Source organism: Ceratotherium simum, chromosome 27 (assembly GCF_057802395.1).
Source record: "Ceratotherium simum simum isolate JZ-2026a chromosome 27, ASM5780239v1, whole genome shotgun sequence".
Taxonomy (NCBI): Eukaryota; Metazoa; Chordata; class Mammalia; order Perissodactyla; family Rhinocerotidae; genus Ceratotherium; species Ceratotherium simum.
The window spans coordinates 178,498-250,586 of NC_141926.1; the positions used below are offsets into that span (position 1 = coordinate 178,498).

The window sequence follows — 72,089 nt, forward strand, 5'->3', positions numbered from 1 at the left end:
CTGGGTTGGCTTGCCTTCTTTGGATAAAGTAGGCAAGTCATAGGGTGCTCCTCTCCCTCTGCCCACATCTGTGCACTCAGGGAGAGGGCCAGGAGAGGGCCTACCTTGGCCCTTATGTCAGATATGTCACAAGGGTAGTGCCCGAAGGCAGCAGGAAAGCAGGTTTCCTGACTCCAGAATTGAGGTTGGGACCTGCTGATGGAAGATCATGCCCTGTGTGTTCCTGGTTTATTCCTTAGGTGGTCTGTCTATTGTGCCACACTCCTTTCGCAAGCCTTTCTTGGCCTTCTGACTTGACAAAGTCTTTCCTCCTCCTGGAGACTAAAGGATCATTTGTGATGTGAAGCCGTGTTTGTCAGAGCAATAATTGAGGCCTGGAATGAACCAGCTGGAAGTAGGATAGCCATGTTCTTCTCCCCTGCCCATTGTTGAAAACAAGGCCGGAAAACCACTTCCTAGAATGCAAGTAGAGACCTAACTAGAAGGGTGGAATGGGATGTGAGACACAGCTGAAGGAATTGTGAACTGGAGTTCACCTGCAGCTTCACCTGGTCATGGCCAGAGGGCGTCCCCACACCCTCAGAGCCCTGCGGACACATCGCTTAGCAAACATGAGGGTCATTGTGAGGCCAGATGCCCCAGTCGCCAGGCATGTGCAGTTGGAGTGATGATTTAACTCAAGGGAGGAGGACTCCCAGAGTGGTAAGATTCAGTAGGACCCGTGGAGAGGTCGAGGAGGAGGGAAGTGTGTGGGTGCACCCACCATCCTCTCCTCAGGTCCCCGAGATCCTGGATGACTGTGTCAAGCTGCCTCCACTGCCAAATTGGCCACTGTCTCCACTGCCTTTTCTCCCACCACCGCCAACAAAATCGCAGTGTAGGCCAGACATGGTGTTGAAAGGCGGGTACTCAGTCATGTCAGTTGCCCCCACTCCGGAGCTAGGGGCATGGGGAATGGATCACTTGGTGGAGTGGGGTCAGATGAAATCCCCTAAGGCAGGGGCAATGAAGTTGCCTGAGTCCCACTCCAAGTGACGGTCTTAGCATCCATCAATCTCTTGACCCTGAGACGAGTCCCTCCCCCAGATGTGGCAGAGGCATCGTGTTCCCTAATGCCACACTACTGGGGTCCCTGCCTCTCCCAGGGCAACCCAGGAAATGATGAAATGCCCCACTCATTGTCAGCATCACTCCACCTGCCCCCTCCAAGACCATCATCCTCCCTCGGGCAGCAGGGCATGGCTGCAAGGGCCCAGATGTGCTGGGTTTTACCTCCCATATTGGGCACAGGATAGGACTCAGAGCTCTTTCCTCTGTAGATTTACCACTAAAAGTGTCTTGGTCCCAGTGGCTGGGATGGCTGGCCCCCTTTGGATAAAGTAGGCAAGCCATAGGGCACTCGTCTCACTCTGCCCCACATCTGTGCCCTCAAGGAGAGGGCCAGGAGAGGGCCTACCTTGGCCCTTCTTTTCAGATATCTCCCAAATGTAGTGCCCTAGGAAGAAAGAAAGCAGGCTTTCCTGACTCTAGAGTTTAGGTTGGGACATGCTGAATTGAAGAACATGCTCGATGGGTTCCCCATTCATTCCCTAGGTCAACTGCCTAGTGTGATCACACTGCTTCAGGTTGCCTTTCTTGGCCTTCTTACTTTACAAAGCCTTTCCTCTTCCTGGTATTGAAAGTTTCATGCATGATGTGAGGCTCTGTGTTTTCAGACAATAAATGAAGCCTGGAATGAACCAGCTGGCAGAGGGATAGCCTTGATCTTCACCTCAACTGTTTTTTGCAAAAAGTGCCAGAAAATCATTTCCAAAGGATGCAAGCAGTGACTTGAGCAGAAGGGTTAAACAGGATGTGAGACACAGCTGAAGGAAATTGGAACCCAGTGCATCTTCACCTGCACCTGGCCACCACAAGCATGCACTTCCAAAACCTCAGATCCCCACGTACGTGTCGCTTAGCAAAGATGAGGTCATTGTGAGACTAGAGGCCAAGGTTCCCATGCATGAGCAGTTGGAGTGATGGGTTTAAACCAAGGCTGCAGGGCTCCCACAAGGGTGAGAGAGATCAGGACCAATGGGAGAGGTTGGGGAGGTGAGGAAAGTGCAGGTACATCCTGCACTTTCAGGTTGCCAGGATCCCACATCTCTGGTTTGCTGCTGCTGCTGACGCTGCCACCTTGGCCGCTACGTCCTACACTGCTACAGTAGCCACCAGCACCAGTGCCCTTTCCCCTGCCACAGCCAACACCATTGTAGTGTGGCCCAGACATGGCGGTGAGAGGCGTGTTTCCCGTTCACCTCCGTGGTCTCAAATCCGGACCTGGGCCAGTGGGCAATGTGTCATATGTGGGTGATGTGGCAGGATGAAATCTGCTGAAGCAGGGGCGATGAAGATCCCTGAGTCCCGCTGCAGTGTCATCTGTCAATCTGTTGACCCTGAGATGGATCGCTCCCCCAGATGTGGCCAGAGGCATCCCTTTCTCAGGTGCCAGACCATAGGGGTCCCCGCCTCTCCCAGTGCATCCCTGTAAACTATTGAATGCCACACTCATCGCCGGAGTCCCTCCACCTGCCACCGCTAAGACTATTGTCCTCCCTCCGGAGCATGGGCATGGCCAGAAAGTACCTGGATGTGGCGGGTGCTAGCTCCCAGGTCGGGCACACCAGCTGCCTGGTGGCTTCCTCCCCCTACAGGGCTGATGACACCTCCCAGAAAACTTTTAGGACCCTGGGCTCTTTCCTCTGTAGTGGCCCCACTGACAGAGTCTTGTCCCAGGGGGCTGAGAGTGCTGACCTCCTTTGGGTAAGTTAGGCTAGCCAAAGCATGCTCGTCTCCCCCGTCCTGCATCTGTGCACTCAGGGAGAGGGCCAGGAGAGGGACTATCTCAGGCCTTAGTCTCGATGTCTCTGAAAGTTAGTGCCATGGGCAGAAGGAAAGCATGGCTATCCCGCCTTCAGAGTTGAAGGTGGGAGCTCCCCATGGAAGAACATTCCTGGTGGGCTCCCTGTTTATTCCTTAGGTGGCCTTCCTGCTGTGGTCACACTCCTTTCGCAAGTCTTTCTTGGCCTTCTGACTTGACAAAGTCTTTCATCCTCCTGGAGCTGAAAGGTTCATTCCAGAGGTGGGTCCGTGTTTTTTTATTTTTTTATTTTAAACTTATTTATTTACTTATTTATTTATTTATTTATTTATTTATTTATTTATTTATTTTCCCCAAAGCCCCAGTAGATAGTTGTATGTCATAGCTGCACATCCTTCTAGTTGCTGTATGTGGGACTCGGCCTCAGCATGGCCGGGGAAGCGGTGCGTCGGTGCATGCCTGGGATCCGAACCCGGGCCGCCAGCAGCGGAGAGTGTGCACTTAACCGCTAAGACGCGGGGCCGGCCCGGGTCCATGTTTTTTGAGTAACAAATTAGGTCCAGAATGGAACAGCTGGCAGAGGGATAGCATTAGTATCCACTCCATTCTATTTTTGGCAAGCAGGGCCAAAAAACCACATCCAGGATCTTGGGCAGAGATCTGAGCAGAAAGGTAGAAGAGGATGTGAGACACAGCTGAAGGAAATTTGAACCCGAATGGGCCTGCAACTGCACATGGCCACTGCCTTGGGATGATCCCACACCCTCAGAGCCACATGGATCCTACACTTAGCAACAGCAAGGGTCATTGTGAGGCCAGAGTCTCAGTTGCTGCACATGCACAGTTGGAGTGATGGGCTTAACACAAGGGAGCAGGGCTCCCAGAGAGGTGAGAGTCATTAGGACAGATGGGAGAGGTAAAGGAGGTGGGGAGGGTGTTGGTGCACCCATTGTTAACTCCTCATGTCCCCGAGATCCCAGATTTCTGGATTACAGCTGCCCCTGCCACCAATGTTGCTGCCACCTGCACCATCGTTTCTCCCACTATCATCAATGAAATTGCTTTGTAGTCCTGACATGGCAGTGAAAGGCGGGTTCCCCAGTCGCAAATCTGGACCTGGGTGCTTGGGGAATGGATCAGATGGGAGTAGTGGGGCAGGATGAAATCCACTAAGGCAGGGGTGATGAAGATCCCAAAGTCCTGCTCCCAGTGGCAGTCGTGGCAACCATCAATTTCTTGATCCTGAGACAGGTCTCTCCCCCAGACATGGCCAGAGGCAGCCCATTACCTGGCACCACACCACATGGGTTCCTTTCCCACCCAGGGCAACCCAGGAAACTATGGAATGCCCCCCTCACTGTTGGCGTCCCTCCACCCACCACTGTCAAGACTATCATACTCCTTCGGGAGGCTGGGCATGACCGGCGAGGACCTGGAAGTGGGGGGTGCTAACTCCTGTGTCGGGCACAGTAGATTACCAGCGGGTTGCTCCCCCAGCAGTGCCCACAATACCTCCCAGAAAGCTTTCAGGACCCAGGGCTGTTTCCTCCATAGATGTCCCACAGACAAAGTCTTGGCCCAAGTGGCTGGGACGGCTGACCTCCTTTGGATAAATAAGGCAAGACATAGGGTACAACTTTCCCTCTGCCCTGCATTTGTGCATTCAGGGAGATAGCCGTAAGAGTGCCTATCTTGGAACTTAGTCTTGGATTTCTCCCAATGGTAGTGTTCTAGGCAGCAAGAAATCATATCTTTCCTGACTTCAGAGTTGAGGGTTCGCCCTGCCAATGGAATTGCATGCCCGCTGGGTTCCCCATTCCTTCCTTAGGTGGTCTCCCTGCTGTAGGCATCTCTTTTGGCAAGCTTCCTTGGCCATCTGACTTGACAATGTCTTTCCTTCTCCCAGAGATGAAAGGTTCATTCTAGAGTTGAGGCCGTGTTTTTTGGTTAATAAATCAGGCCTGGAACAGACCAGCTGGGAGAGAGATAGCCTTTGTGTCCTCCCTTAGTCCATTGTTTGCATACAGGGCCAGAAAACCACTTCTAAGTATGCAAGCAGTGACCTCAGCAGAAGGGTAGAAGGGGGTGTGAGACACACCTGAAGGAAATGTGAACCTGAGTGCACCTGCACCTGCACATGGTCACCACCTTAGGGAGACTCCACACTCTCAGAGCTACGCAGGCCCATCCCTTAGCAACAGCGAGGTTCATTGTGAGGCCAGAGGCCCCATTTCTGCACATGCACAGTTAGAGTGACAGGTTTAACACAAATGAGCAGGGCTCCCAGAGTGGTAAGAGTCATTAGGACTGATGGTAGTTGTCTGGGAGGTGGAGAGGATGTGAGTGCACCCACCATACTCTCCTCAGGTCCCCAAGATCCCGGATCTCTGGGTTGAAGCTTCCCCTGCCATCAATGTTGCCACTGCCTCCACCAGCATTTCTCTTACCACCGCCCACAAAATTGCTGTAGAGGCCAGACATGGCGGTGAAAGGCGGGTTCCCTGGTCATATCAATGTCCTCAAATCCAGACCTGGGTGCATGAGGAATGGATCAGATGGGGGTGGTGGTGCAGGACGAAATCCTCTGAGGCAAGGGCAATGAATCTCTGAGTTCTGCTCCAACTGGTGGTCGTGGCAACCGTCAACCTCTTGACCCTGAGACAGACCCCTCCTCCAGACATCACAAGAGGCAGTTGATTCCCTGTCACAAGTATCCTTGCCTCTCCCAGGGCAACCCAGGAAACTATATAATGTCTGCCTCACTGCCGGAGTCCCTCCACCCACCACCATCAAGACGATCATCCTCTCTCAGAAGGCTGGGAATGGCCAGCAAGGACCTGGAATTGGCAGGATCTATGTCCTGTGTTAGGCACACCAGATGACCAGCAGCTTCCTCCCCCAACAGGGCCCATGAAACCTCCCAAAAAACTTTCAGGATCCAAGGTTCTTCCCTCTGTAGTTGCCCCACTGACAAAGTCTTGGCCCAGATGGCCGGAATGGCTGGCCTCCTTTGGATAAAATAGGCACGCCATAGGGTGCACCTCTCCCTTTGCCCCCCACTGGTGCACTGGGGGAGAAAACCAGGAGAGGGCCTATCTTGGACTTTAGTCTCAGATTTCTCCCAAGGGCAGTGCCCTGGGCAGCAGGAAAGCATGGCTTTCCTGACTCCAAAGTTCAGGGTGAGACCTGCCGATGGAAGAGCATGCCCAGTGGGCTCCCTGTTCCTTCCTTAAATGAACTGCCTGCTTTGGCCACACTTCTTTGGCAAGGCTCCCTCGTCCTTCTGACTTGACAAAGTCTTTCCTTCTCTTGGAGTCAAAAGGTTCGTTTGTGATGTGAGGCCATGTTTTTTTGATCAATAAATGAGGCTCAGAATGAGCCCGCTGGCAGAGGGATAGCCTTCGTGCCCTCCCCAGTTCATTTTTGGCAAACAGAGCCAGAAAACCACTTCCAAGAATACAAAAAGTGACCTGAGCAGAAGGGTAGAAGGGGACATGGGACACAGCTGAAGGAAAAGTGAACCCTAGTTCACCTGCAGCTGCACCTAGCTACCGCCAGAGGGGTGGCGCCACACCCTTGGAGCCTCACGGACCCATAGATTAGCAATTGCTAGGGTCATTGTGAGGCCAGAGGCCCAGTTTCTGCGTAAGCCCAGTTGGAGTGACTTGTTTCACTCAAGGCACCAGGTGTCCAAGAGTGGCGAGAGTCAGTAGGACCAATGGGAGAGGTTGGGGAGGGGGGGAGGGTGTGGGCGCACCCACTATCCTCTCCTCAGATCCCCGAGATCCCAGATATCTGAGTCACCGCTCCCCCTGCTGCCAAATATGCCCCCATACCTACCACAATTTCTCTCACGACTGCCTACAAAATCGCAGTGTAAATTGGACGTTGCAGTGAACAGCAGGCTCCTGGGTCACGTCCTTGGCCTCCAACCCAGACTAGGCTGCGTAGGGAATGAATCAGATGGTTTTGGTGGGGCAGGATGAAATCCACTGAGGCAGGGGTGATGAAAAACCCCGAGTCCCCCTCCAATTGATGGTTGTGGCAAGTGTCAATCTCTTTACCCTGAGAGGGGTCCCTCCCCGAGATGTGGCCAGAGGTGGCCCATTCCCTGTCGCCACAGCATAGGGGTCCCTGCCTCTCGCAGTGAAACCCAGGAAACTATGTAATGCCCACCTCAGCAATGGCACCCCTGCTCCTGCCACTGCCAAGACCATCATCCTCCCTTGGGAGGCTGGGCATGGAAGGCAAGGACCCAGATGTGGTGGTGTTACTGCCCATGATGGGGACACCACATGACTGGTGGCTTCCTCCCCCAACAGCGCATATGACACTTCCCTGAAAACTTTCAGGACTCAGGGCTCTTTCCTCTGTAGACGACCCACTGACAGGGTCTTGGCCCAAGTGGTGGGGAAGGCTCACCTCCTTCGGATAAAGTAGACAAGCCGTACAGTGCTCCTCTCCCTCTGTCCTGCATCTGCATAGTCAGGGTCAGGGCCAGGAGAAGGCCTGTCTCTGACATTATTGTCAGATTTCTCCCAAGGGTGGTTTCATAGGCAGGAGGAACATGGGCTCTCCTCACCCCAGAGTTGAAGGTGGGACCTGCCAGTGGAAGAGCCCCGTGTGCTCCCTGTTGATTCCCGAGGTTGCGTGCCTGTTGCACCACATACCTCTGGAAAGCCTTTCTCAGCCTTCTGACCAGAGCAAGTCTTTCCTTCTCCTGGATTTGAAAGGTTCATTCGTGATGTGAGGCCGTGTTTTTTCAAGCAGTAAACGAAGCCTGGAATGAGGCAGTTGTCAGAGGGATAGCCTTGGTGTCCTCCCCAGTACACTGTTCACAAACAGGGCCAGAAAACCACTCCAAGAAGGCAAGCAGAGGCCCGAGCAGAAGGGTAGGTGGGAATGCGAGACACAGTTGAAGGAAACATGAACACGAGTTCACCTGCAGCTGCACAAGGCCACCGCCAGAGGGTGCCTCCACAACTTCAGAGCCACATGGACCCATCCCTTAGGCATTGCGGGGGTCATTGTGAGGCCAGAGGCCCACGTCATCAGGCGTGCAGTCTGAGTGTTGGGATTAACTCTAAGGAGGATGGCTGCCAGAGTGTTGAGAGTCAATAAGGCCAACGGGAGAGGTTGTGATACTGAGCAATGGGCTTGCTCTGCTCGCCACGATCTGAGCCAATTACCACAATGATTTAGATATCAAGAAAGGAAGTTTAATTACATTAGATTAGCCAGCAAATTGGGAGACAAGTGACTAATATCTCAAAAAACCCATGTTCAAGGATTACAGAATCGAGACAGTTATATAGGGAAAATGGGCAGCAAAGAGGGGGTTTAGAAATGTACATGATGGACTCCAGTATCTCTCATTGTTCTTTTCTTCTGTCGATGATGATGAATATTTTACAGATGTTCTTTCTTTCTGGAGGCCTTCTTGTTCCCTGGGAAAATTCATTAAAATTGTTAAGAACAAAGCTTTCAGAGTACCTCAGCAGGGGTATATGCACAGGATCAGGGCCAGAAAATCATGAAGGCATGCAGGAATTTAGAATGATCACATGCTAGAAAGGTTTCAACTAAGAAATGGTTATTTAGTGTAACAAGATGGCCTCACTTATGTTCACTTACAAGACGTCCTTACTTATGTTCACTTATAATTTCCCCCCTGTCGATATTAGCCCATAATCCTATGGTCAAGGGGGAGACAGGGAGTCATAATTCTTCTAGCTACTTCCTGCTGTATCAGGACATTGGGGGGACCATAGCATGGAAAAGAGTTACTTTCCTTTTGAATTCGTCAGACCGGTCCCTTAAGGGGAATTGTCGTGCTGTGGACTTGATCAATTTGTAGTTTATGGTAGATAAGCATTTGACACTCAAGAAGAAGAAAGATTAATACCCCGATAAATAGTAGTTTGAGGCCCCTTTTTATGATTTCCACTAAAACGGAGTAGACCCCAGTTGGTATCCAGGAAAATAGGTTAGCAAACCAGTCACCTACACCAGAAAGAAAAGGGGTTTGGTGATCAAGGGTTGTTTGTGTCCCGGGTTTTGTGCCTGCAAGCTTTACGGATGGGTGAGTGGTGAGAATTTCAAAGGGGCCTGTCCATTTGGGTGACAACTGGTTTTTGGGTCCCTGGTCTCTCTAAGTTTTCAGCAGAACATGATCACCAGGTTGGAAGGCATGTAGAAGGACATCAGACGGATATGCTGACCTATGAGAAGCAACTCATGGACAGAAGTTAATACAGAGCTTAACAATTTAACAAAATTAGCAATCATGACATTCCTTAAAATGTCCAGAGATTCAGTCCCAGGGGAAGATGCCTGAAAGGGTCTCCTATATAGAATTTTGAAAGGACTCAATTTAAATCTGCTTCCAGGAGCTACTCTAACCCATAGCAGGGCAAGGGGCAGTGCCTTATCCCAAGTTAGTTGTGTTTCCTTACAGATTTTGGCAATGGTCTTTTTTAAGGTGTGATTCATTTGTTCCATTTTTCCAGTTGATTGAGGTATCCAAGCTGAGTGTAGTATCTATCAGATGCCTAAGCTTCTGGACACTTGCTGGGTTATTTGGGAGACAAAAGCTGGTCCGTTATCACTCTGCAAGGTATTAGGCAGACCAAATGTAGGAGTGATTTCTTTTAGCAACATGTGAGTGAATTCTGATGCTTTCTCAGTCCTAGTGGGAAAGGCTTCTACCCCCTTGGCGAAGGTGTCCACAGATACTAACAAAAACCTAAAATTCCAAGCTGCCTGGGGCGTCTGGGTAAACTCTATTTGCCAGTCTTCAGTAGGCCAATTTCCTTTATGTTTGGTGCCCAGATTTGGGGGACTGGAAGCAGTCTTGGGGTTGTTCTTTGCACGGATTCTGTAATTTCTAGTTACCTGTTGTATAGTCTTTTGTAGGTGAGGCCCTATGATGTACTTCTGAACCCATTGGAGGGTAGCATCTCTTCCATAAAGAGTTGCCTCATGTACTTGTCTCAAGATAGGATATAAGAGGGCATCAGGTATTAGAATCACCCCACAGGCATCCCCTTTTCAGCCTCCTGGGCGTTCAATGTTATATCCCCATTCTTTAGCTCGTTCCTTATCCTTTTCAGAATATATCAGCTTATAGGCAGTAAAGTCTATCTGTGCCAGTAGGGATCCCCTCATAGAAGGGGTGTCTGTCCACCATTTGGCTGCTTGGTTGGCGGGTCTGTTTCCTTGGGCAACAGGAATATTGTCCTTCTGGTGGCCGGGACAATGCATGCTAGCTACCTGAGCAGGCTTATTAATAGAATCAAGCAGTTCTAGAATTTCACGTCCATGTTTGATTTTCTTTTCCCCTACTGTTAAGAATCTCCTTTCCTTCTAGATTGCCTCATGAGCATGAACTACAGCAAAGGCATAACGGGAATCTGTGTATATTTACTCTCTTCACTCAAGCTAAATGTAAAGCCCGAGTGAGGGTGATGATTTCCACCTTTTTAGCCAATGTCCCTGGGGGTAGGGCTTTAGCCTCTAAAGTCTCTTGTAAAGTTATGACTGTGTATCCCATGCATCTCTTACCTTGATTCATGAAGCTGTTGCCATCTGTGAAGAGTTCAAAGTCCTGTTCTTCCAGTGGACAGTCCAACAAATCAGGTTGGCTAGAATACACTGTCTCGATAACCTGTAAGCAGTCATGTTCTAAGGCTTCTGATGTCTTATTAGGCAGTAAGATGGCTGAGTTTAGGGAGGATGATACTTGCATCTGTACATTTGGATTATCCAAAAGGATGGCCTGGTATTTGCCCACCCACCATGAAGTGAGCCAGTATCCCCCTTTTTGTTCTAATAACATGAGTACTTGTGGCACATATACTGTGGTGGGTTGGCCCAGGGTAAATTTTTCAGCTTTCTGCAGGATGTCACAGGTAGCAGCCATTGCCCTGAGGTGGGGGGGTGTGGGGGGCAGGGCAGGCTTTGACAGTCTGATGTGATAACTTGGAAAAATAAGCTACTGACCAGGGGGTCATGCCCAGGTTTTGAGTTAAAACTCCCAAGCTTATTCCCTGCCTTTTATATACGTATATGCTGAAGTGCTTGCCCAAGTGAGGAAGTCCCAAGGGTGGGGCTGAAATTAACTTCGTCTTGATGGTATCAAAGGCCACTTGACATTCCTTTGTCCATTCTAGTGGTTCATGGTCTAGCCCTTTTAGAGCTTCATAGAGGGGCTTTACTATGAGACCTTAGTTAGGAATCCAGATCTGACAGAAACTGGCCATGCCCAAGAATCCTTGTAATTGTTGCCAGGTGGTGGGAGGGCTCAGGCATGCTATAGCTTTCTTTCAGTCTGGCCCTTTGACCTTTTGATAAGGTAAAGCCTAAGTATGTAACTTTTTGTTTGCAGATCTGTGCTTTCTTTTGTGAGACCTTATATCCATATTCAGCCAAATGATTCAAGGTCTTTATTGTGTTGGCCAGACACTGCTCATAAGTGGGGCCCACTATCTGCAAGTCATCCACTTACTGTTAATAGCAATCCTTCTTGTAATTGTAAGTGGCTCAAGTATTTAGCTAGAGCCTCCCCAAATAGCTTAGGGGAGTTTTTGAAGCCCTAGGGGAGCACTGTCCAACAAGATTGTTGAGTGGCCTGAGTATCTGGGTCACACCATTTAAAGGCAAATAAATTGATTTTCCATGAGTGGTATGATTCTTCCATGAGTGGTATGCAGAAGAATGCATCCTTTAAGTCTAAAACTGAACACCAGCCATATTCACCTGGAATGTTGGTTAGCAAGGTGTAAGGGCTGGGCACCACAGGGTGCAAGTCCTGGACCACCTCATTTACGGCACAAAGGTCCTGAATGAACAGATGTTCATCTGAATTGGGTTTCTTGACTGTGAGAATAGGAGTATTACATGGCAACTGTCAAGGTCTGATTAATCCTGCTACTAGGAATTTCTGCAGCATGGGCTGAATGCCTTCCTGAGCCTCCTGTTTTAGCAGATATTGTTTTAGGCTAGGCTTTATCTTTTGGGTTTTCAAGCATATATGTATTGGCTGGACATTCTTTGCTTTCCCAGGTTTCCCATCTGCCTACACATCCGGTCTTACCTCTTTGAAGATCTCTGGTGGTGATCTCAGCAGGTCTGGTGGTGGTGTTTGAACATCTAGCAGGGCCATCTGGAGCTGTAAGGATTGTTCCTGTGGCACTTGCCCCTCTAGCTAGCCTGGAGCAAAAGTCCTTGAGCATTCAGTTTACATAGAAGGTCTCATCCCAGGAGGAGAGCAGGGTATTCAGGCATATAACATTTTTCCAGTTAAAAAGATCCAAGGTAGAGGAAAGAGAGTGCTTCCAAATGAAGACAGCCAGTTGCCCTTGTCCCATTATGCCTATGGGATATAGGTGCAGTGGAAATTGCCCTGCTCCGGGAAAGGCTCCCTGACGAAATTGTGTCCCTTGCTGGGCTCGAGAAGGAGACAGTCCCTCTCTTAGACCTGGCAATCCCTCAGGAATTTTCCCCTTGGGCAAGCGGCGGGCCTGGAAAAAGGGGGAGGAGAAGGAGGAGACGGGGGCTCCTTGGTCCATTATCCCCCCTTCTCTGATCTGGATATAGCCACATAAAGGCTTGAACACAGTGGATTTCATCTTCCTTTCCTTCCTTCTTGCAGAACAATTCTAGCTGTAACATGGTATCATAATTAAGTGACCTGTTTGGGGGCCACTTTTCTCCTGAGGCCAGTGTATGCTGGGGCCAGGCTACTTTACAGTAAAAGATCATCTTTTTTTTGTCATGGGCTCATAACTGAAATCAGCCCAATTGGCCAGCATGCACCTTAGTGTGCCTTTGTTTTGGAACAGATGGAGTGGCACCCATGGTGATAAAGTTTGTGCCTGACAATTAATGGACCTGGAGAAGGGTGCAGGGCTCAATTCTGGGTGTCTGGATAAATATAGGACTTATATAAATCCCACTCCAGCCAAGCACACAGTTCTCCCACCAGTGGTAGACAAGCCAAAGAGGAGAGAGGTAATGGTTTAATGCAGGGTAAGGACCTGATTTCCCAATGCTAGTGTAGGGGATCAGGTGCCAGGCAGAAAGTTTTTAAATCTTCTATTTTGCAGGAAGTCTAAGTCCAGCTTACTTTAAGCCCAAACCTAACCTCCACACAATGACAGCAAAGAAGGTGCCAGACAAGACAGACAAAGAAGAAGAAAAGATGGTCGGGCCACGCTCTCACAGCTTCCACCCAAGGGTTAACACACAAACAGCAGCGCTCACTTTGAGGCATACAATTCTGGCTTGACACTTGACAGAAAAGGTCGCAAACTTCACGTCCCCACAGACGATGTGACAAGCACCAGAAGTATGCTGTAGGGTTCTGACACAGAGAAAAACTGGCACAGAGACTAGTGGAATGACACACGCACTCAAGAGAACAGACCATACAGGTGTGCGCACCACAGAAAAGCCAGAGAATATACTAGGCAATCTGTACTTTTCTTTATCCCTAAACCACGGTCCCTAAACCAGATGGACCTTGGCCTGACCCAGGCCCCTAGACCAGGGACAAGGAATATAGTGTCCAGGAGGTGCTCTCTGGATGACTCACCTAGCTGCAGATGCAAGCTCATCAGCCTACGGTCCAGTTCTTCATTTCCCACTCACTGAAGCGTTACAGGCAGTCGGCAAGTGAGGAAGCCACAGGGGGAATCCCCAGGTGGAAAAAAAAAAACAAGAAAAAGCCACCTGGCCAGCTGTGGGGAAAAATCCCAATACAGCTTCCTCCAAGTCAACTAGCCAAAGGCAGAGGCTATGTCCCATCTGTGCCACCAGAATTGATACCGAGCATTGGGCTCGCTCTGATCGACATGATCTGAGCCAATTAATCACAATGAGTTAGAGATCAAGAAAGGAAGTTTAATTACATTGGATTAGCTGGCAAATTGGAAGATGTGTGACTAATGTCTCAAAAAACTCATGTTCAAAGTGTACAGAATTTTGAGGCAGTTATATAGGGAAAATGGGCAGCAAAGAGGGGTTTTAGAAATGTACATGACGGACTCCAGTATCTCTCATTGTTCTTTTATTCTGTCGATGATGATGAATATTTTACAGGTGTTCTTTCTTTCTGGGGGCCTTCTTATTCCCTGGGAAAAATTCATTAAAATTGTTAAGAACAAAGCTATCAGAGTATCTCAGCAGGAGTATGTGCACAGGATTAGAGCCATAAAATCACGGGAGTGTGCAGCAATTTATAATGATCACATCACATGCTAGAAAGGTTTCAACTAAGAAAGTGTTCTTTAGTGTAACAAGATGGTCTCACTTACATTCACTTACAGTTGGGGAGGTGGGGAGGGTTAGGGTGTGCCCACCATCCTCTCCTCATGTACCCAAGATCCCAGATGTCTGGGTCACAGCTGCCCCCACCACCAAGGTGCCACTGCCCCCACAGCCATTTATACCACCACCTCCAACAAAATTGCAGTGTACTTCAGACAAGGCAGTCAAAGGCAGGTTCGCCAGTCACATCTGTGACCTCCAATCCAGACCCGGGTGTGCGGGGAATGGATCAAATGAGGGTGGTGGGGCAGGACGAAATCCACTAAGGCATGGGCGATGAGGATCTCTGAGTCCCAATCCAAGTGAGGGTCACGGCATTCAACAATCTCTTGACCCTGAGATGGGTTCCTCCCCAGACCTGGCAAGAGACAGCCCATTCCCTGGTGACACAGCACAGGGGTCCCTGTCTCTACCAGGGCAACACAGGAAACTGTGGAATGTGCCTCTCAGCACAGGCGCCCCTCCAACTGCCACTGACAAGAGCATCTTCCTGCCCCAGGAAGCTGGGCGTGGCCGGCAAGGACCTGGGTGGGGCAGGGGCTACCTCCCCTGATGGGCCCACCACATGACCAGCAGCTTCCTCCACCACCAGGGCCAATGACACCTTCCAGAAAACTTTCAGGACTCAGGGCTCTTTCCTCGTAGCTCTCCACTGACAGAATCTGGGCCCAGGGGGCTGGGACAGCTGGTCTCCTTTGGATAAAGTAGGCAAGCCATAGGGTGCTCCTCTCCCTCGACCCCACATCTGTGCACTGAAGGAGTGGGCCAGGGTGGGGCCTGGTAGGGACGGTGGCAATGATGGTGGTGGGGGCAGCTTAGACAGAGACATCAGGTATCTCGTGGACCTGAGGACAAGATGGTGGGCACACCCGCACCCTCCCCACCTCCCCGACCTCTCCCATCATTCCTACCTACTCTCACCACTCTAGGAGCCCAGCTGCCTTGAGTTAAACCCATCACTCCAACTGTGCACGTAGGGCAACCGGGTCTCTGGACTCACGACCCTCACGGTTGCTGAGCAATGTGTCTGTGGGGCTCTGATGGTGTGGGGGTGCCCTCGAGAGGTGACCAGGTGCAGTTGCATGTGAACTCTGGTGCATATATCCTTCAGCTGTCTCTCACATCCCCTTCTACCCTTTTGCTCAGGTCACTGCTTGAATACTTGGGAATGGATTTCTTGTCCTGTTTGCCAACAACAGACTGGGGAGTACACCAAGGCTATTTCTCTGCCAGTTGGCTTGTTCTGTGCCTCAATTATTGATAAAAAAGGCACGGCCTCACATCATGAGTGAACCTTTTGACTCCAAGAGGAAGAAGCACTTTATCAAGTCAGAAGGTCGAGAAAGCCTTGGAAAGGAGTGTGGCTCAGTAGGCAGGCCACAAATGGAAGGAACGGGGAACCCACTGGGCATGCTTCTCCATCAGCAGGTCGCACACTCAACTCTGGATTCAGGAAATCCATGATTTCCTGCTACCTAGGTCCCTACTCTTGGAAGAAATCTGACAATAAGGGGGAGATGTGACCCTTCCTGGCCCTCTACCTGAGTGCACAGATGTGGGGGAGAGGGACGGAGGCACCCTATGGCTTGCCTACTTTGTCCAAAGGAGGCCAACCATCCTATGCACTTTGGCCAAGACTCTGTCAGTGGGACAACTACAGAGGAAAGAGCCCTGAGTCCTGAAAGTTTTCTGAGAAGTGTCATCGGCCCTGTCAGTGGAAGAAGGTATTGGTCATGTGGTGTGCCTGATATGGGAGGTAGCGCCTGCCACTTCAGGGTCCCGACCACCATGCCCAGCCTCCTAAGTGGGGATGATGGTCTTGGCAGTGGCAGGTAGAGGGACGCCAGTGGCGGGGGGGGGTGCTTTCCATAGTTTCCTGGGTTACCTTGGGCAAGGCATTGTCCTCTGTGGCATGGGGCCATGGAACAAGCTGCCTCTGGCAACGTCTCTGGGAGGGATCTGTCTCAGGGTCAAGACATTGATGGTTGCTATGACCGTCACTTGTAGCAGGACTCAGGGATCTTCATCGCCCCTGCCTCAGGAGATATCGTCTTGCCCCACCACCCCTATCTGATCCATTCCCCACCCAACCAGTCTGGATTGGAGGCCACAGATGTGACCAGGAATTTGTCTTTCACTGCCGTGTGTGGCCTACACTGCGATTTGGTTGGTGGCAGCGGGAGGCATGACAGTAGGTGCAGCGGCAACTTGGGTGGTCTCGGTGGCTGCAATCCAGACATCTGAGAATTCGGGGACCTGAGGAGAGAAATGTGATGCACCTGCACCCTCCCCAATCCCCGAACTCTCCCACAGGGCCTACTGACTCATCACTCCGTGAGCCTTATTTCCTTGAATTAAACTCATCACTCCAGGGTCCGGCCCGGTGGCATAGTGGTTAAGTTCACACGCTCTGCTTCAGTGGTGGGTTTTGCAGGTTCGGATCCCGGGCACAGACCTACACACCACTCATCAAGCCATGCTGTGGCAGCATCCCACTTAAAAAATAGAGGAAGACTGGCACAGATGTTAGCTCAGAGACAATCTTCCTCAAGCAAAAAGAGGAAGATTGGCAGTGGATGTTAGCTTAGGGCCAATCTTCCTCACCAAAAAAAATCCAAATAAAACAAAAAACACGCTTATCATTCTAACTGAACATGAGCCAAGATTGAGGCCTCTGTCCTCAAAATGAGCCTCGCAGTTGCTAAGCAATGGGTCTGTGGGGCTCTGAGGGTGATGAGGCGCCCTCTGGCAGTGGCTGATACAGCTGCAGGGGAACATGGGTTTACATTTCCTTCAGCTGTTTCTCACATCCCTATCTACCCTTCTGCTCACGTCACTGCTTGCATACTTGGCAGTGGTTTTCTGGCCCTGTTTGCCAACAATGGACTGGGGAGGACACTAGGGCTATCCCTCAGACAGGTGGCTAGTTTGGGTTCTCATTTGTTGCTCAAAAAAACACTGCCTCACATCACAAGTGAAACTTTCACCTCCAGGAGGAGAAAAGATTTGTCAATTCAGAAGATGAGAAAGGCTTTCCAAAGTAGTGTGGCACAGTAGGTGAGCCACCTAGGGAATGAACGGGGAATCCACCTGTCTTGCTGTTCTGTCAGCACGGCCCAACCTCAACTCTGGAGTCGGGAAAGCCCACTTTCCTGCTGCCTAGGGCACTACCCCTGGGAGAAATCCGACAATAATGGCAAAGATATGTCCTCTCCTGGCCCTCTCCTTGAGTGTACAGATGTGGGGCAGAGGGAAAGGAGTACCCTAACTCATTAAATTAGGCCAGCCATCCCAGCCATTTAGGCCAAAACTCAGTCAGTAAGAAAACCAAGGAGGAAAGAGACCTGAGTTCTGAAAGTTTTCTGGGAGGTGTCATCTGCCCTGTCTGGGGAGGATGCCCCCTGTCATGTGGTGTGCCCAACATGGCTGGTAGCACTGCCACATCGGGGTCCTTGTAGGCCATTCCCAGACTCCCAAGGGAGGATGATAGTCTTGGCAGTGGTGGATGGAGGGACACCCATGGTGAGGGGGGCATTCCTCAGTTTGTTGAGCTGCCCTGGGAGAGGCAGGGACCCCTGTGCTGAGGCCCTTGAGAGCGGGCTGCCTCTGGCCATGTCTCAGGGCGAGACCTGTCACAGGGTCAAGAGATTGACAGTGGCCACACCATCACTTGGAGTGGAACAAGGGGATCTTCATCCTCTTTGGCTCAGTGCATTTCCTCCAGCCCCACCACACCCATGTGATGCATTCCCCACACACCCAGCTCCAGATTGGAGGCCAAGGATGTGACTGGGGAACACGTCTTTCCCCACCAGGTCCAGCTTACACTGCAATTTGGTGGACTGTGGCAGGAGAAATGGCAGAGGGGGTGGTGGCATCTTTGTCAGTGGGGCAGCTGTGACCCAGACACCTGGGGTTTGGGGACCTGAGGAGAGGATGCTGGGTGTGCTGGCACCCTCCCCATTTCCACAACCTTTCCCATAAGTCCTACTGACTCTCATCACCCTTGGAGCCCTGCTCCCTTGAGGTTAACCTGTCATTCCAACTACACATGAGTGTCTACAAGGGCCTCTGGCCTCACAATGACCCTGGCGGATGCTAAGTGATGGGTACCTGGGACTTTGAGGGTGAGGGGCGCCCTCTGTTCATGTCCAAGTGCAGCTGCAGGTGCTCAGATACACATTTTCTTCAGCTGTGTCTCACATCCCCTACTACCCTTCTGCTCAGGTTGCTACTTGCCTTCTTGGAAGTGTTTTTCTGGCCCTCTTTGCCACCAATGGCCTGGGGAGGAAATCAAAGATATCCCTCTGCCAGTTGGCTTGACCCAGTCATTTATTGCTCAAAAAAACACATCCTCACATCACGAATCAACCTAGGATATTACCTTTTCACACCGTACTGGACAGTGTCCAGCTAAATGACCCAGAAGAGACGTTTTCAAACTGCACTGAACAGTTCCCAGATAAATAACCCGATGTCACCTTTTCACACTGCACTGGACAGTGCTGAGTTAAATGACCCAGAAGAGATATTTTCAAACTGCAGTGAACAGTTCCCAGCTAAATGACCTGATGCCACCTTTTCACACTGTATTGGGCAGTGCCCAACTAAATGACCTGGACATGACCTTTTCACACTGCACTGTACAGTGCCCAGCTAAATGACCCAAAGTCATCTTTTCACACTGCACTGGAATGCCCAGCGAAATGATCTGATGTCACATTTTCAAACTGCATTGGACAGTGTCCTGCTAAATGACACAGATGTCACCACTTCACACAACACTAGACATTACACAGCTAAATGATCCAATGTCACCCTTTCACACTGCACTGGACAGTGTCCAGCTAAACGACCTAGATGTCACCTTTTCACACTGCACTGGACAGTGCCCAGCTAAATGACCTGACATTATCTTTCACACTGCTCTGGACAGTACACAGCTAAGTGACCTGACCATCACCTTTTCACACTGCACTGGACAGTGCCTAGCTAAGTGAATATGGTGTGACCTTTTCACACTGCACTGGACAGTGCTCAGTTAAATGACCTGATGTCACGTTTTCACACTGCATAGTACAGTGTCCAGCTAAATGAATGAAAAGTCACCTTTTCACACTGCACTGGACAGTGCCCAGCTAAATGACCCGGATGTTATCTTTTGACACAGCACTGGACAGTTCCCAACTGAAGGACCCAATGTCATCTTTTCACACTGCAGTGTCCAGTGCTCATCTAAATGACCTGGATGTCACCTTTTCACACTGCCCTGGACAGTGCACAACTAAATGACCTAGAGGTAACCTTCTCACACTGAACTGGACAGTGCCCAGCTAAATAAACCAGACATCACCTTTTCACACTGTCCTGAACAGTGCTCATTTAAATGACCTGGACATGAGCTTTTCAGACCTCACTGAACAGAGCCCAGTTAAAGGAACCAGACGTCACCTTTTCACACTGCATTGGACAGTGCCCAGTTAAATGACCTGGAACTAACATTTTCACACTGCACTGGACGGTGCCCAGCTAAGACACCCAGAGGTCACCTTTTCACACCGCACTGGAAAGTGCCTAGCTAAATGAAAAAGACATGAGCTTTTCACACTGCACTGGGCTGTGCCCAGCTAAATGACCTAAGGTCATCTTTTCATACCACGTTGTACAGTGCTCAGATAAATGACCCAGATCTAACCTTTTCACACTGCACGGGACAATGCCCAAGTAAGTGACCTGATGTCACTTTTTCACAACACACAGGTCAGAGCCCAGCAAAATGACCTGGACATCACTTATTCACATGTCATTTGACAGTGCCCAGTTAAATGACCTGGACATCACCTTTTCACACTGCATTGGATAGTACCCAGCTAAATGACCCAAGGTCACCTTTTCACACTGCACTGGAGAGTGCCTAGCTAAATGACCAGGACATCATCTATTCACACCCCATTGGACAGTGCCCAGCTACATGACCCAAACAGAACCCTTTCAGACCCCATGGGGCAGTGCCCTAAATGACCTGGATGTCACATTTTCACATTGCACTGGATGATGCCCAGCTAAATGAGCCAGGCATCACCTTTTCAAATGGCACTGGACATTGCCCTGCTAAATGGTCTGGATGTTGTCTTTTCATACTGGACTGAACAGTGCCCACCCAAATTATCTGGACATCATCTTTTCACACTGGACTGGACAGAGCCCAGCTCAGTATCCAAAGGTAACCTTTTCCACTGCACTGGACAGTGCCCAGCTAAGTGACCTGAACATCACCTATTCACGCTGCACTGGACATTGCCCAGCTAAATGACACTGACATCACATTTTCACACTGCACTGGACAGTGTGAAAGTAAATGAACTGGATGTAACCTTTTCACACCACACTGGACAGTGCACGGCTAAATGTCCCAACATCACTTTTTGACACTGCACTGGACTGAGCCCAGCTAAATGACCCAGATGTCATCTTTTCACACCACACTTGAGAGTGTGCAACTTAATGACCCTGATGTCACCTTTTTCCCCCACACTGTACATTGCCCAGCTAAATGACCCAAGGTCACCTTATCACACTGCACTGGACAGTGCCCAGCTAAATGAATGGGATGTCACTTTTTCACACTGCGCTGGACAGTGCCAAGATAAATGACCTATATGTTGTCTCCCCACAATGCCTTGGACTGTGCCCAGCTAAGGGGCACAGATATCACCTTTTCACACTACACTGGACATGACCAAGGTATATCACCTGGATATTACCATTTCACACTGCACAGGACAGAGCCTGTCTAAATCTTGTGGATGTCACCTTTTCACACAGCACTGGACAGTGCCCAGCTAAGTGACCTGAACATCACCTATTCACGCTGCACTGGACATTGCCCAGCTAAATGACACTGACATCACATTTTCACACTGCACTGGACAGTGTGAAAGTAAATGAACTGGATGTAACCTTTTCACACCACACTGGACAGTGCACGGCTAAATGTCCCAACATCACTTTTTGACACTGCACTGGACTGAGCCCAGCTAAATGACCCAGATGTCATCTTTTCACACCACACTTGAGAGTGTGCAACTTAATGACCCTGATGTCACCTTTTTCCCCCACACTGTACATTGCCCAGCTAAATGACCCAAGGTCACCTTATCACACTGCACTGGACAGTGCCCAGCTAAATGAATGGGATGTCACTTTTTCACACTGCGCTGGACAGTGCCAAGATAAATGACCTATATGTTGTCTCCCCACAATGCCTTGGACTGTGCCCAGCTAAGGGGCACAGATATCACCTTTTCACACTACACTGGACATGACCAAGGTATATCACCTGGATATTACCATTTCACACTGCACAGGACAGAGCCTGTCTAAATCTTGTGGATGTCACCTTTTCACACAGCACTGGACAGTGCCAAGAGACATGACGTGGATGTTACCTTTTTACTCCTCACGTCACAGTGCCTGGACAAATGAGCTGGACATCACCTTTTCACGCTGCACTGGACACTGCCAAGGTAAATGACTGGGATGTTACCTAGTCACACCACACTGGACACTGCCCACCTAAAGACTCTGATGTCACCTTTTCCACTCACAGTGTACATAGCCCATCTAAATTACCCAAGGTCCCCTATTCATACTGCACTGTGCCAGGCTAAATGACCTGGACATCACCTTTCCACACTGCACTGGACTGTGACCAGTTAAATGAACCATACTTCACTTTTTCACACCCACTCAGCATGGCCCAGCTAAATGACCCAGACATCACCTTTTTATACCACACTGGATGAGGTTAGGGCCAGAGTCAGTGTCAGGGTCAGGTATAGGGTTAGGGATAGGGGTAAGGGTAGGGTTAGGGATAGGGTTACATTTAGGTGTAGGGGCAAACATAGGGGTTTGGTTGGGGTTAGGTTCATGTTTGGGGTCATGGTCAGGGGTAAGGTTAAGGGAAGGGGTAGGTGTAGGTTCAGCATCAGTGTCAGGGTCAGGATCAGGGTCTGGGTCAGGGTTGGGGTGAGGTTGGGTGTAGGGGAAGGATTAGGGTCAGGGTCAGTGTCATGGTCAGGGTTAGGTGTAGGTGTATGGTTAGGGTTAGCATCAGGGTGAAATTTAGCTTCATGATCAGAGTCAGAGTCAGAGTCAGCGTCACAGTCAGGTTCAGGGTCAGGGGTAGGTGTAGGGGTAGGTGTAGGATAGGGTTAAGGTTAGGCTTAGGGTGAGCATCTGGGTCAGGGGTAGGGTAAGGGGTAGGTATAGGGCTAGAGTTAGCATCAGGGTGAAGGTTAGGGTCATGGTCAAGGTCAGAGTCAGGAGTAAGTGTAAGGATAAATGTAGGTGTATTGGTAGAGGTAGGGTTAGGGTTAGTTTTAGGATTAGGGTCAGGGCAAGGGTCAGGGTTGTGTCAGGATCAGGTGTAGTGGTAGTTGTAGGCGTATGGATAGGGTTAGGTCAGAGTCAGGGTAAATGTAAGGGTGAGGTTTTGGGTCAATGTCATGGTCAGGGTCAATGTCAGGGTCAGGGTCAAGGGTAGTGTTAGGGGTAGGAGTAAGTGTAGGTGTAGGGGTGGGGTAGGCTTTGGGTCATGTTCTGGGTCAGGGGTAGGAGTAGGGGTAGGGTTGGGTTAGCCATAGGGATAGAAGTAACATTAGGGTCAGGGTCAAAGTCAGGATCATGGTCTTGTTAAGGATATGGGTCAAGATCAGGATTAGCGTTAGGTTCAGTGTCAGGGTCAAGGTCAGGGTCAGGGGTAGAGTCAAGGTTAGGGGTAGGGGTAGGGTTAAAGTTAGGGTTTGTATCAGGGTCATGTTCAAGGTAAGGGACAGGCTCAGGTTCAGTGTCAGGGTCAGCAGTAGGGGTAGGGGTAGTGGTAGGGATACAGTTAGGGGTATGGGTAGGGTTAGGGTCAGGGTCAGGGTCAGTGTTAGTCGTATGCATAGGGGTTGGGGTAGGAGTAGTGGTAAGGGTAGTGTTAGAGTTAGGATTTCAGTTACGGTCAGGGTCATGCTCAGGGGTTGGGTTAGGCAAAGTGGTACCTCTAGGGTTAGGGTTAGGGTTAGGATCAGAGTCAGAGTCAGGTGTAGGCATATGTGTATTGGTAGGGGTAGGTTTTATGGGTAGGGTCAGGGTCAGCTTCAGTGTCAGGATTAGGGTTACTGGCAGGGTCACTGGCAGTACTATAGGGGTGTGGATGGGAGTACGGAGAGGTTTAGGGGTAAGGTTACAGTTAGGGTTAGCGTTAGAGTTAGGTTAGGGTTACCGTTATGGGTTAGTCTTTATGGTCGGTATAGGGTTAGGATTAGGGGTAGGGTGTGGCTAGGGGTAGAGTTAGTGGTAAGGGGAGGGGTAGGAGGAGGCGGAAGGGGAGGACAAGGGGGAGGGTTAGGGTCAGAGTCTGGGTTAAGATCAGTAGTAGTAGGGGTATGGATAGGGTTAGGGTTAGGGTTAGGGTTAGAGTTATGGTTAGGCGTTAGGGGTTAGGATTAAGTTAGGATTAGAGATAGGGTTAGTGGTAGGGGTCGTGGTAGGGGGTAGGGGTAGCAGTAGTGTTAGGGATAGGGTTAGGGTCTGGTTCAGGGTCTGGGTAAAGGTTAGGATCCAGGTCAGTGTCAGTGTCTGGGTCAGGATCAGTAGTAGTGTTAGGGGTGTGGGTAGGAATAGGGGTAGGGAGAGGAGTAGGGGTAGTGTCAGGGTCAGGATCAGGGTCTGGGTCAGGCTTAAGGTCAGGATCAGGGTCAGGGGTTGGGTCACAGTTAGGAGTATGTATAGGGGTATGGTTAGTAGTAGGGATAGGGGTAGGGTTAATGTCAGGGTAGGGTCAGAGTCAGGGTCTGTGTCAGGATCAGGATTAGGTTTATGGTAATGGTCAGGGTCAAACTCAGGGTCGGGGGTAGAATCAGGGTTAGGGTTAGGGTTGGGGTAGAGGTAGAGTTAGGGTTAGGGGTTGGGTCCAGGTCATGGTCAGGGTCAGGGGCAGGCTCAGGTTCAGGGTCTGGGGAAGAGGTAGTGGTAGGGGTAGAATTAGGGTTTATGGTAGGGTTATGTTTAGGGTTAGAGTCTGGGTGAGGGTAAAGGAAGGCATAGGGGTAGGGTTAGATTTAGTGGTAGGGTTAGGGATAGGGTTACATTTAGGTGTAGTGGCAAATGTAGAGTTCGGGTTGGGGTAGGGTAGGATTAGGGTTATGGTTAGGGTCAGGTTTAGGGTCAGGGTCAGTGTCAGCATCAGGGGTAGGGTTAGGAGTAGGAGTAGGGTTTGTTTTTGGCATAGCGGTAGGGGTGAAGGTAGGGGTGGGAGCAAGTTTAGGGTAAAGAGTTATGGTCAGGGTCAGGGTCATCAGATGTGAGGTCAGGGAGGCATAGAGATATGGGTAGGAATAGGGTTAGGGTCAGGGTCAGGGTCAGAGTCATGTGTAAGGGAATGGGTAGGTGTAGGGGTAGATGTAGATTCAGGGTCAGGGTCAGGGTAAATGTCAGGGTCAGGATCATGCATTGGGATGGGGTTCTCATAGGAGTAGGGTTAGAGTTAGTTGTAGGGTTAGGGTTATGGTTAGGGTCAGGGTCAGGTTCAGTTTTGGGCTTAGGATTAAGGGTTGGGGTTGATGTAGCATTAGGGTTAGAGTTAGAGTTAGGGTTTGGGGTTAGAGGTTAGTGTAAGCGTTAAGGTCAGGGCTAGGAGTAGCCTTAGTGGTAGGGCTAGAGTTAGTGTTAGGGTAAGTGTTAAGATTATGGTTAGTGTTCAGGGTAGGTTCAAGGTCAGGGTCAGTGTTAGGATCAGGGTCATGGTCAAGCATCATGGCAAGGGTAGGGGTAAGACTAGGTGTAGGTGTAGGTTCAGTGTAAGTGTCTGTGTCAGGGTCAGTGTCAGTGTCAGAGTCAGGGTCAGGAGTAATGTCAGGGGGAGGGGCAAGGGGACGTGTAGCTATAGGAGTAGGGGTAGAGTCAGGGTCAGGATCAGGGTCTTGTTTGGGATCAGGGTTATGGTCATTGTCAGGGTCAGGGTCAGGAGTGGGTTCTGGGGTAGGTGTAAGGTTAGGTGTCATGGTAGTCGTAGGCATAGGGTTAGGGTTAGTATCAGGGTCAGGGTCGGGGTCAGAGTTTTGTTAAGATCTGGGTCTGGGTCAAGGTCAGGGTCGGGGTAGAGTCAAGGGTAGGTGTAGGGGTAGCAGTAGAGGTTGGGTTACAGTTCAAGTCAGGCTCAGGTTCAGAATCAGGGTAAGAGATAGGTGTAAGGGTAGGTGTAGGGGTAGGTTTAGTGGTCAGGTTAGGGTTAGGGTTAGGGTCAAGGTCATGGTCAGGGTTAGGGATAGGTATAGCGGTTGGTGTAGGGGGAGGAATAGGGTTGGGGCAGGGTCAGGATTCAGTGTCAGGGTCAGGGTCAGGTTAAGGAGTAGGGGTAGTATAGGGTAGGAGTGGGGGTAGGGTAAGTTTACATTTTGGGCCAGGGTCAGGTGTATGTAGGGGTAGGGGTAGGGGCAGGCATAGGGTTAGGGTAGGTATAGCGTTTGAGTTAGGGTTAAGGTCAGGGTCAGGGTCAGGTTTGGGGTTAGGTTTAGGCCTAAGGGCTGGGATTGGGGTAGGAGTTCAGGTTAGAGTTAGAGTTAGGGTTTGGGGTTAGGGTTAGGGGTAAGTGTTAAGGTTAAGGGTAGAGGTAAGGGTAGTGGTAGGGGTAAGGTTAGGGTTACGGTAAGTGTTAGTGTTATGGTTAAGGTTGGGGTAGGTTCAGCATTAGGGTCATTGTCATCATCAGGGTCATGGTCAGCATCAGCATCAGGGTCAGGGGTAGGAGTAGGTGTAGCATCAAGGTCAGTGTCAGGGCCCAGGCCAAGGGTTGGGTTAGGGGTAGGAATAGGGTCACAGTCAGGGTCAGGGACAGGGTAGGGTCTGGGGTAGGTGTAGAGATAGGGTTAGGTTTAGGAGTAGGGGTAGGGTTAGTGTTAGATTTAGGGTCAAGGTAAGGGTCAGGGTCAGGGTCAAGTTCAGTTTCAGGAGTAGGGTCAGGGTTAGGGGTAGGGGTCAGTGTAGGGATAGGGTAGGTCTAGGGTTAGGGTAGGGTTCATGTTAGTGTTAGGGTTCGGGTTAGGGGCAGGGGCAGGTGCAGAGACAGGAGTAGAAGTAGGGGTAAGGATAGTGGTAGGTGTAGTGTTATGGGAAGTGTTTGGGTTAGGGTTAGGGTTTGAGCTAGTTTGAGGGGCAGGGTCGGGGTTAGTGGTAGGGACAGAGATAAGGGTAAATATATGGGTAGGGGTCAGGGTAGGCTAGGTTTAGGATTAGGGTTCAGGTTAGGGTCAGGGTCAGGGTCATGGTCAGGATCAGGTGTAGTGGTGGGTGTATGGGTATGGGTCGGGTTAGTGTCAGGGTCAGGGTGTGGGTCAGGGTCAGTGTCTGGGTCATGCGTAGGGCTAGGGTAGGGATAGGTGTATGGTTAGGTTTAGGATTAGTGTTAGGGTCAGGTTCATGGTCAGGGTCAGGGTCAAGGTTAGGTTTAGGTCAGGGTTAGGATTAGGATAAGGGTTAGGGTCAGGTTTCAGGTCAGAGTAATGGTAGGGGTAGGGGTAGGGCTACAGTGAGGGTTAGGGTCAGGGTCAGGTTCCAGGTCCTGGTCAGGGTCAGGCTACGGGTAGGGGTTGGGGTAGGGTTAGTTTTAGGGTCAGGTGTAGGGTTGGGGTTAAGTTGAGGTTTAGGGTGTGTCAAGGTCAAGATCAGGGGTAGGTTTAGGTGTAGGTATCATGGTGAAGTTAGTGGTAATGGTAGGTGTAGTTGTAGGTTTAGGGTTAAGGTTAGGGTTAGCATTAGGATTAGGGTCGGGGTCAGGGTCTGGATCAGTGGTAGGGGTTGCAGTATAGGTAGGGGTAGGGTTAGGGTTAGGATTTGGGTCAGGGTCAGAGTCAGAGTCAGGTTCAGGCTGAGATTCAGGGTCAGATTGAGGGGTAGGTTTAGGGTTAGTGCCAGGGTCAGATGTCAGAGGCAAGGCAGGGGCAGGGATAGGATTAGGCATAGGGCAAGGATTAGGGTTAGTGGTAGGGTTAAGGTTAGGGGTAGGGGTAGGGTTAGGTTCAGGGTCAGGGTCAGGGCTGGATCAGGGGCAGAGGTAAGTTTAGGAGTAGGTGTAGTGGTCGGTGTAGGGATAGTAATAGTGTTAGGGGCAGGGGCAGGGTTCAGTGTCAGGGTCAGGGTCAGGTTAATGGGTAGGTGTATGGTTAGAGGTAGGGGTAGGTGTAAGTGTAGGGTACGTTTACGTTTTGGGTCAGGGTCAGGGTCAGGGTCAGTGTCAGTGTCAGTCATAATGGTAGGGGTAGGGGTAGGGGCAGGTGTTATGGCAGTGTTATGGTAGGTTTAGGGTTTGGTTTAGGGTTAGGGTCAGGGTCAGGGTCAGGTTCAGGGTTAGGTTTAGGACTAAGGGTTGGGGTTGGGGTAGGGTTAGGGTTAGAGTTAGAGTTAGGGTTTGGGTTTAGGGATTAGGGTAAGTGTTAAGGTTAGGGGTAGGGGTAGTGGTAGTGGTAGGGGTAGGGTTAGGGTTAAGGTAAGTGTTGGGGTAGGTTCGGGTTCAGAGCCATTGTCAGGATCAGGTTCATGGTCAGCCTCAAGGTCAGGGTACATGTAGGTGTAGGTGTAGGGTCAGTGTCAGGGTCAGAGTCAGGGTCAGGGTTACAGTTAGGGTCAGGGTTAGGGTCTGGGTCAGGGTCAGGAGTAGGGTCGGGGTGGGTATAGTCATAGTAGTAGGGATAGGGGTAAAGTTAGGGTCAGTGTCAGGGTCATGGTCATGATCTGGGTCAGGTACAGGATCAGGTTCAAGGTTAATGTTAGTGTCTGGGTCAAGGTCAGGGTCAGGGGTATAGTCATGGGTTGCATTAGAGGTAGGGTTACGGTTAGGGTTAGGGTTAAGTTTCATGTCAGGGTCATGTCCCGAGTCAGGAGCAGAAGTGGGGGTAGGGGTATGTTTAGGAGTAGGGTTAGGGGTATGGTTAGGGTTAGGGTCAAGGTCAGGTTCTGTGTCAGTGTCAGGTTCAGTCGTGAAGGTGGGTTTGGGGTTCGGGTTAGGGGTTGGGATAGTGTTAGGGTTAAGTTGAGGTTTAGGGTAAGTGCCAAGGTCAAAGTCAGGGTGGTTTCAGGAGTAGGGGTAGTGTTAGGATTAGTGGCAGTGGTGGGTGTAGGCATAGAGGTAAGCTTAGGGTTAGCGTTAGGATTAGGGTCAAGGTCAGGGTTAGGGACAGAGTTAGTTGTGTGGGTTACAGTATGGGTTGGGGTAGTGTTAGGGTTAGGGTTCGGGTTATGGTCAAGGTCAGGGTCAGTGTCCAGGTCAGAGTCAATAGCAGTGGCAGGGTAGGGATAGGGCTAGGCATAGGGGTATGCGATGTTTTAGGGGTGGGTTAGGGTCAGGCTTAGGGTTAGGGTCAGGGTCAGCGTCACATTCTTGGGTAGGGTCAGGGTCATGAGCAGGGTTAGGGGTAGGGATAGCAGTAGGGTCAGGATCTGGGTCAGGGTAAGCATCAGCGTCAGGGTCTGGGTCAGGTGTAGGGGTAAGGGTAGGAGTAGGGGTATGGTTAAGGTCAGGGTTACTGTTAGGGTGAGGGTCAGGGTCAGGGTCCAGGATAGGGATAGGGGTAGGGTGAGGCTTAGGGTTAGGATTAGTTTCTGGTTCAGGGTCAGGGTCACTGTCAGGGTCAGGTCCTCAAGCTTAGGGATCATCTTCATATAACACTTTTGGAATATTGCAGGACAGGGCATTCAGAAAGCTGCTCACTCACATTCATTAAAGAATGCTCTTTCTGAACAGTTACTTATAAGCTGGGGTTGAGAAAAAGTCTTCTTTAATGAATGTGAGCGAGAGGTTTTCTGAATGTGCTGTACTGCACTGTTCCAAGTGTTATATGAAGATGATTTTCAAGAGCAAGAAGCAAGAGTGTTTGTGTACAATGTTATTTCCTGGAATGGATGTTACAGATCCTCTATCTCAGCTGTAGTGAAAAGTTTGGAACTCATACACAAAGGTGTTCCTGAACAGCTACTTATAAGCCCGGTTCAGAAAGAGCATTCTTGATTGAATGTGAGAGACTTTGTGAATGCCCTGTACTGCAATGCCCCAAAGGTGTTATATGAAGATGATCATTAAGATCTAGAGACCCTGACGCTGACCACTGACCCTGACCCTGAACCTTGCCCTTATCCTAAACATAACTCTACCCCAAACTCTACCCCTACCCCAACCCATACACCTGCACCTACCTGTACCCTTGACCCAGACCCTGATGCTGATCCTTACCCTGACTCGGACCCTGACAATAACCCTAACCCTAACCCTACCACTATCCCTACCCCTCCCCCTGACCCTACCACTGAACCCGAACTTGACACTGACCCTGATGCTGACCCACACGCTAACTCTGACCCTGACTCTGTCCCTACCAGTAGCCCTACCACTACTCCTGCGCCTACCTCTAACCCCCAACTCACCTCCACTCCCAACCCTGAATATGACCCTGAACCTAACCATAGCCCTAACTGTAACCCTAATGCTAACCATACCCCTATGCCTATCCCTACCCCTGACCCTGACCCTTAACCCTAACCCTAACTCTACACCTATCCTTACCCCTACCCCTACCCATACCCCTACCCCTACCCATACCCCTACCCTATCCCTGACACTCACTCTGAACCTGACCCTGACCCTAACCCTAAATCTAGCAATAAATCTACCCCTGTGCTTACCTCTACCCTAAGTCTACCGTTACCCTGGACCCGACCCAGATTTTGACCCTGACCCTAACTGTGAACCTATCCCTAAACCTAACCCCTACAGCTAACTCTAACTCTGCCACTATGGCTACCCTACCCAGACCCCTGACTCTAACCCTGACACTTACCTAGAACCTGACCCTGACCTTGACCCAAACCCCACTCCTAAACCTACACCTACCCCTTTCCCTACAGCTGACCCTTGCCTTGATACTGACCCTGACCCTGAATCAAAACTGAACGCTACACCTACCTCTACCCCTGCACCTACCACTGACCAAGATGCTGACGCTGACTTACCCTGAACCTGACCCTGACCCTGACCCTCATCCTATCCTCACCACTACCACTACTCCTAGCCCTACCCCTGACCCAGACCCTGACACTGATGCTTATGCTGACCCTGATCCTAACCCTACCCATTCCCCTACACCTACCACTACACCTGATCCTGACCCTGTTACTGATGTTGACCCTAACCTGAACCCTAAACCTAACCTGCAGCTTACGCCCCCCTAACCTGAAGGCTACCCTATCCCTCCCCTACCACACCCCTGACCCTTACCTTGACACTGACCTTAAACCTGACCCTGACCTGAACCCTAGCCCTAAACATAACACAAAGCCTACATCTAACCCAACACCTACCCCTATGCCTACCCCTACCTCTACCCTAATGCTACCCCTACCCGTACCCCAACCCCTACCTGTGCCCCAACCCCTACCCTGAACACAGACCCTACACCTGACCCTGACCCTACCCATAACCCTACCACTGCCCCTACACCAACGCCTGACCCTAATCCTGATACTGACCCTAACCCTAACCCTAACCCTAACCCTAACCCTAATCATAACCCAACACCTATCCTTACCCCTAGCCCCATCCCTGACCCTGGCCCTAAATCTAACACTAACCCTACCCTTACATCTATCCCTAACCTTAACTCTACCCCTAGCACGGACCCTACCCTGACCCTGACCCTGACTGTGAACCTATCCCTAATCGTAACCTGAATGCTACAACTAATCCTAACTCTGCCACTATGTCTACCCTACCCCGAACCTGACCCTAACCCCAACCCTTACCCAGACCCAGACCTGGACCCTGACCCAAACCCCACCCCTAACCCTACAGCTACCCCTTTCCCTACAGCAGACCCTTACCTTGACACTGACCATGACCCTGATCCAAACTAACCCCTACTGCTATGCCTACCCTGACCCCAAACCCTGACCCATATGTTGATCCTGACACTTACCCTGAACCTGACGCTGATCTTGACCCCAAAATTATCCCTACTCCTACCCCTATCCCTACCCCTGACCCTGACCATCACCCTGAGCCTGACCTAGAACCTGACCATAACCCTAACCATCCCCCTACCCCTAGCCCTACCCTCGAACCAGACCCTGGCCCAGATGCTTACCCTGAACCTGATTCTAACCCTACTGGTTCCCCTACACCTACCACTACACCTGATCCTGATGCTGACCCTAACCCGAACCCTAACCCTAATCCTAATCAGAAGCCTAATCCTACCAATAACCCTATACCTACTCCTATCTCTACCCACTAATCCTGACACTGACCCTGACGCTGACCCTAACTCGAGCCCTAACCCTAAACTTAACACAAACCCTACACCTACCCCTACCCCTAATGCTACCACTACCCCTACCCCTACCCATAACCAAACCACAGACCCTACCCCTGACCCTGACCCTACCTGTACCCCTACACTTACCACTACCCCTGCCTCTGCCCCTAACCTGGACCCTGCCCAGAACCTAGTCCAAACACTAACTATAACCCTAATCCTAACCCTATGCCTACCCCTATACCTATCCCTATCCTTCCCCTACCACTACCCTTAACCCCGACCCTAGCCCTGGACCTGAACTTGACCCTGATCCTGGTGCTAGCCATCACACTAACCCAGACCCTGTCTCTGACCATGTCCCTATGCCTAACTCTAACCCTACTCCTACCTCTACCACAATCCTCGCCCCCACTCCCAACCCTGAACCTGACCCTGAACCTAACCCTAACCCTACACCTAACCTTACCCTTACCCTACCCCTGACCTGACCTTGACCCTAACTCTAACACTAAATGTAACCCTAACCCTACCCTTACACCTATCTCTACCCCTACCCCGGAACCTGACCCTGATTTTGACCCTGACCCTGATTGTGAACCTATCCCTAACCCTAACAATACAAATAACCCTAACCCTAACACTACAAATAACCCTAACCCTGCCACTATGTCTACCTACTCCAACTCCTGATCCTGACCTTGACCCTTACCCAGACCCTGAGCCAGACCCTAATCCAAACCCCACCCCTAACCCTACACCAACCCCTTTCCTACAGCTGACCCTTACCTTGACACTGACACAAACCCTGAACCAAAACCAAACCCTACCCCTATGCTTACCACTGACCCAGATGCTGACCCTGACACTTACCCTGAACCTGACCCTGACACCGACTCTGACACTATCTCTACCCCTATTCCTACCCCTGACACTGAACCTGACCCTGACTCTGACCCTGCCCCTAACCCTACCCCTAACCCTAGCCCTTACACAAAATCTAACTCTATCACACTAACCCAGACCCTGTCTCTGACCATGTCCCTATGCCTAACTCTAACCCTACTCCTACCTCTACCACAATCCTCGCCCCACTCCCAACCCTGAACCTGACCCTGAACCTAACCCTAACCCTACACCTAACCTTACCCTTACCCCTACCCTGACCTGACCTTGACCCTAACTCTAACACTAAATGTAACCCTAACCCTACCCTAACTCCTAACACCTGAAACCCTAACCCTGAACCCTAACCTTAACTCTAACCCTAACCCAACCCCAACCACAAACCTTAGTCCTAAACCTAACCCTGACCTTGACCATGACATGGAGCATAACCATAAGTCTAAACTTTTCCCTACAACAAACCTTAAACTTACCAGTATGTCAACCCCTACCGCAACGCTTGACCCTGCCCTGACACTTTCCCTGACCCTGACTTGAACTCTGTGCCCGCTCCAATGCCTAGACCTACCCTTACCCATATACCTGACCCTGACCTTCACCCTTCTACTAAACCTACCCCTACCCCTACCCCTACCCCTACTCCTACCCTGGATGTTACACCTGACCCTGGCCGTAACCCTAACTCTAAACTTACCTTTACCCCTACCGCTACCCCTAACCCTATGCCAAAACCAAACCCTACCCCTACCCTTACCCCAGACACTGAACCTGACCCGGACTCTAAACCAGACCATAACCATAAACCTTACTATAAACCAAGTCCTAACCAAACTTCTAATCCTCCTCTACTCCTACCTCTGACCCTGACACTGACCCTAACCCTGACCCTAACCCTAACCCTATACTTAACACAAACCCTACACCTATCCCTACACATACACCTACCTGTACACCTACACCTACCCCTACACTTAATCCTACCCTAACCCTAACATAGACACTACCCCTGACCCTGACCCTGACCATGACCCTGCAGGTAGACCTACCTTACCACTACCCCTGTCCCTGCCCCTTATCCAACCCAAACACTATCCCTAACCCAAACACTAACCCTAAACCTAACCATAACCCTACCTCTAACCCTACACCTGCCCATATCCCTAACCTCACTAACTCTAACCCTACCTCTGAACCTGAACTTTACACTGACCCAGAACCTAACCCTGACTCTGATCCTGACCCTGTCCCTACCCTTAAACCTACTGCTATCCCTACACCTAACCCTGACCCTGACCTGGACGCTGACCCTAAACCTAACCCCACCCCTACACCTATGCCTAACACTGACACTGAACCTGACCCTGACCCTGACCCTAGATCTAACGCTAACCATACCCCTATGCCTACCCCCCACCCTACCTCTACCCCTACCCTGGACCCTACCCTGACTGTGAACCTATTCCTATCCCTAACTCCACTCCTGCCCCAGACACTGACACTGACCCTGACCCAGACACTGACATTGCACCTATACCTACCATTACACCTACCCCTGACCCTGATGCTGACCATGACCATGATCCTGACCCTGACTCTGACCATGACTCTACCACTAACCCTAACCCTGACCCTAAAACTAACTCTAACCCTACATCTACCCCTAAGCCTAACACTTACCTTAACCCCGAACACCAAACACTAACCCTAACTCTAACCCTAACCCTACCCAAACCACTAAGCTTAGTCCTAAACCTAACCCTGACCCTAACCATAACCCTAAAACTAACCCTAAACATACCCCTATGTCTACCCCTACCCTGATGTTGGACCCTGTCCTGACCTTTCCCTTTACCCAGTCCCTGACTTGAACCCTATGCGTACCCCTACACCTAGACATACACCTACCCCTACCCCTGACCCTGACCCTTCTCATAAACCTATCCTTACCCCTACCCCTACCACTACACCTGACCTTACACCTAATCCTGACCCTGATTCTGACCATAACCCTAACCATAAACTTTTCCCTACCCCTACTGCTACCCTACCCCTATGACAAAATCAAACCCTACCTCTATCCCTACCCCTACCCCTGACACTGAACATGACCCTGACCTTAAACCTGACCATAACCATAACCCTAACCCTAACTCTACCCCTAACCCAACCCCTACTCTTCCTTTAACCCTACTCCTGACCCTGACCCTGACTGTACACGTACACCTACACTACCACTACCCCTGCCCCTGCCCCTGCCCTGGACACTGACCTGACCCTGGCACCAACAGTAACCCTAAACCTAACACTACCCCTGCCACTATACGTACCCATATCCCACCCCTACCCCTCATCCTGACTGTACCCCTGAACCTGAATTTTACCCTGAACCAGACCCTGACCTAACACTGACCCTGGCCCTAACCATAACTGTCACACTGACCCTGACTCTAGCCTTACCCCTACACTTACACCTACCCCTGACCCTGACCCTGATGCTGACCCTAAACCTAACCCTACTCCTACACCTACATCTAACACTGACACTGAACCTGACCCTGACCATGACCCCCACCCTAACCCTACCCTTGGCCCAGACACTGACCCTGACCCTGACCCTGACACTGACCCTACACCTACACCTACCCCTACACCTACACCTACCCCTACACCTACACCTACCCCTGATGCTCATGCTGACCATGACCTGGATCCTGACCCTGACCCTGACCCTACCCCTAACCCTAAGTGTAACCCTAACCCTTACCCGAACTCTAACCCTAACCCTACTCCAGCCACAGAGTCCTAAACCTAACCCTGACCCTAAAAATAACCTCAACCCTAACCCTACAACTAACCTTAAACCAACCCCTGTGTCTACCCCAACACCAAAGCCTGACCCTCTCGCTGACCCTGACACTGACCCTGACCCTGACTCTAACCCTACCCCTATGCCTACCCCTGCTCCAACACCTGACCTTGACCTTCCCTAACCCCATCCCTACCCCTACCCCTAACTTTATAATGAACCCTGATCCTGACTCTAACCGTAACCCTAAACCTAAACTTAAACCTACCCTTACACCTGCCCTACACCTATGCCAAAACCAAACCCTACCCCTACCCTGACACTGACCCTGACCCTGACCCTAAATCTGACCCTAACCCCACATCTATCCAAACTCTTACCCCTCCCTTACACATACCCCTGGCACTGACCTTGATGCTGTTCCTGACCCTACCCTGACTCCTACCACTATCCCTACCCCTACACTTACCCCTACCCTGACCTTGACCTTGACACTTACTCTAAACCTAAACCTAACTCCAACCCTCACTCCTATGCCTGAACCTGACCTCGACCCAGAACCTGACCTTTACCCTAACCCTAACAATAGCCTGACTCCTAACCCAACACCAACCCCTACCCTGACTGTGATGCGAACACTGACCCTGACACTAACCCTAACCCTATCCCTAACTTTACACTCACCCTACCCCTACCCCTACCCCTACCCATACAACTGACCCTGATCCTGACATTGCACCTGACCCTAACTCTACACCTACCTTACCCATACTTCTACCCCTAATTGGAACCTTACTCCTGACCCTGACCCTGACCCTGACCCTGACACTGAACACTGACCTTCCTGTAACCCTAGTCCTACCCTTACTCCAACTGCCACACCTACCCCTAACCCTCATCACGACCTTGACCAGGACTCTAATCCTAACCCGACGCCTAACCCTACACCTACACCTACTCCTACCCCTAGATATGCCCCTGATCTGAACCTGAGCCTGACCTTGAACATGACCCTGAATTTAACCCTAACACTAACCGCAACCCTAACCCTAATCATACCCATACAACTACCCCTACCTCTGACACTGACCCTGACTCAAACCCTAACTCTACCTCTATGCTTACCTTTAATCCTACCCCTACCCCTACCCCTGAAACTCACCCTGATCCTGAACTTGACCCTGACCCTTACCCAGATCCTGACCTTGACCCTGACCCAAACTCCATCCATGAACCTACCCCTACCCCTTTCCATGCAGCTGACCCTTAATTTGACACTGACCCTGACCCAAAACCAATGCCTGCACCTACCCCTACCCCTACATCTACCCCTGACTCATACGTTGACCCTGACACTAACCCTGAACCTGACTGTGATGCTGACCCCAACACTGTCCCTACAATTAACCCTATCCCTACTCCTGCCCCTGACCCAGAACCTGATACTAACTGTACCCCTACCCCTACCCCTAACTCTGATGCTTACCCTGACACTGATCCTAACCCTACCTTTTCCCCTACACCTGACTCTGACCCTGATCCTGATGCTGACCCTAACCCTGAAGGCTACCTAACTCTTACCTAATCCCTGAACCCTTACCCTAACCCGAAGCCTACCCCTACGCATAACCCTACACCTATCCCTATCCCTACCCCTAATCCTGACACTGACCCTAACTCAAACCCTAACCCTAAACTTAACACAAACCCTACATCTAACCCTCCATACCCCTATACAACTCCCTACCCTTACCCCTAATGCTACCACTACCACTACTCCAACCCTTACACCTACCACTACCCCCGCCCCTGCCCCAGACCCTTACTGGACCCTAGCCCAAACACTAACCCTAATGCTAACTCAAAACATACCCTTAACCCTACACCTAACCCTATCCCTACCCCTAACCCTGATTCTATCCCTGAACCTGATCCTAACCCTGAACCTGATGCTGACCCTAACCCTAATCCTGACCCTGACCTTGTCCCTACCCCAACCTTATCCCTACCTCTACCTCTACCCCTACCCTCACCCCCACTCCAGACTGAACCTGACCCTGAGGCTAACCCTAACCATAACTGTAACCCTAACCATAACTATACCCCTACATCTACACCTACCCCTGACACTGACCCTGACCCTAATGCTAACCCTATCCTTAACCCTACCCCTACCCTTGATCCCACCCTGAATCTGACCCTGACCCTAAATATAACACTAAACCTACCCCTACCCATACCCATATCTCTACGTCTACCCCAGACCCTGATTTTGACCCTGACTGTGAACTTATCCCTAACCCTAATGCTAACCCTACAACTAACCCTAACCCTTCAACTATGTCTATCCTACCCAAACCCCTGAACCTGACCCTGACCCTTACCCAGACCCTGACTTGGACCCTGAACCAAACCCCACCCTTCTCCCTACACCTACCCCTTTCCCTAGAACTGACCCTTACCTTGACACTGACCCTGACCCTGACTCCAAACCAATCCCTACCCCTACCCTTAACCTTGACACAGAAGATGACCCTGACATTTACCCTGAACTTGACCCTGACCCTGACCCCAACACTATGCCTACCCCTACCCCAATATCTAACCCTGATGCTGACCCTGACTGTAAATATGACCCTAACACTAACCTTAACCCTAGCCATACACCTACCCCTAACCTCAGCACTAACCCTGACACAGACCCTGACCCTGATGCTTACCCTCACCCTGATCCTAACCCTACCTGTTCCCCTACACCTACTACTACAACTGAACCTGACTCTGATTCTGACTCTGACCCTAACCCAAACCCTAACCCTAACCTGAAGCCTACCCCTACACCCAACCCTACACCTACCCCTATCCCTACACATACCACTACCCCTGACCCTGACCCTGACCCTAACCATGACTCTAAGCTGAACCCTAACCATGATATTAACATAAACCCCACACCTACACCTACACACATTCCTATCCCTACACCTACACCTGCCCCTAATGCTACCCATACCCTTACCCCTACCCCCAACCCTAAGACAGACCCTACCCTTGACTCTGACCCTGACCCTGACCCTACCTGTACCCCTGAACCTACCACTACTGCTGCCCCTGGCTCTGGCTCTGATGTGGACCCTGACCTGACTCTAGCCCAAACACTAACCCTAACCTTGCACCTACCCCTACACCTACCCTTATTCCAACCCCTACCCCTACTCCTACCTCTAACCTTGACCCTAACTCTGAACCTGAACTTGGACCAGACTTTGACCCTGACCCTAACCCTGACCCTGACCCTGACTTTACCTGGAACCCTACCCCTACCGCTACACTTACCCCTGACTCTAACCCTGACTCTGACCATGACACTGACTCTAACCCTAACCCTACCCCTACCCCTACACGTATGCCTACCCCTGACACTGGCTCTGACCCTAAACCTAACTCTAATTATAACCCTACTCCTATCCCTATCTCTACCCTACCCCTACTCTTGACCTTAACTCTCACACTGATCCTGACCCTAAATCAAACACTAACCCTCCCCCTCTCCCTACCCCTCTCCCTAACTCTACCCCTACCATGGACCCTGCCTTGACCCTGACCTGGATCCTGACTGTGAACCTATTCCTACACCTAAACCTACCCTGGCCTGGACACTGATGCTGACCCTGACCCTACACCTACACCTACCCCTACCCCAACCCTAATCCTGACCCTGACCCTACCCTAACACTAACACTTAACCTAACCCCTAAGCCCGAACCCAAACCCTAACTGTAACCCTAACACTACCCCAAAACAACCCTTAGTTTTAAACCTAACACTGACCCTGATCCCAACCATAACCCTAAATATAACCCTACAAGTAACCCTAAACCTACCCTATGTCTACAGTTACCCCAATGCCTGACCCTGTCCCTGACCCCTCCCCTGACTGTGTCCTTGACTCTAACCCTAGCCCTATCCCTATGCCTACCCCAATGTTTACCCCTACACCTGACCCTGACCCTGACCCTTCCCCTAACCCTGTCCCTACACCTGCCCCTACCCCTACCCCTGACCTTACACCTGAACCTGACCCTGACTTAGACCATAACCCTAACTCTAAACTTACCCTACCCCTACCGCTACCCCTACCACTATGCCAAAACCAAACCCTACCCTTACCCTACCACTACCACTACTGCTGACTGACCCTGACCCTGATCCTAAATCAGACCCTAACCATAACCCTAACACTACCCCTACCCGTAACCCAACCCTTACCCTCCCTACCCCACCCCTCACAGTGACCCTGACCCAGACTCTATCACTACTTCTACCACTACCCCTACCCCTACCCATGACCCTGACCCTACCCTGACCTTGACCTTGACACTTACCTTAAACCAAAACCCCAGCCCTATCCCTACCCCTAATGCTACCCCTACCCCTACCCTGACCCTCAATCCTATGCCTGAACCTGACCCGGGCCCTAACCCTCACCCTGACCCTAACCCTACACCAAACCCAGACCCTGACCCTGACCCTGACTCTGACCTTAACCCTAACCCTAAATCTAATCCTTACTGTGACCATAACCCTCACCCTCACCCTAAGCCTAACCCTTACCAGAACCTGAACCTGAACCAGAACCCAAAGCCTAACCCTAACCTGAACCCCACCCCAAACCCTAACCAGAACCTGAACTTGAAACCCATCCTGAACACTAACCCCAATGTGAACCCTAACCCTAACCCCAACCCTAACTTGAACCTGAACATGAAGCCTAACCCTAAATGTAACCCTACCCCTACCTGGAACCCTAACTCTAACTCTAGCCCAAGCACCAGCACTAACAACCCTACACCTAGCCCTAGCCCAAACCCTAACCCTAACCCAAACCCAAAGCCAAAGCCAAACCCCAGCGTAACCCTATTCTTATCCCTCCCCATAACTCTACACCACCGATACCCTTACCCCTACTGATAACCAACCCTAACCCTAGCTGTAACCCTAACCCTAGCCCTAGCCCTAGCCCTAACACTAACCCTAACTCTAACCTTAACAACTCTAACTCTAACCTGAACTCTAACCTTAACCCTAACCAAACCCTAACCCTAACCCAAGCCCATGCCTTAACCCTGACCCTGACCCTCACTCTGACCCTATCCCTGACCCTGACCCTGACCCTCACCCTAACCCTGACCCTAACCTTAACCATGACCCAGACCCTAACCCTAACCCTGACCCTGACACTAACCCTAACCAGAAACCTAAACCAAACTCGAACCTGATCCCTAACCTGTACCTGATTCCGAGCCACCGCCCGTCCCCCCTCCTTACCTCTTGGCGCCCCCTGGATGCTCTTAAGTGAGTGTCTCGCTGGGCCTGAGGTGTTTACTTTGAAAAAATTAGTGTTCAAAGCAGGCCTGAGCCGCCTGGATACTACAGCTAGGAACAATGGAATAGGACGTTGGTTCTATTTTGTTGGTTTTCGGAACTGAGGCCATGATTAAGAGGTACTGCCGGGGGCAATTGCGCTGCTAGAGGTGAAATTCTTGGACCAGCACAAGACAGACCAGAGCAAAAGCATTTGCCAAGAATGTTTTCATTAATCAAGCAGCAAGGCGGAGGTTCGAAGACGATCAGATACCGCCGTAGTTCCGACCATAAATGATGCGGACTGGAGATGTGGCTGCGTTATTCCCATGACCCGCTGGGCAGCTTCCGAGAAACCAAAGTCTTTGGGTTCCAGGGGGAGTATGGTTGCAAAGCTGAAACTTAAAGGAATTGACGGAAGGGCACCACCAGGACTGGAGCCTGCGGCTTAATTTGACTCAACACGGGAAACCTCACCTGGATTGACAGGATTGACTGAGACAGGACTGACAGATTGATAGCTCTTTCTGGATTCCGTGGGTGGTGGTGCATGGCGGTTCTTAGTTGGTGGAGCGATTTGTCTGGTTAATTCCGATAACGAACGAGACTCAAGCGTGCTAACTAGTTACCCGACCCCCGAGCGGTCGGCGTCCCCCAACTTCTTAGAGGGACAAGCGGCGTTCAGCCACCCGAGATTGAGCAATAACAGGTCTGTGATGCCCTTAGATGTCCGGGGCTGCACGCGCGCTACACTGACTGGCTCAGCGTGTGCCTACCCTACGCCGGCAGGCACGGGTAACCCGTTGAACCCCATTTGTGATGGGGATCGGGAATTGCAATTATTCCCCATGAACCAGGAATTCCCAGTAAGTGCGGGTCATAAGCTTGCGTTGATTAAGTCCCTGCCCTTTGTACACACCGCCCGTCGCTACTACTGATTGGATGGTTTAGTGAGGCCCTGGGATACCCCCGCCTGGTGGGCCAACAGCCCTGGTGGAGGGCTGAGAAGACTGTTGACTATCTAGAGGAAGTAAAGGTCTGTAACAGTGTTTCCCTAGGTGAACCTGTGGAAGGATCATTAATGGAGAAGCTTGGAGCCCGCCTGTTGAGTGTGCTGGCTACCCATCACCGTGTGGGCGGGCTGGTGCCCTGTGCCCCCGCTGATCACCAGAGGCATGGAAGGCATACCTCCGCAGGTGGCGGTCAGCTGGGAGAAATGGGATGGCAACGGGGTCTCCCGGCCTAGTGCCCTCCGGCCCTGGCCCCCATCTGTGGTCACCACATCTCCCATCTGTGGTCCCCGCCCTCCGATCTCCCTGAAGCGGGTGGAGGGTCGCTACCCCGCATCCCTCCACGCCTCCTGGGACGGGTTTCTGGCGGCGTCGGTCCCCGAAGGGCCTTGGAGCTTTGGATCACGCCGGGTGCCCGCCGCCTCGTGCCGCCAGCCCTGTACGGCTCCCGGGTCGTCGCCGGTGGTCCGCTCCTCCGATCCCGCCCCCGCCGCGTCTCTCCCCGCCCTCCGCGCCCAGGGGCCCCCCTCCGGCTCTTCCTCCCCTCTCCCTGCCCCCTTGCGCCCCGCCTCCCGCGTAGCCCCACATCGTCCGTGGCGTGGGGCTCGGGCCGCGGGTGCGGGGAGGGCCCGAGGGCGGTGTGTGTCGGGCGCGAGGCCGGCCCGGTGTGTGTGTCGGGGGGCGCGGCGTCGGTGGGCGGCGGGTCCCGGGCTGCGGCAGGCGGTGTTATCGGCGTGGAGGCAGCGGCCGCGCGGTTCCTCCCACCTCTCCCGTTTCTTCCGCCTCATCCAGGCACCTAGAGCTCCCCGGCGCCCAGGTTTACAGACCCCTGGGCGTCTCGCCCGTGCCCCTCGGGTCGGGGGCTCGGGCCCTTCTCCCTCAGGCTCCGCCTCGCGCGCTCGTCCTCTCCACCCCGGCGGGGCCTCGCCCGGGCTGGGACGGGCGAGGGCAGTGCGGCGGGCGCGGGCGAGCGCGCGCCCTTCGGGGGTCGGGTCGCGTCCCGTGGTCCAGGGGGGCCGGGTGCCCCCCGCTCCCTCCATAGCCCTCGCCCCTCTACGCGCCGCCGCGCGGGGGCTGCTCGGGGAACCGGCCAGCCGGACGCCGCCCTTGCGCACCTTCCCCCCACCTCTGGCCACCCCCTTCCCCCCGTCGACCAACAGTCCTCGAGGCTCGACATGGGCCGCCAGGGCGCGGATGGGCTTGGGGGCCGCGGGAGGCTCGCGACGGACAGCGATGTCGACCAGCCGTCCATGCCGGACTTGGCCGCGGGTTGGGGAGGCTCGGGTTGACCAGATATTCCTGCCGCGCGTCTCGGGACCTCTGGGTCCCTGGGGCTCTGAGGCTCCGAATGCCTGAGGCCCCCAGACCCCAGCTTCCCAGGTCGACCAGCTGCCCGTCCTGGACTTCTCCCTGGGCCTTGTGGTGCTCAGGTCGGCCAGCCGGTCGTCCGGAAATCCCATGGCTGACCTCTGTCGTCCAGCCGCATACTTTCGTGGTTCATGCCGCTGGGATGAAATATAGAAGGTTAAAAATATCAATCATAGAATATCATAAATCATACCTCTCTATTCATCGAAAGCAAAGAAACACGCAATTATAATTTTATTGTTCTAATGATTACCGTTTTCATTACTATCGTTTAGTGATGTTTGGTGGCAGTGGCGGTGGCAGCCAAAAAAAAAAAGAAAAAGAAAAGAAAACGAAGGAAAGTTCCTCCATCCACAAGGGGTGTCCGACTGATCCCGGGCGACGCGGGAGGGACAGGTCTCGTTGGGTTCTCGGAAGTTTCTAAATCCGCCCGGGGACTCGATCGCACCGGCTGACTGAAGGGAGCCCCGGCAGGGATGCCTCCGGGGAGAGTGCCACGTCGACCGCAGGACCCAGAACCGGCCCGGCCAGCCTGTGGCACGAGGGCGTGTGGAGGAGGACTCCGTCCCCTCGCCTCCAGACGCCCCTGTCCCAGGGACGTTCGGAAGAAAGTTTCCAAGGCCCCTTTCCGGGACCGGGCTGGCCTCTCCCCCTCTGCTCGCCTCGGGCCGAGAAACGAGACCCGGGGGGATCGGGACCCGGCCAAGCACCTGGCCGGCCGGCGCTGCAGCCTCCCTGCCCCGCGATCCTGAGCCGTCCCGCTGACGGTGAGGCTGGTCGTCGGGCGCCACCTGCCTGGCGGCCGCTTATACAGCGCTCCAAGAGGTCGACCAGATAGCCGGGCTGGGCCGGCCGGGGCTGGCGAAGGGGAAGACAGGAGAGAGGGTGGCCGGCGGGGCGGGGGTGGAGGTGGGGGTGGGCGTTGGGAGTGAGGTGTGGGAAGCAGTCCGGCCGGCAGTCAGGTGGAGGGTTGTAATAGTAGTTCCCACAATGATTTTTATCATTTAGAAATATTGACGCATGCAATTATGTAAGTACTTTGAATATCTTATAAATTGTTAACATACATAAAAATGTCGGTCGTCAAACTTTTGTAGTGTTGACACATGTATGTGAATGTAAATAACTATCACAATTACCGTCTGTTTCACATGGAGAGAGAGAGGAAGGAGGAGGTGGGAGAAGAGGAGGAGGAAGGAGAAAAGAGGAAGGAAGGAAGGAAAGAGGGAGGGAGGGACACAGAGAGAGAGAGACAGAGACACACAGAGACAGAGACACAATGAAGTTTCTCTTTCCACAGAAACTTTGGTGGAAAGATGACAGAAAGAGGGGCTCCAGGCCGCAAAGCCCACAGCACACCTCCGCAGTGATCCGCCCCAAATGGTCAGAGATTCAGAGTCAGCGCTGAACTGACAGCCTTCCTCATTTGGGCCCCCAACTTAGGGCCTCTCCCTCCCACCCAACTTGGGAGCAAAGAGGAAAGCAAATCTGCTCCCCTCCATTACATAGGACACCCTTCTTCTAGTCAGCCCACCTCCAGCTTTTCCACAGCCAACCACCTCTAATCCGGTGGACTTGCCTTTTTTGCCACCATCCGGCTTTCCCACTCCTCTGCCAAACGCAAGTGGTCATGGTGGTGGTGGCGGCAGGGGCCCACCGACTCTCTTGCTTGTTAGTAAGTGGTTCTGGTTCTTGTATGTGGGTGATCTTTATCTACACGGATGTTATTAGTTTGGGGAAGGGGTACAAGCACTCAGATGAATGCCTATGGCCAGTGTCGATAATGAACTAGCTGTCTCCGTCTGTCTGTCTGTCTCTTCCCTTTATGTATGTGTGTGATATAGGTAGGTAGACCCACCGACCAGCCGACTACCTGCCGACCTACCAACGTACCTACCTACCTACCTAATTCCAGCCTTTAAAAAATGCACAAGCCAGTGGGCTTTGGGAGTCTATTCACAAAGTGACACAGCCGTCACCAATATGTATTTCCAGAACATTCCCATCACCCCAAAATTAAGAACGGCCCCACTTCCGTATCTGTCCCCAACAGCCCCCCCCCCCGGGAAAGACCAATCAAATTAACAGCATGGTGCTTTTTCCAACAGGCAGACCCAAGTCATTCCTTTAGAATGTTTCAAAGTCCCGTTCAGTTCTCTGATGCAGCTCTTTTGGCCGTCAAGGAGGCAGACGATGGGAGTGGAGGTGAAGGTGGACTGGGGGGCGTGTGTGGCACGTCCGTCCTTCTGTCACTGTAGAAATTATTTTCAAAGGAGGGATGGTTGGTGTAGGTAGACCATACTGGGTGTCGGTGGTTTGGGAGCTTTCTCTAGAATGAGGAGAGAGCAGTCTTCCCTGTGAAGTGAGGGAGCCAGAATAGGTCTGGCACAGAGCCAGAATAGGTCTGGCACTTCCCTGTGAAGTGAGGGAGCCAGAATAGGTCGACCCGCTCTCACACATGGATTCTTTGGAATTCGAGGCCCTTGAGAAACAGCAGGCACGAGAAGGACGCGAGACCTCTGCCTTTTCGTCCTGACCTGAAATCGGGAGATAAAGCTCCCGTGGGAAAGGTGGCCTCCCTGAACCAGGAGGAAAGAAGACATGCTTGTCAGCCCAGACACTAGCCCAGAGGACTCTACAAACAAAACCTTGACTCCATGAGTTTCCTCCCATCTCTTGACCTTCCCACAGTTGGCTGGCCTTGGAAGCCTAGAGCCGCTTTCCTTTCTCCTGTCATTTCTGTACAACTGGATTGTTCTTTGTGTGACATGCTCTAGAAGCTGGAATTCAGAGCCGCCATTTCGAGTGACTTCTGCTTTAGGCTTCTCCCTGAGTGACGTGCACTTGCATGCCTTCATAATCTCTCTGTTGTTCTCTTCTGGATCTGTCTCTTTGTTACTGGGCTTGGGTGGGCTCAGCCAAGGACTCAGAAGGGGAGTAGCGGTGGGAACATCATTTCTCCTCCTCTACGCCTGCTGAATGCAGGCTTACACACTGGAAACTCCCCCACTCTCACCCCCTCAATGGGATTCTGTACATCCTTGTGGTCACACACAGTCTGCATGCATGGGCACCGACAGAAAGATTTGGCAACAGCCTTAGTTGCTCTGTGCTGTTTCCAGTGGGTGGGAGTGGGGCCAGAGGTGGGACCTGGACCACCAGAGAGTAGGACAGTGGTAGCTGCCCGCCTGACCACCTGCCTGCCTGGGGGCTGAGAGCAGCACAGGGCACACTGGCTCCTGCAACTTAATTCATTCTGGGAAGCTTCCGTTGTTACCCATGAGGTGCCAGCTGCTGTGATGAGCAAAGCTAAACTCTTCTCTCTGCCTATTTCTTAAAAGGCCTGAGTCTGAGCTACTACAGATTCTTCTGATTTCTTGCTAAATGGACCCACCCACACCCTCCCATCCTGCCAGACCAGACCCTTCCACAAAAGTCTCCACTTGAAGAGTTTTTTCACCTTGCCAAGAACATAAACACCAACCCCACACCCACCACCACACCCCCCCACTCCCTCCCACCTAAATACCTAGCACACACGAAACAAAAATTCAGATGGTCTCCTTCTACCTCATCCACTTGAGAAGAGTCAGTCTCCTCTAAAGACCTTATCCTCAATGACTTACTGCTGCCTCTGTTTCCCTGGCACAATTTTCTCCCTGGATGTGCCCCATCTTAGACTCGCACAGCTCCACCGCTCAGGGGAGCTGGAGACGATATCCAAAAGTGGCTCGGAGGGCAGCCTCATCAATTCGAAATGACCTACACATGAAATCGGCCATATGGTCCAGAAATCATTGACTTTCGTGTGCCTCCAGTGAATTCATTGCTCTGGAGACCCCAGCATCTAGAACCCACCTTCTCCATGCTCTTCAAACCTTCGCTCTCCCTCTTCTCCCCTGATATCTCGCCTGATGGTTCATGGTGAAATTAGATCCTGTCTGGCAAGAACCGAGTCACCTTCCCACCATGAAAGAAAAGAATAGGCATGGGCCCATCCCCACCCATCTTATCCTTCTTCGCCCCCCATTGTGTCAGAAAAATGAGTCCCCCAGAAAAATATGTCCCTCCTCCTGTCAAAAGCTGAAACCTGAGGTCAAAGACTAAGATGGAAAGGACACTGGGATATTGTTTGGAGCTACACACAGACACTTTTATTTTATTTTATTTCACTTTTGTGAGGAAGATCAGCCCTGGGCTAACATCTGTGCCCATCTTCCTCCACTTTATATGGGACACCGCCACAGCATGGCTTGATAAGCAATGCTTCAGTGCACGCCTGGGATCAGAACCTGCGAACCCCAGGCTGCCAAAGCGGAGTGCATGCATTTAACCACTTGCACCACCAGGCCAGCCCACAGACACTTTTAAAGAAGACAGCAACAGCAACAAACAAACAAACAAAACCTTACCTCATCAGACAGCAGGTGCAAGAATGCAGTGCTGACCCTCCTTCTTTTCTTCCTGGAAGCTGGAGATCAACCAACCAACCAACCTCCCCCCACTGTGGAAGATGTCCGCCCTATCCTAGAAGGAGTGTGACATTCTTATATTATTGTCAAGGTCGGGAAGTTGAGGATGAGAGAATTCTGTACAAACAGACCTTGTTAACAATGTTTATTCTTCCAATCCACAAGCATGGAATATCTTTCCATCTCTTTCTGTCTTCTTCAATTTCTCTCCTATAGTTTTCAATGTATAGTTCTTTCACCTCCTCGGTTAAGTTTATTCTTTGGTATTTTATTCTTTTTGTCATGATTGTAAATGGGATTGTATTCTTTTTTTTTTTTTTAAAGATTTTATTTATTTTTTTCCCCCCAAAGCCTCAGTAGATTGTTGTATGTCATAGCTGCACATCCTTCTAGTTGCTGCATGTGGGACATGGCTTCAGCATGGCCGGAGAAGCAGTGCGTCGGTGCGCGCCCGGGATCCGAACCCGGGCCGCCAACAGCGGAGCGCGCGTACTTAACCGCCAAGCCACGGGGCCGGCCCGGGATTGTAGTCTTAACTTCACTTTCCGCTAGCTTGTCGTTAGTTTGTCGAAATGCAATTGATTTTTGTATGTTGATTTCTATCCTATAACTTTACTGTATTTGTTGATTATTTCTAGTAGGATTCTTTAGGGTTTTCTATATATAGAATCATGTCATTGCAAATAGTGAGAGTTTCACTTCTTCCTTTCCGACTTCGATTCCTTTTGTTTCTTTTTCTTGCCTAATTGCTCTGGCTCAGACTTCCAGTACTATGTTGAATAAGAGTGGTGAGAGTGGGCATCTGTTATGAGAGGTTCGGGGATTCGATCGGAGACGTAAAAGACACTTTCCACTCCAAACAAATGGACTGAAGGTATATTTTATTATATAGAGGATAGTAAAGGTGATAGTCTGCAAACAGATCTGAATAGGTCAAATATTAAGAGGGAAAAAACATCAGCCCGACTGGAAAGGGAAAACACCCACATCGGCTGAAGAGAAATGACACAAATCAACCGGAAAGAGAAACACCAGGTTGACCGAAAAGAGAACACATCAAATCAATTACTTCATATCAAATCAATTACTTCACATCAAATCAGTTACTCACAACATCCACGCCCCACTGCCGGGAGAGCCCTGTCAATCGACGCGGCTGGGCAAGGATCACACGTCCTGGGCAAGGTGTCCCTTCCACAGGTGGAACTCTCACCGGGTCTCAGTTTCCAGCAGTTTTTATACCATCAGTAATTTTCAGAGTAAGCAATTACAGAGTTTGCAGAGCAAGCATTTAGTGTTTCCATGCACAAAATGGTTATCAGTGGCATATGTGCACTGAGCCCCTGGCTAACGTCCCAGCCCAGTAGTTGTGTACGTGCATTGTTCTCTTTGGTTATCATCCCAGCCCGGCACAGATGGCCAGTCCATCCCGTGCTACGACGCCTCCAAGAGCCTTGAAATGTTACAACTTGCAACTCTCTCTGTGGGGGAAGGGCCAGTTCCCACCACACAGAAAGCAGCTTGGTATTTCTGTTTGTGCTGGTGGCTGTAGGTCAATGGAGCGGCCAAACATGGCTGTACTCATGTCAAGACAGCATCCTTGTCTTATTCCTGTTCTCAGAGGATGGCTTTCAGTTTTTCTCTATTGAGTATGACATTGGGCTGTGGGTTTGCCATATGTGGTCTTTATTATGTTGAGGTACTTTCCATACCCATTTTCCTGAGAGTTTTTATCATAAATGTGTGTTGGATCTTGTCAAATGGCTTCCTCTGCCTCTATTGAGATGGTCATGTGGTTTCTAGTCTTCATTTTGTTAATGTGGTGTATTCACATTGATTGATTTGCAGATGTTGAGCTATCCCTGCATGCCTGGAATAAATCCCGCTTGGGCATGATGGATGATCCTTTGGAAGTGTTGTATTCAATTTGGTAATATTCAGTTGAGGATTTTTGCGTCAATGTTCATCAGTGATATGGGTCTGTATTTTTCTTTTTCTCTGCCCTTCTTGTCTGGTTCTGATATCAGAGTAATATTGGCCTTGTAGGATGAGTTAGGAAGCTTCCCCTGCTCTTTGATTTTTTTGGAAGAGTTTGAGAAGGATGGCTATTAAGTCTTATTTGTACGTTTGGTAGAACTCACCAGGGAAGCTGTCTTGTCCTGGACTTCTGCTTTTGGGGAGGTTTTGGATTACGGTTTCAATCTCTTTACTTGTGACTGGTCTATTAAGATTCTCTGTTTCTTCTTGATTCAGTTTTGGGAGGTTGTGTGATTCTAACAATTTATCCATTTCTTCTAGCTTATCATCCAGTTTGTTGGCATATAGCTTTTCATAGTATTGTCTTGTAATGCCTTGCATTTTTGTGGTGTCTGTTGTAATTTCTCTTCTTTCCTTTCTGATTTTATCTATTTGAGTCTTCTTTCTTTTTTTCTTAGTGAGTCTGCTTAAGAGTTTGTCAATTTTATTTATCTTCTCAAAGAACTGGATCTTAGTTTCCTTTTGTTTTATCTATTTATTTTTTTGTCCCTATTTCATTTATATCTGCTGTGATTTTTATTATTTCCTTCCTTCTACTGGCTTTGGACTTTGTTCTTCTTTTTCTAGTTCTTTTAGATATAGGGTAATCTTGTTTGAGATTTTTCTTGCTTGTTGAGGTAGGCCTGTATTGCTATTCATTTCCTTCTTGGTACTGCTTTTGCTGCATGCCATAAGTTTTGGTATGTTGTGTTTTCATTTTTATTTTTCTCTAGGTGTTTTTTTTTTTTATTAACTCTATTCAGGGTTTTTTTGTTTTGTTTTGTTTTGTTTTGTTTTGTTTTGTTTTGTTTTGGCTGGGAAAGATTCACCCTGAGTTAACATCTGTTGCCAATATCCTCTTTTTTTTTTCCTCCCCAAAGCCCCAGTACATAGTTGTATATTCTAGCTGTAAGTGCTTCTAGTTCTTCTATGTGAGCCACCACCACAGTGTGACTACTGACTGAGGAGTGATGTGGTTCCATGCCCAGGAGCTGAACCTGGGTCAACGAAGAAGAGTGTGCCAAACTTTAACCACTAGGCCATCAGGGCTGGCTTGGTATTTTTGATTTCTCCTTTGATTTCTTCGTTCATCCAATAGTTGTTCAGTAGCATGTTGTTTAGTTTCCACATATTTGTGACTTTCCCAGCTTCTTTCTTGCAGTTGATTTCTAGTTTCATAGCACTGTGGTTGGAAAAGATGCTTGATATGATTTCCATCTTCTTAAATTGATTGAGGCTTCCTTTGTTTCCCAACATATGGTCTATCTTTTGAGATTGTTCCATGTGGACTTGAGAAGAATGTGTGTTCTGCTGTTGTTGGATGGAATTTTTTCTATATATCTAGTAAGTACATCTGGTCTAGTGTTTCATTTAAGGCGTCTATGGCCTTGTTGACTTTCTGTATGGATGATCTATCATTTGACATAAGTGGGATGTTAAAGTCCCCTACTATTATTGTTTTGCTGTCAATTTCTCCCTTTCGGTCAGTAATTTGGTGCTCCTGTGTTAGGATCATAGATGTTAATAAATGCTATGTCTTCTTGGTGGAATGACCCTTTTATCATTATATAATGCCCACCTTTGTCTCTTATCTTTTTTATCTTGAAGTCTATTTTGTCTCATATAAGTATGGCTACACCTGCTTTCTTTTGCTTGCCATTAGCTTGGAGTATCGTCTTCCATCCCTTCCCTCTGAAACTATGTTTGTCTTTAGAACTGAGATGTGATTCCTGGAGGCAGCATTTTGTTGGGCCTTGTTTTTAAATCCATCCACCCATGCTGTGTCTTTTGATGAGCGAATTCAATCCATTTATTTTTACAGTGATTATTGATATATGAGGGCTTAATACTGCCATTTTATCTTTTGTTTTCCAGTTGTTCTATATTTCCATTGTTTCTTTTTCCTTGTATTTCTGAATGCCATTTCCATATGGTGGTTTTCTGTGAGGGTTTTCTCTTTATTTATGATTTGTGACTCTGCTCTGATTTTTTGTTTGGTGGTTACCATGACGTTTGTAAAAAAGATCACATAGATGAGATAGTTTGTTTTCTGACAGCCTCTTATCTCCATTAGCCTAAGCAGGTCCCATCCCTTTCCTCTTCCCCTTCTATGTTTTTGTTGTCACAAGTTATTCTTTTCTGTGTTGTGAGTTTGGGAGCAAATGGAGGTGCTTATTGTTATTTTTGATGCTTTCTTTCCCTTTAGCTTTTATGTTATAATTAAGTGTTTGCTAACCTATTCTAATAGAGAGCTGCAACTTTCTGATTTTTGTCTGTCTATTTATCTCCTTGCTCAAAGCTTTGTAAACCTTTGTCTTTTTGTTCCAGGTAGGAGGAGTCCCTTCATCATTTCTTGTAAGGCCGGCCTAGTGGCGATGAACTCCCTCAGCTTTTGTTTCTCTGGGAAAGCTTTTATTTCTCCACCACATCAGAAGGATAATTTCACTGGCTAGAGTATTCTTGGCTGGAAGTCCTTGTCTTTCAGTATTTTTAATATATCGTTCCACTCTCTCCTAGCCTGTAAGGTTTCTGCTGAGAAATCTGCTGAAAGCCTGATGGGGTTCCTAGTAGGTTTTTTCCGTCTCTATTGCTGCCCTTAAAACTTTTTCTTTGCCATTGACTTTTGACAGTTTTAATATTATATGCCTTGGAGAGGGTCTTTTTGCATTGATGTAATTAGGAGTTCTATTGGCACCCTGTACTTGCATGTCCAGTTCCTTTCCCTGGTTTTGGAAGGTCTGAGCTATTATTTCTTTTTTTTTTTTTTGTGAGGAGATCAGCCCTGTGCTAACAGCTGCCAATCCTCCTCTTTTTTTTGCTGAGGAAGACTGGCCCTGGGCTAATGTCCGTGCCCATCTTCCTCTACTTTATATGGGACACCGCCACAGCATGGCTTGCCAAGCAGCATGTGGATGCGCACCTGGGATCCGAACCAGGGAACCCCTGGCCGCCACAACGGAGCACACGCACTTAACCGCTTGCACCACTGGGCCGGCCCCTCAGCTATTATTTCTTTGAATAAGGTTTCTGCCCCTTTCTCCCTGTCTTCTCCCCCTGGGGGACCTATAAGCCTTATGTTACTTTTCCTGATTGAGCTGGATATTTCTCAAAGAATTTATTCATTTTTTAAAAATCTTACTTCTCTCTCCTCCCCCTCTACCTGAAGCATTTCTGTGTCTCCATCTTTGAGCTCACTAATTCTCTCCTCTATAAGGCCTGCTCTTTTTTGTTATGCTTTCTACATTATTTTTTAATCTCATTAATTGTATTCTTCATGTCCAGAATTTCTGTTTGGATTTTCTATTAGAGCTTCAATCTCTTTGGTGAAGTATTCCTTCTGTTCATTAATTTTATTCTTGAGCTCATTGAACTGTCTTTCTGTCTGAATTTTTTGTAACTCATTGAGTTTCTCCATGACAGCTGTTTTGAGTTCTCTGTCAGTTAGTTTGTAATCTTGTGTGGCTTCAGGTTTGGTTTCTGGAGAGTTGTCATTTTCCTTCTGTTATGCTGTGTTACTGTAGTTCTTCCTGGTGTTTGATGAATTGATCCTCTGCTGGTGCATTTGTGGTAGTAATCACCTTTTCTTATTTGGGTAAGGTTTTGGTTACTTTGGTTCTGATCACCTGGGTCTTGTGTTCCTCCACTGGTCCTCTGTGGGCTCAGACACATGCTCCACCTCTGCTGCTCTCCCCAGGGTCTTGGGTGCTGGTTGCACCACTGCCAGTGGTGCTGGGTTCACACATGTTGCTGTCACTGGTGGGGGCCTGGGGACCCGGGACCTGTATGCAGCCACATAGCTGGTGAAGCTGGTGTCGGAGTTGCCACCAACAGATCGGTCACCACATCTGCTTTGGCTTCTGATGTTTCTGGCTACAGACTCCACCTACCACCATGGGGATGGGGGTGGCAGGGGGCTGTTTTTCCTGTTCCTGCCCCATCTGCTCATAGTTGTGCCAGTCAGGCCACTCTATGTTCATGTGGGCTGGGCCACTGCCACCACTCAGTGGGGCACATTCGTGCTGGCAGGGCAGCCATTGCTCGGTGGGTGCTCTCGCAGGCCAGGCATCTACCACTCCACAAGTGTTTGCGTGCAGGCTGGGCTGCCCCTGCCTCCACTCACAGTCATGCTGGCTGCCATGTAAGGACCATGTCCTGGATCACTGCCACCACAGAGGAGGAACAGGCCGCTTCCCTACTTCCACTGCTTCCTGGGGGTCCAGTCCACCCACCTTCAGATGTATTGCTGTGTGGGGGATGAGAATCAGCCACCCCAAGATGCGTCTCTTTGGCTCAATTGTTTTTAAGAACAAAAGACTCATAAAGAAACTATGACCTCCCCCCAACTGCCTAGAAGAATTTAAAATAGAAGGGCCCATTCCAGGAAGGAACTAATGCCATAAGATAACTTTAATGTAACGTAAAACATGTCTCTCAGGTCACATTGTCTGTAATTGGCCCATTTACATTTCCATCTCCATGTAAATTGCCTTCCTCCTCCTTGAAATCCCAAACTGCTACCCCCAACATCCTCCTTCCTCTTTAGCTGAAGATGATATTTAAACTGGCAGCTCAGCCATTTTGGTGAGTTGCTCAGTTTTCCTGAGTCTCTCCCATGTATACACGTTATAAAGCTTTGAATGATTCTCTCCTGTTATTCTGTCTCATGTCAATTTAATTTGTAGCCCAGGCAGAAGGACCTAGACTGGGTAGAGGGTTTATCTTCCTCCCCTACAGCTGCATGGACCTCTCAGGCATCCCGTTGTGCTGTGTAGGGAATCCTGTGTTGGTCAATAGATGTCTGTTTGGTTTTACCTTAGAGGGGAGAGACAAAGGGAACAATTCACGTCACCACGATGCTGACATCACTCTGATAAACTTTTAGCAGTAATTATATTTTATGGTATGTGTACTTAACTTCCAAAATCTCTTTGGTAACTTGAAACTTTGAAGTTTTCTTAGGTGAAATTGTGATATAAAAATTCATTGACTATCTAGATCATTTCCAAATAAGATAAAATAGTAGAAGTTAATTACTAAATATAGGTTTATCCACTGTTGACTTCTTAGGATAGAGAAGCTAAAAGATGTTTGAGTCTATTAATAAACACGCCTTGTGTTTTATTAAGAGAATACTATGAAATAACATGTTTCTAAAAATTATAAAAAGTATTTATAAATTTGCCAAGCCACAAAATGCTAATGTAAAAGACAGTTCATAATTGCTTGCTTCTTAGTTTTCACTAAAAATTAAGGTTTCTAAGGGTTAAAAATTCTAATTAATATATGTGATTACAGCCACTAAAAATTAATGAGAAACATCTTTGTATTCAAAGAAAGTAAGATGGATGTTTTCAGTAAAGACAGTACAAAAATAAAGATATTTTTGTTTTTTAAAAAGGTTTTAAAAGGTTTGTGGGAACAAAAACTCTGAGAAAAAAGTTTTGTGCATGGTCAAGTTGGTTAAGATTGAAATGAATTTGATTAACTGAGTTTCAGTATCAGAAGTAAGCTGGTGCAGAATTAGAATTTGGTTTTCTCTTTCTTAAAAGGATAATTTTCTCTAACTTCTAGTCTGCTCTTGATGAAGAAATTATCAAAGGTTTTTCTTTACCTTTGAGTAAAGCTACATGAAAGATAGAAATTCTATTTTTAGTCAAAATACTTCCCTAGGCTCAAAAAGGATGAGACTTCTCTATTATGAGAACTACGTTTCTGTCTTTAAACTGTTCACTCTCTATGTTTGCCTTTAACATCTTCTCTTCTTTTCTTTTCTTTTTTAAGGGAAATACGTGCACTGTAAACAAAAAATATTTTAATGGCAAAAGAAGATCTAAACAGTTTTTTCTACCTTCATGGAACAGTTTGGCATCATTTACCTCACTTTAAACACACACAGACTCTCAGTGTGGCGTTGTATGGATGTATGAGGACTTGATTTGTTGAGTGGATGGCTGTGAAGTCTCTTCCTCCCACCCTCTACCATTTTTGTTGGTTTGCTTGTTTGTCATGATGGTAAGAACTGCTGAAATCAACATTCTTATCACCGCACATGCATTTGCACACATGCTCCCCATCCCCATGTGTTGTCTTTGGACTTTGTTGTGGCCCATGCAGAGACACATTTTGTCTTTTAAACTTTTCTGTGATCAAATGTATCAGTCATTTCATGTCCTCAGTGACTTCTGGGCTTTGCCTACCTTAGAAAGACCTTGTGGGCTGGAAATGACAGTATACAAACAATTCCTTTGTTGTTCCTCCATTGTTGTTGTCATCCTCTGATGACTTACATGGTTTTGGTTTGAAGCTCCTCGCCTGTCACGTTTTTCTAAGTCCTCCCGGGAGCCCGGGAAGTGCTCTGGTCACTCAAGAAGCCGGTGCCAGAGCCCCAGCCACCCTGCTGGCATCTCCAAGGGAATTTTCCCCATCACCTTATGGGCGACAGCCAGAAAAACATTTTCCAAGTCTCCATCCCACGGCCGGGGTCACGCTGTGCCAGCTGGGAGCCCTGAGGTCGATGACCTGGGGCTGCACTGGGCTGAAAGACACGATACGAGGTGAGCCAGGATGATATCCAGTGTCCAGGGGGCCAGGCTGCGCACCCCAACCGGTCCACGATCCAGGTCAGTCCCGCTGACGTTCACGCCGGTTGTCAGGTGCCACCTGGCTGCCGCTTTTATATACTGTCTTTCGTCATGCACTCCTGCGATAGTAGAGCTAACTCTACCCCTACCCCGAACCCTACAACTACACCTACCGAACCCTGACCCTCACTCTCACCCTGACCCTGACACTAATCCTACCGCTAACCCTGACCCTGACCCTAACCCTAGTGCTAGCCCTGAACCGGACCCTAACCCTAGCCCTAAACCCAACTCTTATCCAAACACTGATCCTGACCCTAATCCTAAACCTAACCCTAACAAAAACCCTAACCTGACCCTAATGCTGACTGACCCTGATGCTACTCCTAACCCTAACTCTGACCCAGACACTAACCCTAACCCTAACCTTAGCCCTGATGCTGACCCTGAACCTGACTCTAAAGCTAACCCTAACTCAAACCCTACCCTGACACTGACACTAACACTACCTCTAAACCTGACCCTGAACCTCACCCTAACCCTGACCCTAATCCTGACCCTACCCTGACCCTCACCCTGACCCTAACCCTACCCTAACCCTGACCCTGACTGTGACCATAACCCTGACCCTGACTGTGACCATAAGCCTAACCCTAACCCTAACTCTAGCCCTGACCATAACCTTAACCTTGACCCTAACCGAACCCAAAGCCCTAACCCAGACTCAGACCCTGACCTTAACCTTAACCCTGAACTGGACCCTGACCCTGACCATGACACTCACCTGAACCTGAACCCAAAACCTAACCCAACCTGAACCCAATCCTGAAACTGAACCTTACTCCAACTCTAACCTTACCCTTACACCTATTCCTAACCCTAACCCAACCCATACCCCTAGCCCTACCCAGACCCCTAACCCTAACCCTAGTCCAAGCTCTAGCCCTAACCTTAATCCTACACCTAGCCCTAGCCCAAACACTAACCCTAACCCTAACAGGAACCTGAACTGGTAACTGAACCCGAACCCCAACCCAAACCCTAACCCGAACCCTAACTCTAAACCTAATCCTATCCCTACACCTAACTTTAACCTGACCCCTACCCCTAGCCCTACCTGTACCCCTAACCCTGCCCCTAGCCCTAACCCTAACCCTAGCCCTAGCCTTAGCTCTGACCCTGACTGTAACCCTGACCCTGATCCAAACCCGAACCTGAAACCAAAGCCTAACCCAACCCTCAACCTAACCTGAACCCAAAGCCAAACCCTCACTCTCACCCACACCCACACCCTGGCCACTAACTTGACCCCGACCCCGACCCTAACCATAACCCTAATCCAAACCTAAACACTAATACCAATTGTGAGCCATCTTCTTTGAACACTTCTCCCTGCCATATGCTAAAATTGTAGCCATTTTGAGCTCGGATAGTTTGAGAAGCACTCCCTTTTTCTCTACCCTTGGGAAGTACCTATATCTTGGACATGGACCTGTGGCCCCCTTGTTCCTTTAGTCTTCAAGTGAAAGCCAAATTTCACCTATACATTCAACAGTTCTCAGGGCAAAAATTCTTAGCTGTTGTGTGATTTTTGATAGCTCAATGTTTCTGCTTTATCTTAAATGTAGGTGAATAATTATTGCAAAACTTGAAGACAACTGATATGCAAAAGTGAAGAATTGTGTTTATTTTAAAAACTCAATATGAAATATTTCTGATACACAGAAGTTAAAGTACCATTTTAATAATTACACGTATTTCACTACCAACTTATGGTTAAGGTTAGCTTCCACCCAGAAGTAACTACTATCCTTTTGAAATTTATTGATTTCTGTAATTTTATGATTTAATATTTTCTATTTTACAAAACATTCTACATTACAAATGTGTTATATTTTATGAAGTTTTAAACCTTATATACAGGGCATCATAATCTAAACCTTACAGTTAATGTCTATAAAGTTTCATAAATTGACAATAAATTGATTATGCTTCTTTAGATTATCTCAGTACAATGGGGACAAAAACTGTAACTGGAATCGCTGATAAACATGCTCATACAAGTGATTCCTTTGGTGCAGAAGAATGCTGAGGAGTATATACATGATCATTTAATTTTCTTCAAGAAGAGAAAATTCCAGTCCTTCTTTTGATGAAGGTCTGTCTGCAAATTCTATTTTCATTTTTAATCAGTAAGAAAGGACAGATGGTCGGGTAACACAATGAAATAAATTTATTAAAGTTGTCCAGGTGCAAATTTTTTTTATTATCCAACGTTAAATAAACTGTTAAAAAGGTGTTGGTCCAGTAAAAGGAAACAAAGCAGCTCATCAGTGCAAGAATAACATAAGTGGCTTTCTTTTCAGGAGAGCTGTGTGAAGAGTGGAGGGTACCGCGAACATGCTGGGCTATTTTACGGTGTCTGAAAAGGATACACATCATGTAGATACTATTACACGTCATTAGGGAGACAAATAGCAAATCTCGAATGAATACTGTACTTAGAAATTGTACTGCTACCTGGTAATTAAATGTACTGATTTTACAATAAGCAGTATAATACCTAGGACTGTCATCAGTGAGATTCCTGTTGGCCACAGTTCTTAAGATGACCTCAGTATAGATGACCATGTCAATGATCCAGATGAAAATTAAAGAGGATTGAATGAATGTAATTTTGTTTTTCAGCCAGGCCCATTTAGGATTACTTGGAGTAATAGTCACCGCCTGAAATGTACTCTGGAGGGCGGTTGTGTACAAGGAAATACCTCGGGTAACTCTCTGAATGTAGAGCACTATTTTACATGCAATATCACCGATCGCATGCCTAATTCCAAAAGATGACATTACATATGGGACCCCTGTGAGTACAACTGTCAGGGCATTAGCCAAAGTTAAGTGGGCAAGAATCGCATCTACAGGCTTCTTCTTCTGGGGGAGAATAAAGAAGGTGTACATATATAGTAGAAATAATGAGGAATTCCCCATGAAACCAATACAAGTTTGAAAGATGAAGAAGATCCCCAAAACTATGTCACTGGAAATCATTGTCTTTCAGTTCTCATAGATCCAACCAAGTCCAGCACATCCTATGGACAAATAATTTGATCGCAAATATAAAGATTAAAAATAATTGAGACTGAGGAGTAATTTATCAAGTTTCAGGAGCCTCCCTGCAAGATGGGCAAATGTTCAGCTCCACCCAAGTAAAGGATCATCAAGAGACTTAAAGAGCAGAATTTAATGTTTATTAAGACAGAGAGTATCATATGTTCTCACCATTTATTTTACTTAATTTTGAGGGAAAGTTTTGGCTGATTGTGAAGACTTTTTATATGACAGTTTTATTTCAAACGGTTTAATTCTCAACTCATATCTTTTAATATTCCTATATTTCTATATACATTGAATACCAGTAGCATCTGTACAATGATATTCTTTCCAAAAGTTTATGTATTATATAGCTCATGTTTACAAATTATAGCTATTGTAGCATATATAAATGTCACATAAAATCCGATAAACAAAACATATCTGACACTAATTATATTTTGTTGTTTGTTACAAGATTGCCTAATATAAGAAAGATTAAAGTAGATAGTGTGACCGAATTCAAAATATCAAAATCAACAGTCAAGTTATATATTACCTTCATCAAATTCTAAATCTCTTACCTCGAGCAATAGGATCCACTCATCTGCTGAAACTGAAAAACTTAGAATTACCATAATCTCACTCCATAATCAGTGCACTTACACTTGTAGTGCCTAACTACATGTCTCACGACTCCTTATCTTTCTGCTTGACTATTTCCTTTAATTATTAGTCAAAACTGATGATGCCACAGACACACCAAGGAGTAGAAAGAGGCTTGTTACTCACATAGGAGGCTCTGGGGAGAGCAGGACAGATAAAAATGGCTAGAGAATGAATGTAAAGGAGATTGATGGGGTTTTTTTACTGTGGTTAGGGGTGTGGCCAGGGTGAGGGTTCACAGGTGCCAGCAAGGGGTTTGCGTGGTTTGAATCTCCACTGGTGCCAAAGGAGGGAGCATGGGGATTTCTGATCAGTTTGCCCAGATGTGCGGCACAGGAAGAAGAGTGAGCGGTGAGACTTAAAAGCTGACAGCAAACATCAAAAAATAGTGAGACTCTTTATCACGACTACACACCCATCAGACTAGTTAAAAAAAAAAAGTGACAACATCAAATGCTGATGAGGATGCAGAGAAACTTACCACTCATTTATAACTAGTTAGCATGTAAAATCATACAGTCATATGGAAAAAAGTTTGGCAGTTTCTTTAAAAATTACTTAACATGTAATTAATATACAGCAATTGCACTCCTGAGAATTTATAGCAGAGAAATAATACTTATTTTCACACAAAAACCTGTACTCCAATGTTAATATCAGTGTCATTCATAATAGCCAAAAATTGGAAACAACTCAGATGTCTTTCAGTGGGTGAATGGTTTAAACAAACTGTGGTATGTCCATACCATGGAATACTTTTCAGCAAAGAAAGGAGCAAACTACTGATACACACAGCAATTTGAATGAATCCAGTGAATTATGCTGAGTGAAGAAAGCCAATCCCAAAAGGTTACATACTCTATGATTGTACTTATATAACATGCTCGAAATGACCAAATGTAGAAGTGGAGATCAGATTAGTGGTTGCTAGGGGTTAAGCAGGTGGGAAGGGGTGAAAGGGAGAGGGTGTGGCTATAAAAGGAAACATGTGGCATCCTTGTTTTGATGAAATGTTCTGTGTCTTGACTGTATTTCTGACAACATCCTAGTTGTAATATTGCACTATGGTTTTACAAGATGTTATTATTGGGGAAATTGGGTGTAGGGTACATGAGGTCTGTCTGTATTATTTCTTACAACTACATGGGAATATACAATTATCTCAAAATAAAAAGTTTAAATCAAAATTTCAAAATCATGGTAGGAGAAAACATCCAATCTCTCACCATTCAGTATGACGTTCGTTAGCTGTATGTTTTCTTTGATACCCTTTATTGAGTTAAGGGAGGTCTCTTTTTTATTGATGTCATAATAGTTTATAACATTGTGAAATTTTAGTTGTGCATTATTGTTTGTCAGTCACCATATAAATGCATCCCTTCCCCCCCTTGTGCCCACCCCCCCAACCCCCTTGCCCTTGGTAACCACCAAACTGTTCTCTCTGTCAGTGTGCTAGTTTATATTCCACATACGAATGAAGTCATACAGTTTTTGTCTTTCTTTGTCTGGCTTATTTTACTTAACATAACCTCCAGGTCCATCCATGTTGTCGCAAATGGGACAATTTTGTCTTTTTCAATGGTTTAGTAGTATTCCATTGTGTGCGTGTGTGTGTATGTATACACATATATATATACATATATACATATATATATATAAACATATATATATATATATACATATACACCATATCTTCTTTATCCAATCATCAGTCAAGGGACACTTGTATTGTTTCCACTTCTTGGCTATAGTGAATAATGCTGCAATGAACATAGGGGTGCATAAGCCTCTTTGGATTGTTGATTTCAGGTTCATTGGATAGATACCCAGTAGTGGGATAAGTGGATCATAAAATATTCCTATTTTTAATTTTTTGAGGAATCTCCATACTGTTTTCCATAGAGGCTGCACCGGTTTGCATTCCCACCAGCAGTGAATTAGGGTTCCCGTTTCTCCACAACCTATCCAACATTTCTTGTTTTTTTTTTGTCTTGGTGATTATAGCCATTCTAATGGGTACAAGGAAATATCTTAGTGTGGTTTTGATCTGCATTTCCCTGATGATTAGTGATGTTGAACATCTTTTCATGTGCCTATTGGCCATCTGTATATCTTCCTTGGAAAAGTGTCTGTTCATATCCTCTGCCTATTTTCTATCTGGTTGTTTGTTTTTCTGTTGTTCAGTTGTGTGAGTTCTTTATATATTATGGAGATTAGCCCCTTGTCGGATATAGAATTTGCAAATATTTTCTCCCAATTGGTGGGTTGTCTTTTCATTTTGATCCTGGTTTCATTTGCCTTGTAGAAGCTCTTTAATCTGATGAAGTCCCACTTGTTTATTTTTTCTGTTCTTTCCCTTCTCTGAGTAGACATGGAATTTGAAAAAGATCCCTTTATGACTATGTCAAATAGTCTACTGCCTATCTTTTCTTCCAGGAGTTTTATAGTTTCAGGTCTCACCCTCTGGTCTTTGATCCATTTCTGAGTTAACTTTTGTGTAGGTGAAAGAAACTGGTCTACTTTCATTCTTTTGCAAGTGGCTGTCCAGTTTTCCCAGCACCATTTATTGAAGAGACTTTCCTTTCTCCATTGTATATTCTTAGCTCCTTTGTTGCAGATTAGCTGTCCGTAGATGTGTGGTTTTATTCCTGGGCTGTCAATTCTGTTCCATCGATCTGTGTGTCTGTTTTTCTACCAGTACCATGCTGTTTTGATTACTATAGCTTAGCAGTATATTTTGAAGTCAGGGATTGTGACGCCGTGAATTGGAAGACTTAATATTGTTAAGATGTCAATACTACCCAAAGCTATCTGCAGACTCAATGCAACCTCTATCAAAATCCCAATGACATTTTCTGCAGAAATAGAAAAACTCATCCTAAAATTCATATGGGATCTTAAATTACCCTGATAGACAAAACAATCTTGAAAAAGAAGAACAAAGCTGGAGATCTTACACTTCTTGATATTAAAACTTACTAAAAAGCTACAGTAATCTAAATAGTGTGGCACTGGCATAAAGATAGACATATAGACCAATGGAATAGTATAGAAAGCCCAGAAAGAAACACTCACATATGGTCAAATGGTTTTTGACAAGGATGCCAAGACCATTCAACAGAGAAAAAGTCTTTTCAAAAAGTGATGCTGGGAAAACTGGATATCCACATGCAAATGAATGAAGTTGGACATTTGCTTAACATCACATACAAAATTCTACTCAAAATGGGTCAAAGATCTAAATGTAAGAGCTGAAAATATAAAACACAGGGCCAAACTTCATGAATTGGATCTGGCAATGATTTCTTGGATACGACAACAAAGGCACAGACAACAAAAGAAAAAATAGACAAATGGGACTTCATGAAAATTAAAAACTATTGTGCATCAAAAGACACTATCAACACAGTCAAAAGGCAACCCACAGAATGGAAGAAAATATTTGCAAATCATATATCTGATAAGAGATTAATATCCAGAATATATAGAGAACCCCTAAAACTCAACAACAAAAGACAAACAACTCAATTGAAAAATGAGCAAAGGACTTGAATAGACATTTCTCCAAATAAGATATACAAATGGCCAATATGCACATGAAAAAATATTCAACATCATTAATCATTAGAGAAATGGAAATCAAAACCACAAGAAACCACATCACATCCATAAGGATGATTACTATTTTTTAAAAAACAGAAATTATAAGTGTTAGTGAGAATGTGGAGAAATTGGAACCCTGTGCAGTTGGTGGGAATGCAGAATGGTATAGCCACTGTGAAAAACAATATGGCAGTTTCTTAAAAAATTCAAAAGAGAACTACCATATAATCCAGCAAATTCATTTCTGGGTATATACCTAAAAGAATTGATAGCAGGGTCTTGAAGAGATATTCGTATGCCCATGTTCATATGAACATTACTCATAATAGCCAAGACATGGAAGCAATCCAAGTGTCCATCAACGAATGAATGGATAAGCTAAATGAGATATATCCATAAATGGAATATTATTCAACTTTAAAAAGGAAGGAAATTCTGACATACACTACAATGTGGGTGAATTGTGAGGACATTATGCTAAATGAACAAACCAGTCACAAAAAGACAAATACTGTATGTTTCCACTTGTATGAGATACCCAAAGTAGTCAAAATCACAAAGACAGAAAGCAGAATGGTTGTTTCCAGGGCTTGGGAGGAAAGAGGAATGGGATGTTATTGTTTAATGGGTATAGAGTTTCAGTTTTACAAGATAAAAAGAGTTCAAGTTTAAATGTCTATATTTAAAAAGAAGGAATATCTCAATTCAATAACATAAGTTTACAGCATAAGGGACTAGAAAAATAAGAGAAACTTAATCCTTGGTAGCAGAAGGAAAGAAATAATAAAGATTAGAGCAGAGATAAACAAAACAGAGGATAGGAAAATGATAAAGTCAATGAAACAAAAAGTTTTTTCCTGGAAAAGATTAACAAAATTGACACACCTTTAGCCAGACTAATTAAGAAAAAAGAAAGAAGACTCAAATTACTAAAATCAGAAATATAAGTGGGGACATTACTACCGACCTTACAAAAACTAAAAAAATGATACAAAAATATTATGAACAATAGTTTAACAACAAATTCGATAACTTGGATGAAATTGACAAATTTCACATAATTTATGAAATAAATTTACCACATAATTTACCAGAACTTACTCAAGAAGAGATAGAAAATCTAAATAGACCTATAACAAGTAAAGAGGTTGAATTAGTACTCAAGAGCCTTGAACCCCACCCCCCCCAAAAAAGCCCAGGACCAGATGGCTTTACCAGTGAATTTCCACCAAACATTTAAATAAAAATTAACTCTAGTGCTTCCCAAACTCGTCCAAAAAACAGAATAGATGGGAATATTTCCTAACTCTTTCTATGAAGTCAGCATTATTCTGATACCAAAGCCAGATAATAATATCCCAAGAAAAAAAAGACAAATATCCTTTATGAATATTGATACAAAATACCCCAACAAAATACTAGCAAATTGAATCCAACACCACATTAAAAGAATGGCACACTATGATCAAGTGGGATTGATCTGAAGAATGCAACGGTGGTTCAATATATGAAAATCAATCAATGTAATAAACCAAATTAAATAAATGAGGGAAAAATCCACATGATCACATCAACGATGCTTAAAAGTACTTGAAAAATTAAGCATCCTTTCATGATAACAAATATTCAATAATCTAGGAATAGAGAGGAAATTCGTCAACATGAGAAAGGGCATATATGAAAAACCCAAAGGTAGCACCATACTAAATGGTGAAAGACTGAAAGCTTTCTTCCTAAGATCAGGCATAAGACAAGGATGCCTGTCTTCACCACTTCTGTTCAACACTGTACTAGAATTTTTAGCCTTAGCAATTAGTCAAGAAAAAGAAATAAAAGTCATGAAAATTGGAAAGAAAAAAGTAAAACTATCTCTGTCCATAGATGACATAAGGCTATATGTAGAAAATCCTAAAGAATCTTCTAAAAAAAAAAAAAATTAGAACTAATACATGAATTTAGAAAAGTTGTAGGATACAAGATCAACATAAAAAATTCAGCAGTAGGGGCTGGCCCAGTGGCACAAGTGGTTAAGTGCACATGCTCCATTGCGGCAGCCCAGGGTTCACCGGTTCGGATCCCGGGCACCCATCAATGCACCGCTTGTCAAGCCATGCTGTGGCGGTGTCCCACATAAAGTGGAGGAAGATGGGCATGGATGTTAGCCCAGGGCCAGTCTTCCTCAGCAAAAAGAGGAGGATTGGCAGATGTTAGCTCAGGGCTGATCTTCCTCACACACACAAAATAATTCAGCTCTATTTCTGTATACTGGCAATGAGCAATCCAAAAAATATTAAGAAAACTGAATTTGCTATAGCATTAGAAAGAACACAATACTTAGGAATAAATTTAACCAAAGAGGTGTAAGATTTATACACTAAAAACTAAAAAACATAGTAGTAAGAAATTCAAGAAAACACAAATGAAGAGAAACACATCCTATGTTCATGGATTGGAAGACTTAATATTGTTACAATGCCAATACTCTCCAAAGAGGTCTACAGGTTCAATTTAGTCTCTATCAAAATCTCAATGGCCATTTTTGCAGAAATGGAAAATCTGATCCTAAAATTCTAAGGAATTTCAAAAGACCTCAAATTGCCAAAGCAATCTTGAAAAGAACAAAGTTGTAGAACTCACACTTCCTGATTTCAAAGCTTTTTACAAAGCTACAATAATGAAAACGGTGTGGTATTGCCATAAGAATAGAAATATAGATGAATGAAATAGAATACAGAGCCTAGAAATAAACCCATACATCTTTGGCCAATTGATTTTGTGTGTGTGTGTGTGTGTGTGTGTTTGTGTGTGTGTGAGGAAGAGTGGCCCTGAACTAACATCTGTTGCCAATCCTCCTCTTTTTGCTGAGGAAGATTGGCCCTGGGCTAACATCTGTGCCCATCTTCCTCTATTTTATATGTGGGATGCCTGCCACTGCATGACTTGATAAGCAATGTGTAGCTCCATGCCTGGGATCCGAACCTGCAAACCCCAGGCCGCCAAGCAGAGCACACAAACACAACGGCTACACCACCAAGCTGCGCCCCCCCCCAGGCAATTGAGTTTTGATAAGTCTGCCAAGACAATTCAATGCGGAAAGAACAGTGTCCAGTGTTGGACAACTGAATACCTGCCTGCAAATGAATGATGTTAGACCCTTATTTTACATCATATACAAAAATTAACCCAAAATAAATCAAAGAACTAAATTTAAAAGATATGAAACTCTTAAAAGAAACATAAGGCAAATTTTCATGTCCTCGAATTTGGTAATGGTTTCTTAAATATGACACCAAAAGGTCAAAACAATAAAAGAAAACATAGATAAATTGGACTTCACAAAATTAAAAGGTTTTGTACATCAAAGGACAATATCAAGCAAGTGAAGAGACTACACACAGAATGGGAGAAAGTATTAGCAAATAATATCTCTGACAAGCGTCTAGTATCCAGAATATTCAAAAAACTATTACAACTCAACAATAAAAAGACAAACAACCCAATTAAAATATGGGCAAAGAACTTGAACAGACGATTCTCCAGAGAAGACTTTCAAATGGCCAAGAAGAACATGAAAAGATGCTCAACACCATTATTCGTTAGAGAAATGCAAATCAAAACCACAATGAGATAGCACTTCACACCCACTAGTATTGTCATAATCAGAAAGAATGAAAGTAATGACAAGTATGTGGAGAAGTTGGCACTCTCAACATTGCTGGTGGAAATGTACAGTGGTTCAGCCTCTGCAGAAAAAAATTTAGTGGTTCCTCCGTTAGTTAAACAAGAATTACCATATGATGCAGCAATTGTACTCCTCAGCATAAACTCAAATTAATGGAAAACAGGTGTTCAAGCAAAAACTTGTACACAAATGTCCATAGCATATCTAGTTGCAATAGCCAAAAGGTGGAAATAACCTAAACGCCCATCAACAGAAGAGTGGATAAGTAAAACGTAGTACATTCATATGATGGAATATGATTCAGCTATAAAAAGGAATGAAGCACTGATACATGCTGCACCAGAGATGAAGCTTGAAAATATCAGGCTAAGTAAAAAAAAGCCAGACATAAAAAGCCCATATTGTGTATTTCTATTTATATGGAATATCCAGTATAGGCAAGTCCACAGTGATGGAAAGCAGATTAGTATTTGCCAGAGGATGTGGGGAGGAGGGAATGGGGAGTGACTGCTTAATGGGCATGAGGTTTTCATTTGGAATGATGAAAATGTTCTAGAACCAGATAACGGTGATGGTCACCTAACATTGTGAATGCACATAATGCCACTGAATCATAGACTTGGAAATGGTGAAAATGGTGGATTTTATGTTATGTGTATTTTACCACAGTAAAAAACATTAAGAAAAAAATAGAATTTAGCTCAAAGTACAGAAAGACTATCATTCTTGAGAATGTTTCAATACTTTTCATGGAAGTCACAGAGAAGAAAACTATATATTTGATGGGCTAAAGGAAAATAACTCCTGTCCTAGAAATTGAACACAAATGACAATGTCACTTAGGAGTAAAAGTAGACTGAAGACATTTTCAGACACACATGCGCGTGCACACACACACACACACACACACCAAAACCACCTCAGTCACTACAAAATGAAATTCCAAGGAATGCTTTTCAGGAAGAAGAGAAAGTAACTCATGACGGACTGTGTCCTAAGTTGGATTCTTAAGAAGCAGCCCATACAATGAGGTTGTCAAAAACCTTTCCACAAATAAACTCTAGAACCAGAGAACATCATTGTGAATTCTATCAAATAATCAAGACACAACTAATTCCACACTTAAACAAATTTCTGCAGACAGTTAAAATTGCAAAGATTCCATAACTCATTTTATTACACTAGCATAACTTTGAGATAAAATACAAGGATGAAAGTACAGGAAAATGAAAAGATTTATCAATATTATTCATGAAGATGTAATCCTGAACAAACTCAACTATTTAATCCAACAATACATAAAAATGATAGTTTGCATGAATAAGTCAGGTTTGTCTCAAGAAAACAGATTTACCTCAATATTAAAAAGAAATTAGTCAATAAAATTAACTATATTCACAGGTTAAAGTATGATTATCTCAATACTTGTGTCAAAATTCCTTGATAAAATTCAAAGTACATTCAAAATTAAAGTAACTTGTAGAAAACTAAGAATAAAATCGTACATGCTTAACCTAGTAAAAGTAACTATCACCCTTGGCCATAATCACCCTGCATAATAATTAAACACCATGAACTCTCTTTGTGAATGGGAAGAAAACAGGATGACTCTTTTCATCATCTTTTTGCCAGAGAAGCTGATCCACAAAACAGGGCAAGAAAATGACTAGTGTAAGTTTTGAAAAGGAGGAACACAATTTTCCTATTAAATGATATATTTTATGCGTATAAATGCCAAAGAATATAGAGTTTAAAAATTAGAAATAAGAGTTTTATAAGGTAAGCAGATAAAAATATCAATATACAACAATCATTTGTATTTATATATCAGAAACAAATTCTATTTCTATAAAATAAAGTTGAAGGTTGAGCTACTATCTAAATAGCGTAAAAATATCAAGTATGTATAAATAAAAACAAAAGACAGGTGAGAACAGTAAGAGAAAAAGTATATAACTTTATTAAGAAACATTAAAGCTCTAAATAAGTGTAAAGGTACACCATGTTCAAAGATTCAAAGATGTAATATGTTAATGATGTCAATTTTTCCAAAATGATACATAGATATTACAGAATCCAAATCTAATTCTCAAAATGATTTTCCCACCTGTAAATATCTATGATATACACAACATCAAGAATAGTCAAAGCAGTTTTTAAAAGAAGAAGAATGTGTAAATAATTGTTCCAGGAGATAACAGGGTAAGTCATCATAAAGCTAAATTATTAAGATACAATGAGTTGGTGCCAGGAGGCACCTAGGAAACAAATTAGAGTTCCTAGAAATCACCCACACATTTTTCTAGGCCTGACAGATTATGGAGAAAGTAAAGAAGAGAGATGGGAAAAGAAGAGTCTTTCACAAAAATAGTGTTGGGTCTTTTCTAAAAATGACCTTAGATATTTCCAATATAATGCCATATAAAATATCATATTTGTATGCATTGAACACCTCATTGTAAAAACAAATCTACTAAAGATTTTGGAATTAATATAGAGAATATCTTCAAGAGTTTAGGCCACATACATTTTTCTTAAATTTTTAAAAAGCACAAATGTAATTAAAAATATTAATAGATTTGACCACTTTAAAATTAAGAACATATAGTGAGTGTAATAACAAACCTGATGAAGGAGGAAGCTATTTGCCACAAACATAACTGCAAGTTCTGGTAAGCAGACTGGATTAGGGTGTGCAGAATGTATTTTGGTTAAAAGATAGTAGAATTGAGTATAAAAGAAACAAAGGGAAAGGGGAAGAAAAACAAAAGGACAACAATTATACTTCTGAAAATAGAGTATGGTAGAAGAGATCTTGGAAACATAAATACTGTGACTAGTAGCAAAAAGAAAAAGAATAAGTTGCAGGTCCAGCCCTGTGGCTTACTGGTTAAGCACGCACGCTCCACTGGCAGCCTGGGTTCGGATCCTGGGCGCACACCAACACACTGCTTCTCCGGCCATGCTGAGGCTGCGTCCCACATACAGCAACTAGAAGGATGTGCAACTATGACATACAACTATCTACTGGGGCTTTGGGGAAAAAAAAAAAAGGAGGAGGATTGGCAATAGATGTTAGCTCAGAGCCGGTCTTCGTCAGAAAAAAGAGGAGGATTAGCACGGATGTTAGCTCAGGCCTGATCTCCCTCATAAATAAATAAATAAATAAATAAATAAAAAGTTGCAGAAGCAGAAAAATGGAAGAAGGAAATGACTTACAATATTAATTGGTAGGAAAAATGATTAGATGTATACTTGAAAGAAGTAAAAGACTATAAAGTATTAAAATAATGCCTTAAAAAGAAGTGCATAAAATTTAAAGAGAAAGTGCAGCCAAGAAAAGAAGCAAGGAGTAGAAATACACCTGGTGAGATAAACTCTTAAAGAAGGAATGATTAGGGGCTGGGCCCGTGGCTTAGCGGTTGAGTGCGCGCGCTCTGTTGCTGGCGGCCGGGGTTCGGATCCCGGGCACGCACCGACGCACTGCTTCTCCAGCCATGCTGAGGCCACATCCCACATACAGCAACTAGAAGGATGTGCAACTATGACATACTACTATCTACTGGGGCTTTGGGGGAAAAGCAAATAAATAAAATTATTTTAAAAAAAGAAGGAATGATTAAAAACAGGCAAAGAACAGGCTTTGTAATCAATACATGATACATTTCAGTCTATAATCAAGTATATGTGAGTACAATAACAAATTAATAAAATTATCTTAATTAAATGCAGACAGATTTCTAAGTAAACGAAAAAACATTAAAGAAGGAAAATGGAAATGACCAGGAAAACCAAGCAAAAAAAAAAAAAAAAAAAAGCTGACTTTAAAAAAAAAGAAAAAGAAAAGAAAAGAAGAATTTAGGGGAATTACCCAGTAGAATAGGAAAAGAATGAAGAAGAAATTTAAGAAGTTGGTATAGTAAATTCAAATTCAAAATGTAATTGTACCATAAAAAATTAACAAGAAATCTGAAATAGAGGATAAAATGTAAGAGATGTAAAACTGAGTTTGTATTTGGAAAGAAGAGAATAAAACAAGTAGCAGAAATTCTGGAAAAGACTTAACATCTCCCTTGCAACCCTGAGACCCCAGGCACAGCATCATCCTTACCCAAGTCATCTCTGTGGCCCACGTGCAGGTGGATAACTCCCATAGGCTGTGCTGAAAAGCAACAGCAGGATGTCAGGGTTATGCGGAAGGGGTTGTGTGACTTCATCTCCCACTGGGCACTAATTACTTTGTTATCCAAAATGGAAATGGCCTTGTGTACAGTGACTCAGCCTGGTGTGTCCACAGGAGCCTGAATTGCCCTCCCTGATGTCGTGTGTCTCCTGTTAAAGTTATTAGGATCATCAATTACAAGTGTGCAATCACTTTCTGAGGTAATTGTTTCTGAGTTGAACTACATTGTAAATTATTCCTCAGGGTTCCAGAACAATAATGGGAAGCTAATCAGAAGTTTAATTCCCCAGGTGACAGAAATCACACCAATATTTGGTGTTACCCTGGCCCCAGAGCAGCATCCCTGAGGCTGGGGTGGTGACCACTCAAAGCTGAATTCAAGTTTCTGAAGTTTCCATATAAAACAAGCACATTGCTTTATCTTGTTCAAAGACAACATTAATTTTAATTTGAATTCCCAATGCATACACAGTGATATAACTTATACAGCTTTAAATACATGAAAAATTTATATTTTTTAAATTTAAACTCTTTAATTTAAATAATTATAGATTAACAAGAAGTTGTAAAGGTAGTGCAGAGAAGTCCCATTAACTCTTCACCCAGTTTCCCTCAATGGTTACATCTTTTGTAATTATAGTACAATATTAAAAATTGGATATCAGTGCAATGTGTATGCATAGTCATGTCATCTTATCACATGTGTAGATTCATGTAACCACCGCCTCCACCAAGATACAAAACCATTCCATCCACACAAAGATTTTCTTCATGCTACCTGTTTATATTCACATCCACCCTGC

The 72,089-nt window shown here is 47.0% G+C and overlaps 1 protein-coding gene and 1 pseudogene across 1 annotated transcript; one reads left to right on the plus strand and one right to left on the minus strand.

Annotated features, from left to right (window-relative positions):
- Positions 1 to 40,476: 40,476 nt before the first annotated feature.
- Positions 40,477 to 41,696, plus strand: LOC147913381 (18S ribosomal RNA; annotated as a pseudogene).
- Positions 41,697 to 58,183: 16,487 nt separating this feature from the next.
- LOC147913382 (vomeronasal type-1 receptor 3-like) lies at positions 58,184 to 59,110 on the minus strand. Its single transcript, XM_087418228.1, has one exon. The coding sequence runs from the start codon at positions 59,108 to 59,110 to the stop codon at positions 58,184 to 58,186; it is 927 nt and encodes a 308-aa protein (XP_087274354.1).
- Between the last annotated feature and the right edge of the window lie 12,979 nt (positions 59,111 to 72,089).

Excerpts from the sequence above, each read along its gene's own strand:
- LOC147913382 (XM_087418228.1), bottom strand. The coding sequence starts at position 59,110 with ATGATTTCCAGTGACATAGTTTTGGGGATCTTCTTCATCTTTCAAACT.